This window comes from Leptosomus discolor, chromosome 12 (genome assembly GCF_034619465.1).
Source record: "Leptosomus discolor isolate bLepDis1 chromosome 12, bLepDis1.hap2, whole genome shotgun sequence".
In the NCBI taxonomy this organism is placed as follows: domain Eukaryota; kingdom Metazoa; phylum Chordata; class Aves; order Leptosomiformes; family Leptosomidae; genus Leptosomus; species Leptosomus discolor.
Window position 1 is genome coordinate 23,430,671 of NC_141402.1, and position 72,089 is coordinate 23,502,759.

Sequence of the window (72,089 nt, forward strand, 5' to 3'; positions counted from 1 at the left end):
TGTGTTCCCGGGCAAGAGCAAGCCTTCGGGCAAGGCTCACCCTGTTCAGGACACCCTGCAGGATGCAGAGGACTGCAGCCGCCACTTTCTGACCCAGTGCTGGGCTTCACCCTGCTTGGAGATGGAAAAGTCCTAAGACAGACCGTCCCTCTCACAGACCTTGCTGCCCAGCTACACAGGTGTAGCTGAGACAGGGAAGTGGAGAGAAGACCAAGCCTCTTCCAGGCTTCTTCCTCAGGACAGGGCTGATCAGTCCCAAGGCAGCTTGCAAGCCAGCCACAAAAGGAAGCGTCAGCCACCGCCCCAGGGGAGACCCACACTTTCCAAAAGTGAGCCCAGAAGCTGAATTTCACACCGTCACACATGCTCAGGACCATGGGCTCAGGGGAGGTACAGGGTTCACATCACTGCCCCCTCTCCATTCCTGGGGCTGTGCATACCCACCCCCGCACCCTCCTCAGGGACCAACAAGTTCCCTCGCCAACACCCTCTCTGCCCCAAGAGCCCCCCTCTGGTTTCCTTCACCACATCCAACGGTCACCATCAAGCCCAGCTCGGAGCCATCACGCCCCATCACACCCGCTCTCACCTGGCTGCCTGCACTTCTGACTCCAAGGACACATTCCAAGCAGCACAGCCTGCGGCCAGGCCCCGGGAAGCGCAGAGGGGACCACACTTGCGCACAGCCCAGGCAGAAGCCAGCCAGCCACCGCAGCACTTCAGACAAGCCACCCTTCTCCACCCGAGCAGGGTCTGACCAACCCAGGCTGTTGGCCCTGCTCTCTTCAGAGGCACAGGTACTGCTAGTTCATGCAGGGAGCTGCTCTTCGGGGCTGAAAATCCCTCCCCCTTCCCCTGGGAAAGGCAGTTTACCCAGCTCCCATCCCCCTGCAGACCCCAAGGAGCATACAGCCCAGGGCAGCAGGCAGGCACGTTGCATTATTAACCCCTCCTTTGCTGCAGTGCTAGAAGGACACAGAGCACTATCAGCCAGCGTCCTCAGAAGCCCTGCTGCAGGCTCTGAGGTGAGACCTGACAGCACAGGCACTGTCTCCTTCTGAACACCAGAACCAGAGCCCCCGGGGGGGCGTTGAAACAAGCCCATCACAAACATCTTTCCTGTCATCATTGCTGCACTCACCAGATCAAACCCACACAGTAACTGGACTCACTGGGTCTTGCACAGGACACGGAGCTGCAGCAAAGGCAGAGACAAGGGCTGCAGTCAGGATCCAGGGAGAGGAGGGAAGCGCTGGCACAGGCAGCTCACACGAGCAGATGGGAGCATTCACTACTCCCAGGTTAACCCAGCGCTCGGTTAAAGAAGGGACTGACAGCAACACTCCAATCACTTGAGCTGCTATCAGAACGTTTCCTACCGAGCGACTGCGGCGAGATCACTCACCCAGCTGCAACTTCATGAAGTCACAATCATGACGTCACAATAGGCAGCCCATAGTCCTCTTTAATCCAAACAGGGCTCGTATTGGTTTTCTTCTGAGAAAGAAGGAAAATAAAGTTGGCTCATTTAACCATGTTTCCCCTGCCTTCCTCTGAGTAATGCAATCCCTTATTGCAGGGGGGAACACTGACAGTTTTGGATACCATAGACCTCAACAAACAGCCCTGCGTTTGCTTTCTCCCTTTTTATTCCCATGTCAGGAACCAATTTTATTTCCTCACTTTTTGCTTATTTTGTAGCTCACTTCCAAATCCTGAACTGCTTCGCTACTCCTTTTCTAAATCAAGACAATATTTCAAATGCCCACATTCTGGAGACCCTGACATTAACTGTGCAGCCATGAAATCCAAAAAGCGTAAACTGGGGTTTCCCCACTGCCTTTTAAAACAAAGCAAAGTCCTTGGCCCCAGCAAGTGTAACGCCTCCTAGGTTTTCTTTTTCCTTAATACTATGAAACCATTTAATCCAGCTGTCTTTGTGTAAATACAGAAGAAAATTTATAAGCCTCCAGAAGTTAATCACAGTTCTAGGGGAATCTCTGACATGGAGGTTAGCAAGGCAGTAACTGAGGCTGTGATTGCCAGGAGACAATGCCACAGGAAGACGGGTAGATTTTGGATGGAGGTTCAGCTCTCATCCCCTCTCCTGCAGGGGACTTCCAAACACCAACATCTGGGTCTGTCATTTGAAGCCTGGCAGAGGAAGATTAGAAAAAACAATGGTTCTCAGTGGGACACAGGGAAGGGACAAACCCAGCCCATGGCACGGGTTCCAACACGAGCCCACAGGAGCCCCTGGCACAATCCCAGCAGCTACGAAGCACCGCAGGGTGTTCAGCAGCAGTGCTGGGAAAGGAGTAGCTGGTTTTATTTATCACTTGGGAAGCACCAAAGGGACAAGCTGGTCTCCTTGCCACTGCCAGGCCAGCTGGGGCAGCTCCCTGCAGCACATAGGGCTGTGCTGAGAGGTGCTGGGACAGCCTGCAGGCACCAGCCCTGCTGTGCAAGAAGTGACAACCCGAAGCAGGCACTAAGACAAAAAATGTCAAAGCTGAACGTGGCTTTACCTGCTCTGGGCAGTTGCCTTCACAGGCCAAATCCAACCATGCAACAGCCACAGTGGCTGAGTTTGAACTCAAGCAAAATCCTGAAGCGATTCCCGAGTTGCTCAAGGAGACACTGCTGGATCCCCTTTTGCTTAGGCAAGTATTGGGCTGCATTTGTGTCCAAGTCTTTTGCCAAAAAGACTGGGAGTTTTGTCAAAGAGTAGCTACGCAGAGGCTGTCCTGGGCTGGAACCTGAGCCAGGGCTTTCTGGTTTTTAAACAGGGCACCTACTGCATCCCTTAAAAGAGCCTCTGCTCTCTGCCATGCAGGTACCACCAGACTCTACAGCTTTTACGCGATCCAGGCCTCCATGCCGACCCCCAGCACATCACATTTTGGCAGTGAGGTGAGAGGGGCAGGTTTTCATTTTCCACATCGAGATTGTCCAAGCTGAACTGTTAAATGAGTTCCTCGGGTTCTGCCTTTGAACTGATTCCCATCCTTCACATGTCCCAAGAACTACCAGGAATCAAAGAGCCAGCAACAAAACCAGCCCCAAGCATCTCCTGCAGATTGTCCTTGAGAGAAACCGTCACACTCATGAAAGCCCAGCTTTGGAATAAATATATGGACTCAAAAGCAGAGGGGAAAATCCTTCCAAACACAAAGCAGGAGTGGAGCCACTCAGGAAATTAAGCATGGTGGATCAGAAAAGCCAACAGGTCTGTGCAGAGAGCACCAAAGGCCGAAAAAATGAACCTGTCAAGTCGCTGATGTCATTTAAAACAGCTGGGATTGCAGAAGACAAGACAGTAGCCACATGGAAAAAACAAAGATGAGGATAAGAACATTAAAAGACGGGCACCCCAGTGGGCCCAGGAACAGCCAGGTTTGCATCTCTGTGACCATCAGCACAAGCACCTCTGAGTTTCAAGGCTCGGAGTTGCAGGACAGACCCACCCGACGCAGAGCTGCCAGCCTCACTGCAGAGTTCTTGTTTCCCCTTACCAGGTCTGTTACAGGAGCAGCTCCAGCGGGTGCAGGTTAGATCTGAGCAAGCTCTCTCTGCCAAGGATGAAAGCAAGAGCCCGAGTAACCCATTTGTGACTTCCTCTCACATTAAAAAATCTTCCTAGTGCACTCTGGCACCCGATCCCATTAAAAGGGAAGAGAGGGAACCGATGGAAACATGAAAAGAAGCTGACAGCTGCCAATCACTGACCCCATCTGACTCCATCCCTCTCCCCGCTGCAGCAGGAGCACGACTGGCTGCTCTTGGAAGGACAACAAGGCCAGCAGGAGACAAGGAAGATTTCAGGCAGGCAACAAACAGCAGGAGCAGATGAAATCTCGGTGAGTAAGAGCTCCTTTTATCAGGAAGAAATTCACCTGCAATCAGGAAAGACAACACATGAGGACTGTGTCATGTCTGGGAACCCTCCTGTCCCTGCAAACAGTGAGGAGTGGGGTGCTGGCTGGAACCGCCGTGGTCCCTGAGGCCATTCCAGCATGCCTCTGCCCCCAGGCACCAGCAAAGCCAGGAGCAGAGTCCCAGCACACAACCCGGGATCCCCAGCAGGGCCTGCAGGAATCTCACACTCGTGTCTCTCAGCCTGTAGTTCAGGCAGTCACGCGTGCTAGGAAGCCTCAGCAGACCCAGCTGAGGTCCTGTACCCAAGACCATAAGAGAAGGTACTTCTATCCACCACCCTTCCTTTCAAGGGGTTTGCTTCATTCCTGTCCCCAGAGCATCCCCCTTGGGCTCCTCCAGAGACAGCCCTGCAACTTTCCCTTACCAAGCAGCACAGGGACTCCCAGGGCACCCAGGCCACAGAGAAGCCTTCCCCATTTCCTTACCCAACCCAAAACCTTTCTCTCTTTCCCATAGGCAGGAAAAATCCCCCCTCTCATGCCAGAGGTAGCACATAACATAAACTAAGGAGAACACTGAAGGTCACCAATTTGCACTCATCTAGTACAGCTCTGCCAGGGACCAGGCAACACGTTTGATCTCACAGGGACTCAACTTTAATACCTGCGAGGCAAGTCCAGCAATATCGATTGGGAAAACGCAAAGTCACAGGGACTAGCAAAGAGCTCACATTCACCACCGTGCTGTGAATATATGGAGAGGCTGATCTGTCCTCCCTCTCTGTAATCAGCCTCTCTCTAATGCCTGAGCAGCCCAACATTTTTAGCAACATAGAATAAGCTTGCTTGGTAGAAAATAGTATCTTTTACCAGACTGACTTGATGGGAACAAAAAGCATTCCTGACAAACCTTACCTTACCCATCTCCTGACAGCGCCCTGGCTAGAGCAACAGAGCTAAAACACGCGCCTGCAGCAGCTCTGAAAGACGGGGGGAAAAGCAGCTCAGCTTTGTGGCTGGAACTGCAATGACACTGCACAGGAAAATTAAGGTCTAAGTTTATTATACATCAGCTTTTCTCCAGCATCTGCCTACAAGCAGGGTCCTGTCCCACAGAAGACGCAAGGTGTCACACTCCACATGTGCTGTGGGCGTAGATGCCCACCACATCTGCAGTCAGGTTACAGCTGCCTGCCTCCTGCCTTGGTCACCCACCTCAAAACCTCGAAGCGGGAAACTGAAGGGCACCGAGCATCCACCTGGTGCCTTCAGCACTCAGCATCTTCTCTCTCTCTAAAGAAAAACAGAACAGGGCAAGTCAAATTATGCCCAGGCACCAGGACCTTCTAGAGGCATCCATCAGCTGAATGTCTGACCAAGAGACAAAGATCTACAATTCCTCTGTAACACAGCCTCAAAGCAGATACCTTCTTTTAACCCTCCCCGGCTGCTGCTCCCACCTTTTTAACTAGGAGCCTGTTTGTCTCCCACAAAAGCCACGAGAGAGCACAACTCTCCCACACACCCTCTCTCCCTGGGAACTAAGCCTGTGCTTGTCCTCCTTGCCTTAACTGTCCATTTGAGCCCACAGCAAAATTTCAAGGCCTAGAAACACCCGGCATGGAACGAAAACAAAGGTCAGACACCAAGCGCAACCTCTCCTGGGGATGTATGCCCAGCACAAACCCCTCTCTCGTTATGGGGGTAATCCAGGTGAGCCTGAAACAGCTGCTCTGCAAGGGAGAAGCAACACAAGGAACTCCTCAGCACATCCCTCCCAAAGCCCTGCTCAGTCCCCTGGCAGGGCAGGGGCTGCTGCCAGCAGGGGCTCCCTGCCTTCCCAAATTCCCCCCTTGACATTCCCCCTTGCCCCAAGCCTACACACAGGCCCATCTGGCAACCTCACACCAACAGCAGCTGTCTTTCCAGGAAAATAACTTCATCTAGGAGAGAAAAAGGCAGCTAGCATCCGCTCCCTGCCAGAGCTTGCAGCAGACAGGAATATTGCTACGTTTCTACGTGGTTTAGAACGCTTTTTTCTCTTCCTCTCACTCCTCATAAAGCAGACCACACAGGTCATCAGTGGGAGCAAGCACAGACCCATGGAAAAATTTAGGCGGAAAAGACTTTGGATAACTCTGGTCCAACCCCTCCACACAAAATGGATAATTTCAAAGTTAAAGCAGATTGTGCAGGGATGCATCCAGCACCGTTAAATATCTCCCAGGGTGGAGATTCCCCACCTCTGGGTCACATAAGCCTTTACCTGCCTTTAAACTTACCAGACACACACGTTTGTCCTCAGCTACAGCACAGGCTCCAAGAGATAGTGTGTGTTGTGATCATCCTGCAGCCCTTGTTCTGGAAGTTGACCTCAGCACACGCCTTCGAAGTCCTCGGCTCCTTCAAAAGAAGAAAGTCTCCTGTTTTGCATGGGTTTTGTTTTTAAGCAGCCATCTGCTGAACTGCCATCTGAGCCCAAAAGGCCAGCTGCTTTGTCCCAAAGGGGAAAGCCACTGTACAGCAGAAAGGCACTGAGGTTTTCCGCCTCGCACACACAAGTGCCAGAGACGTGCGATGGACCAATAACCCCACGGAAATAAAAGCCACCTTTTTTAGCAGCCTTTATCTTTGGTCCTGCAAACGTGCTAAGGTACCTACCGCTTCTTCATGGTCTCCTGCAATCCAACAGCGCCAAGAGGGCCGGTCATCACGGCCAGGGCAAACACTAGCCCCCTGCTCTGTACAGGGGTGCCGCCAGAGAAGCCCCTGGTCCCACACCTGTCAGAAGAGCTGAGCGCTAAGGGGGAAGAACCACCAGGGCTCTCAAAACTAAGACAACGCAGAGTTGGTAACAGACTAGGAAGTGCCACTGCCAGATCTTTAACTGGCAGCAGGAGCCATAGTCCGGGCTGGGTTATCCAACAGACTCCCAGGACGAGCCTTCGCACCTTGCTCTCAAAAAGCTGGTTGCACCCAGCCCATGGGGACCCTTGCGTGTCCGGGGACCTTTGCAGTAAGAAGCACAGGCAGACACAGGCCTCCAGACTCGTGCCAGAGAGAAGGGGAAGGGTCAGCATGTCGGTGATTCCTGCTGAGCTGGCTCTGGTAACCAGTCAGGAGGAAGAGTTTGATTGTTTGGTATGTTGTGCTGCATCTCTTTGTGCTGCCTTCCTGGCAAAACTGAAGGTGATCGTTGGAGCGGTAACGCAGAAAGGGCACATCCCAGCCTCAGTCCTGGTGACAGGAATGGTAAGGGCTGGTCTCCCAAAGCCACCCGGAGCTCCCTGCAGCGGCAGTGCTAACTGTGAAGCACTGCTGTCTGTTCTACTTCCTGCTCTGTCAGCTGAACACACACATAGCAAGGCAGAGATACGCAGAAATCACCAAATTTAGGATGTTACAAGTGTGTGTGTGTGTTTTGAGGCTCATAACCACAGAAACCTCACCAGGTGGTTACAGTTTAAAAACTAGAGAAACTGGAAACCTGCCATGCACCAGTGATACTGCCTGGAAATCCCCTCACTTTTCCCATCTTGATTTGAATATCAAGAATTCTAATCAGTGGATATTAGTAGGAGAAACTAATGATTATTTCGGGAAAATAAGTCTCAAATGGAATAAATGATCAAATATAAACTAAAATCTGTATTGCCAAGGGTGCTAGCATATCCCTGCAAAGTCCCAGACCTAAGGTATTTATTAACCAATAATCTATTAGAGGTTAAAAACAAGGATAATGTGTTATTGTCCAAGATGTCTGCTGGACAGGATTTATTATGGCGCCCATTGTGTATAATCTTTGAATTGTGACCAAAGCAGGTATGAGCCAAGCGCCTGCGAGCCAAGGACATGTTCCTTGACCACACACGGTCCATTCGAGGAGTGGTCGAGACCTCCGACTCACGGACCACCTACCCAAATTATACCCCCTACTCACAAGGGAACAATGGAAGACTACGACAGAGGCTGCACGCTAATTTGCATCAGAAGCGAGAGAAGAAGAACCAATCAAGAGGACGATGCTGAATGTGCATTGTATAGACTGAATATGGATGAATTTAATGTATAAATCTCTGTTGACTGCAATGTGCAGGTGGACATCTTGGGGAAGGATCCCACATCCCCGGTGCGCATCGTTAATAAAGGACGTCTCTACTGATCTCACTGTGTGCAGAGGAGTTTTCCTTACCAGTGCAGACTGGCAACAGGGACGGGCCACAGGGCAGAGAGGGAGGATTTAAGAAAGGGCCCAGTAAGGGGGGCAGAGAGAGACTCAGAAAGATCAGAAAGCCTCGATGAGCTCAAGGGGGGAGACAGAGCAATTAAAGACCAGGGACAGGGAGCCAGGCAGAGACCAGCGAAGGCAAGAACGGGCTGTGGGACAGATGGGGAAGAATGAAAACACAGGGACAGGAACCCGGAACGAGAGAACGTCAGGGGCTTCTGGAGACACTGTCCACGTCCCTCTTGCCGCCGGCACGACGGGGCCGGGGGCGGCCTGGGGCTACGGCACAGGCTGCGGGGGAGGTGCCGGCGCTGGGGGCAGCTGCTCGGGGCGAGCGGGGCCGGGGAGGCTCAGGGGCGGCTCTGGCGCCCGGGGGCTGCGCCCGCCTCCTTCCCCTCCTCCCCGCTCTCGGCAGCTCCCCGGGGCTGCCCTGGCCCGGCTCGCCTCCCGCGGACCGGCAGCCCGCCGCACCGGGGGGTCGGCGCTTCCCGTGCCGCCAGCGCCGGGCGCCCCGCGGGCAGCACACACCCCCGCGCCCGCCGAAGGGGCTCGCTCGCCTCACCGCTGGCCTCGGCCCTCACCTGCCGCCGCCGCCGCCGCCGGGACCCGCGCCCGCCGCTTCGCCCACGCTGCCTCTGCGCACCGCGCATGCGCCGGTCCCGACGGCGCGCCGCAGGGGCCAGAGCCGGCGCGCGACCGCCGGGCTGCAGGACCGCGCTTCGGCCACGCGGCAGCGGCGCGGCCCGAGCGGGAGGGGGCGGCGAGCGCGAGGGACCGCCCCGCGGCACAGCGCTACCACGGCGCATGCGCAACGGCCGCGGCCGTCGGCGCTTTGGTGTCCGGGCGGCAGCGTCGCCTTAATGACTCTTTCTCCTTAATGACTCTTTCTCCGTGATGAATGACCCCATCCGAGCGCCCGGCCGGGCGGGAACGGCCGCTGCCTCAGCCCCGCCGGAGCCGCCGAGTCCCGGCCCCGCTCGCAGCCCGGGCAGCGGCGGTCCCGGCCCTGCCCCGCACGGCCCCGCACGGCCGGAGCGCTCCGGCCCTTCGCCTTCGGCCGCTGGGAGACCTGAGGCTCGCTCCTGCCCGTGCCCCCGCCCCGCTCCCTGGGGAGGAGCAGCCGCGCAGGGAACCCCTCACACGGGTTTGTTCCCCCCGGAGCGAGCCCCGGGGGTCGCTGTGTCGGTCTGCAGGCGGCATCGGGGCTGGGGGAGGGAGAGCAGCGGCTCAGCACACGCGGGGGGGGAAGGCAGCCCCGGCGGCGTGCTGAAGGCGGGAGAGGAGGGGCTGCTTTCTGGGAGGGGGGCCGCGGTGTTGAGCAGGAACCAGCGCCCCCAGGCCGGCCAGACGCGAGGGGCTGACCCGCCGCGGGGCGAGACGCCGGTGACCCTCGGGCTCTGTGGGGGCGGCTGCGCCTTCCCTCGCCTCTGCGCCGCCTGTGCTCTGCTCTGCCGCCCTGCGCGCACACGAGGCTGCACTCGCACAGGGGACACTGCGCCACGGCACTCACCCCACCGGGGGGCAAAGGGATGAGCCGTGAAGCAGGGAAGGGAAAGAGGCGGCTGGTAGATGAGGTGTCCTCAGCTGGTGCCCGCAGAGCCCTGGAGGCTTCACGTCAGCTCTGTGCCCCTGTTCTCCTTGCCCCTCCTGCCAGCAAGCGTCTCAGTTGCACTTTGCTGCCTGCAACACGCGATGCTTGGTGGGCTGGACGGGCTGCCCTGCCCATGTGTCGGGTGAGCAGCTCGCTTCCCTTGGCTGCCTGATGCACCTCCTTAAAACAATCGCTTCAACGCTCAGTTTCTTTATTTCAGACCCCTCTGAGTATCCCCTGGCCTGCAAGCCGTTTTCAGCAAGCAACACAGCTGAAACACAGCGCCGGTGTGCGGAAAAATCCTTGCACCAGCGGTCAGTGTTCACAAAGGAGACAGAGGAGTCCTGTAAAATAAACTTTATTCGAATAAAGGGAGAGTCCACTGGGCAGATCCCGTGGGCTCTCTCAAAGTTGCTGGGGTCAAAGCCCCCTTTCTATCCTAATTTCCCGGCCACATAGGACCCTCTCCCGTTCCCCATTGGCTAAGGTACTAGGAAGGCACAGACTTCCCGACCCGCCTACTACATATACTACATTTTTACCCCTTAACGTGTACCCCCCCTTTGCATCATGCATCGTATGTTTCATTATCATGTCATTATGCATCTCCTGGGTGGAGAAGATAATATTAATAAGTCTATTAAGCCTGCGCACTGTTTCCTAAAGTTGAAAAGTTCCAACTTCCCTTGAAATTTTTGAGGAAATTTTTTTTTTTAATGATTTTTCTCTTGCAAGTTGTTTTATCTAACAGAGCTTTGTAGTCTGGTGAGTTCTCCTGATTGTCTCTTGCAAGTTGTCTTATCTAACAGAGCTTTGTAGTCTGGTTCTTGGTTTCTGTTGAGATTCACTAATTGCTGAGATATATGGCACCTTTTGTTTTAGGAGGCCTGCTGATTACTTCATAAACACATGGCTCCTCTGGATAAACAGTGCCATGTACTTGCAAAAACACTCTCCTCCTTATCTATTCATTGTTTAGGTCTGTGGTATCTTGTACCAGCCCGGGTAAATGGTACTATATTTTTGTAAAGACACTCTCATAATCCTACCACTGGTAAAAATCTGTCATCTTGCTCTGATGTCAAAAGACTTTTCTAAGTTGAACCCCTAACCGTTTCAGCATCAAGACTACGAGGCGAGAAATATGCTTCTTCTCGAAGCAGCAGGACACCTGCCAAGTCGCTGGGCACAGTGACACGTGGCTGCTGGTGACAGACACCTTCTTCTCGTGCAGAGCCCTGGGCGGCGCAGAACGGACCTCAGCGTCCCCTGCACCAGGTGCCCAGGGACCAGCGTCTCGGTCTGACATCTCTGCAGCAGCCTGTGCTCCCAGCCCCTTGCCCTGGAGAAGGCGGCTGCCTGTAGCAGCAGCAGAACCGCTGCTGCCCAAAGGGGAAGGGAATGGCTTGGGGTAAAGCTCCCCAGGCTGTCTGGCCCCCGGGCAGTCGATGGCCTCGGCAGCCCGTACGCAGGGCAAAGCTACAGCCTGAGAAGGAGTCACAGGGTGTAGCAGTTTCTGCAACAGCCACACTGCCCTGCCCAGCTGGGCAGAGCCAGAGGCGAGAGAGAGAGGCTGCCGGGTGCCTCGAGGGGCAGAATTGCAGCAGACTGTGCCGTGGCTGTTCTGCTCTTTGTCTTTGGCAGAGTTACCTTCCCAGAGGCTGGCAGACAGGTATGCTTGCACGGCACGAGTACTGCTCTTAGGGCACAGAAGGCACGATAAAGCAGCGATGAAGAACAAGGCTGGGCTGTCGGGATGGTGGGAATAACATGGAGAGCCTAAAGCGTGAACCAGGCAGGGCTTGCGAGTAACCTGGTGTTGGGGTTTAACCCCAGCCGGCAACTAAGCACCACACAACCGCTCACTCACTGCCCCTCACCCAGGTAGGGTGGAGGCAGGAATCAGAAGGGCAAAAGTGAGAAAACTCATGGGTTAAGATAAAAACAGTTTAATAATTAAAAAGAAATAATGACAGCAACAATAATAACTCGTAAGGAAAAGAAGAAAAAAAAAACAGAGAAAAATAAAGCCCAAGACAGAGAAGCGATACAGATGGAAACAACTGCTCAGCACCAACTGACCAATGCCCGGCCAGTCCCCAAGCAGCAGCCCCCTGCCAACCTCCCCCCTAGTTTTACCACCAAATGGTCTGGAACCCCTTGGGTCATGCGGGGTCAGCTGTCCCCACCTTTGGTGCACCCCCAGCGGTGATCCCCGTGCCTCTCTCCAAGCACCGTCCGGCAGGAGCAGGGATGGAGCCCGCAGCCCACTGCGCCCCAACCCCGACAGAGCCCAGCACCGCCCAGGGGTGCCCACAGAGCCCCGCACGGGACACCCTCGCACACACAAGGCAACGTGGAAAGACACATCGAGCAGCTCCAGGCAGAGACTCACAGTTCAACAGCCCGTTGACCCCTGATGAGCACCAAAGCAGCAGCGATCAGCGCTTTGGGGAAGGAAGCTCTGGTCATTTTTAACCCATACATGATGAGAAGATTCAGCTCCCTGCTGGGCTGCAGGTATTCCCTGGTTGCAGAACAGCACCTCTAACTGCACCTCGAGCTAAAAGGGCAGCAGCTCTGCTGAAATAAGGTTATAGCCCACGTGGCACTTGCCGATGGTGTGATTCCCTCCCCAGCAGTTTCTAAACACAAACCATTTGGGGACCAACGTGGCAAATGATTCAAGCAAAGCAGTCCAAACTCAGCTCTGTTCCTTCCTAAAACAAGCTGTTCATAGTCTGACCAACATCTGTCAGTAAAAAGTAAATGGTTTCACATTTTCAAACATTCCCAGGTGACTCAGGTTACATTCCCTGGTGTAAATCACAGCAGGCACTCACAGTAACTCTGTTTGTATTCCTCAAGCACATGGATGGACGCACTCCAACCGTGCCTGCCTGGCACCGTGCCTATTTGCAAGTGTTCCCCCCACAGTCAAACAAGGCAGATGTTTTACAGCAACCTGGCTGCTTCATTCCCAGCTGGGAAGTCTGTGCCTTCAATGACGTGCTCCCAAATCAATATTTCTCTTTAGCTTTGGAGCTAATTATTTAAGGCTGGTTTTCATATCTGGATTAGAGGCCCTGCTCTTCCTAACCTGAGAAGTCCCACCTGAGTTGTCCTTCCTGCAGCTGCACACAAGAACAAGGCTTGGCCCCGGTGAGGGACCGGGAGTACATTACTGCTTAATTAACAGGCAGAGCAGAAGAGGGAGCTCTCGTAACATGCACAGCGCTAACGAGCCAGCAAAGGGGCTCTGCCAAACCCTCTGGAGCAGAGGCTCCTCTCCTGCCAGATGCTCAGGACCCTCAACTGCTACTCTCTGCAGCAGAGTCAGGTGACTCAGCCTCCGCTGGAAGAACGAGCACCTGCAGGCTCAGGTCCAGCAAAGCCAATTTAGGTGGAGCTGGGTAATTAAAAACTGAAAACTGATTCGGCATTCACGGTTCCAAAAACCTGAATTGGTTCCAAACAAAGAAATAAGAGTAAAGTAAACAGGCAGCTGGCAAACAAGTGGAATTTTCCCCAGAGGAAATGAATTCCACACAGGCTTCGCTGTAATGTCCTTGTTTCTCTGTTATTACAATTATATGCATTGTTAGATTTTCCCTTTAGTTTGGAATTAAACCCTCATCTAATTTACCAGGAGATGACAGCAGCCTCCAAACAGAGCTTACAGCCCTGCTCCTCCTTCCCTGCCCATCTCCCTCCACCTGCTTTTGCAGACCTTCCTCTGCATTTCAGGGGCTGTTCTTGAAGGTGCCATGCATCAAGGGCCACACTAAAGCCTGCTTGTTACTTGGTAAGACCCAGCTGTGCATGGGCTACCCCAGGTCTTCTCCCCCAAGCCCTCCTCGTAGCCACAGCTAATCTCCAGCTCCCAACAGGTCGTCTCCTCTGAGCCAAATCCCAATTCCCTAAACAAAACTCTTTATTGATGATCTCTGTTATTTGTAATAGCAGCACCTCAATGCACAATAGTTAACTTTGCTGGGTTTCCTGGGGCATTATGGAAAAACCATTTGCTACTGTAATTAAAACTGCCCAGACTAGACTTTCGTACTATGGAGAGAGGCCACAGTGGGAGGAACTGCTAGAAATGTGTTTATAGATGTGCCCCAGCACGACTGCCAGATTGCTCTTGGGCTTGGAAACCACAGAGCAGCTCTGGATGGCCCTGGAGATTCCCAGGAATGTTCAGACAAGTGCTCCCACCAACATCTACAGCTGTACCTACAGCCGCAGCAGAACCTGCCCTTTCGCTGTCAAACACTAAGTAGCAGCTTTGTGAACGTGGTGTGCAGTTCGACAGACAAAAACTCACTTCACCGAGGTGGTGTTTGCCTCAGGCCACAAAGGTCTGAGAAAGCAGCTTTCCACACCAGCTTTCCTTCCCAGGGAACCAGCACAGAGGCTACAGCAAAGCAGCAGCACGAGACTGGGACAGTAGCACATCATTCTGGTGGCAGTGCCTGTGTAGGCTCTTAGCATGAGGTGACAACACACAGGGTTGGTAGGGAAGGACACGAGGTCATGTTCTACATCTGCGTGTCCAAGTGCCTAAGCACAGCTTTGTAGCTCCAGAGACTGAGCAGGACTCTGGGTTATGGGCTACGTGAGAAGTGTTGGCAGTGTTTCACAGTCCCAGCTTGGCTGGAGAACGTTGTCTCCTTCTGAGAGTCACACCCGTGGAGATCACCTCTCCCCCGAGCACCTAGCCTGACCACAGCCCGTAGGTGTTATTTCCTCAAGGGAGAGCTGAAGGTGATGTGTCACACCGCAGGCAAACAGCCTTGGGCTTTGCAAGTTACAAACACGAGATCGGGAAGGAGAAGAGCTTCAAGGAGAGGGCAAAGGTGCACGTACCTCATCTGGCTCACGTGGCCATCTGTCAGGAACAACCGGCGGTACCGGACGAGAAGCGGGCTGCAGTTGGTCATCTCGACGTAACGCACATCTTCAGTGTCATTCAAGATGCAGCCAAAGTCCAGGGCCGTGGTCTGGATACGGAGATTCGGGAAGCAGACTTCTCCCCGAACGGTGACCAGCTCCTCATGAGGATGCTCAAGGAACTTGATCTTCAGAACCTTCTCTACTACCCGGCTACTCAAGTCTTCTTCATAAGCAGGGTTAAACCTGATAGAGAGATGAAGTTCCTCCCCTATCTCCAGCTTGACGGGCTGCAAGGAGATGAAGAGTATTAATCACCAGGGTGATGAAGTCTCAGGGTCTGATAGCACAAAACATGCCAATGTTCAAAGGGTGACCCCCAGCTCAGGCTTCTCAGTTCATCCCTCATTTTCTTCCCAGAGTGCGCCTGACTGCAAGCACCACGAGACTCTGGTCTGAGACTCTCTCAGGCTCACGTCACTGTGCTCTGCACCAATACAAGAGGGAAATAAATATTGTTCTCCTGAATTCTGGACCCACAGAAGCTACACACTAAATACACAACCAGATCAGCGCTCTGGCACGCCAGGGCCTTTTGCCCGGCCTCTAGAGGAACTCCTTCACCTCACAGCACAAGTGACACAGCGTCGCTGCCTCGCCCTTGCAGAGGCTACTCACTGGCACGGCACAGAAGTGGCGGCCATGCCTACAACAACCCGTGTTTAGCAGAGTCCATGTCCAACAGCTTCTACCAACCACGGGGCAGGCGCCAGGCAGCAGCTGGAGAAGCGTCCTCAGCCTCCTGGAAAGCAGGGCTGCCCTTGGAGAGCAAGCTGCTCTGGAGGTTATCTGAGACGGCTGCTGCAGAGCTGGGATGGTTTCCAGCAGACACCTTTACTACATGCCTTGCCCAGACCTCGCTGTCTCTTCCCTTCTCCTCGTGTCTCAGAGCCAGGACGTCTCTTCCCAAGTCAGGTATATTCTGTTTCCTTCGCTGGCTCATTTCAAACCTGATTTAGTTCAGGCCAGTCTACTGCTGACTCTAAGGAATAAATTTGTCTGCTAGAGGACCTCCCCACACAAACGCACCACCACCTTCCTCCCTCTGCAACCCGCCCCCAGCAGGAAGGTCTGTGGCTGCTCACCTGAACGTCTGCAGGGAGGGGCTGCTGGTCCACATCTCAGATTAAGAAGGGTTGCCCTAAGGCCAGGACAATGCTGACTGGCAGGGAGCAGACGTTTTTTAAAGAGAGAGGCTTGTACTGAAGAGTCAGGACATCACTGGGTTGCTACAGAAACAGAAGACAAGGAAAAAATAACCTGAAGTGCCCATGGATCTCCTTCCCCTTCCAATGCATTTCAAATTTTTCAACCCCCAAAGTGCATACATCTCTATTAACTATTTTTATTAGTTTCTACCCTTCAAGAAAGTTCTTCTCTAAGTATATCGGATGTTTTTCATGTTCAGAAACCACAGCATCCCCCAGGGGACAGGGAAACAGTCTTGGGTACGGATGAGGGAACAGGACCCTGAGAGGCGGCAGCTGCCTGAACAAGATCAAAACCAGAAAGTGAACCCAGACCCTTTGTCTCCAGTTTCGTATGCTCTCTTGGGCAGAAAGGCACAAGATGATCTTCACTCACAGACAGTCATTTCTTACAACCTTATCGGTTCCAGTAGCCTCATAAAAGCAGTGATGCCAGTCAGAGGAGAAAAGCAAGCAGGATTTGGCCCGTAGCAGAGAGCCTGCAGTAGCCCAAGGTTGGCTTTGAACACTTCAAGGCACATACAGCCAGCTAGAAACCTCAACAGTCCGCTTGCAACGTGTCTCCTGCTGCCCCTGCTACAGCGACAAGGTGTCTGTAGCCTCAAAGCTACCTCAGCCTAAGCTATTTCTTCCTGTTTATGCATTGCTCTGGGCTTCCTGCACGGTTTATATAAACTAAACTGTGTTTGGGAAACCAGTTCTGGATGTCCTGATATCAAACAGCTGCAGTGTCATAGCACTTGAAAAATCGGAGCGCGTGGCATCAAGCAGACCACAGGCAGACATCAGGGGGGCCTGAAAAGCTTCTAACTAAAATCTGAACTGCCTGCTCACAGGAATTTGTGCTTCTCTGGAAGCCTGGGAACCAGAGGACAGACCTGAAAACACAGAAACTAAATAATGAAATATCTTCTCTTTTTTGACACCTCATGGGAGAGGAAAAGATGATGCAGGAGTCAGGATCAGAAGAACAAAGGGCATCTGCTTTGCATTGGTGTCATCATCACTGCAGCTGAGGACATCTGCAGGTCCTTTGAAGAAAGTAAGGCTTGGGGAAACGCAGAGCTAGCATCCATACCAACAGCAGAGAAGGCAAAGAGGGACAAGAGATGACAGTTTTTCCTCATCAGACTGAGGCGTTGACAGGAATCTCAGTCTGTCTCAGCTTCCCTACAGGATCGGTGTTAAGACATCACCATGCCTCCGAGGATCCTCAAAAACCTCCCTTTTATACTGAGTACAGAAACTGGTGGCTCTCTAGAAGTGGCCCTGATCCCCCCCACGATCCCTGAGCAGCTGTCATCTCAGTTTTACTTTGGTGAAGTCAAAAAAACCAGTCCCATCTCTGAAAACAACCTCACTTACTTTACAAAGCACCTCAGAAAGGGCAGGAGGGGGTTGAGCATCTCTCAGCTGCAGCGATCTGCTCTCCCACCTGCAGCCCCAGCATTCGAGGTAGCTGTGCAAAGCCCACGCTGTTCTCCTGGGTCCCCACACACCATCTCACCCCGTGCCCTTGGCTCAGCAGCTCAATTCTGTTTCCACATCAAGAAGGGCAGAATAGAGCTACTGAGACTGTCCCTGACCCCAGAGGAGCAAAAGGATGATCTCAGACCAACAGCCAAAGCCCCGCGGACTTGGAGAAGCTGCTTAACTCCCTCCTTTGAACACCAGCACACACGCCCCACCGGCTTCCAGTCCTCAGCCACGCTACTGAATGCCAGGATGCAACCCAGAGACTTACCTTCTCCATCCGGAAAGTGATTTCTCTGGAGGACAGTTGCAGAACGGGAGCAACAAACTCACACGTGACATCCACTTGCATTATCTGTGCCTTCCCTGCCTCGCTCCCCACGACGGCGTGACACAGCAGCCGCTCCTTCACCACCTGCATGCAAGAGTCACACGTCACCCAGAGGGTCCAGAAAACACCCTGCATTTGCTGGCCACCCAACCATGGGCCGTGCTCCTGCCACACAGTTACAGTCCCTGGTCTCCTCGATCGCCCCCTTTTCTCTCCGTGCCGCGTCCTGTTTATTCTGACCCCAAAGGCCCGCAATGCTACACCCCAACAGCCACAAACGGCACTCGCGAGTCACGTGCTGCCTACAGCTGTAATAACCCCTGCCCCAAAGGATTATTGGTTTGGTTTGTCCTGTTGCCAAGCATAAGGCTTACAGAAAGCTGTAGGAACTAGTTAGAAAAAAGTATGGAACTATATTAAGAGAAAGAAGTGATAGAAGGGCCAACGGCAGCAAACGCTCCTTGGAAGCCAAGTGGAAAGCATCCTTGGGAAAAAAAAATAAATCAAATAGCCAGCCAGCCTTTAGGTAAAGGGATCGCTCATTCCTAGGATGAGCTGTGCCCTCCTAGAGCTGGTTTTAAAAGAAATCTCCCCAGGAAAGACATGCCTTGCACTTCACGTGAAAACCCTCTGCTTAAGTGGCATGCTTCAAGACTTTTTCCTGAGTTCGCATGGTTTCACTGCCTCAAAATTCCTCCCTTCATTTCTCACTCTTCCCTCTGGTACAACACCACAACCCAACTCCTCCTCAGAGCCTACAGACTTGAAAATCATCACGTGCAATGCAGGGGGCTGGGCTTCTGGCCAACCTGAAGAGTATTAAGTTCTCAAGACCTCAGGAAGGTGGAAAGCCTGCTCCCATGGCCTTGGCTTTGACTGCAGGAGCCAGGTAGCCACAGCTGAGCTCACAGATCCCCTTTTGGCCTTCCAGGCAAGACACCCTCACCAGTGCCCTCATCACTAGTTTCTTTCTGGAACCTTTTTCCCCTCTTCAGCAAAACCTCTGGGCTCAGAACTGCACAGGGACAGTCCCGCTGCAGGCACCCAGGGGAGTAATCAAGTCTGCCTCAAGCTACTGCTGAGGGAACCCTTTAAGACACCTTTCAAAACACCAGAATCAGCAGGAGCTTAACGCAGATTTATTCTGCATTTGCTTAAAACACCTGTGCCCAGTGGTCCTGAAGCCAGGGAACGCACACCAGGGTCAGCTGGCAGCTTCTGCGCAGAGCTGGGTTTCCCCTGGGAAGAAGGGCACCCAGGGACCCTGCTGAAATGTTCCCCCCTGAGCTGCCACCCGAGGGTGCTGCAAGACCCGACTGCCCTTGGGACACTGGGGCAGGCTCTTACGGAAACATTGACAAAAGTCAAACTGTCAGTTATAATGATCCCTGGGAACAGTTTCCCACGTGGACGAACGTCACTCCGATCACAAGAGCTGACACCCTGTGTTCGTTTTTCTCCTCCAGGACTCAGCGCTAGACAAGCCCTCTGCCCATGTTTGTCTACAGAGGAAAAATGAGGCTGCTCCCAGACACTCCCTCCCTTTGCAGGTGCTTTTACTCACTGCTCCCCCAGACACATTACTTGGCAGAAAGTAAATGAAAAACTGCCTGTATTCATCATCTCAGTGAACTTATTTTCTCTGCCCTCCCTTCCTGCCTCAGCACACGACACCTTGTAACCCCCCATTTGCCCCTGAAGCAGCAACACTTCCTTCAGCCTATATTTTGGTATCAGCAAATTGGGTTTATGGTAGCTATGGCAACACGAAAAAGCCTTAGCAACTGACAGTGGCCAGCAAGGAAAGCCACTGGGGCTGCCACGGTAACTTGTGGCCTTAAAACAGTTTCTTGAAAGCACCTGCTCATTTTCGCAGGCAAATGTCAAGGGGCTGCAGAAGAAGTCCCAGGGGAGGTGATCTGATGGGGGACAGCCCTCGTGGGGGACCTCACCTGGGGAGTGCTGGAGGAGCCTTCCAGCATCATCTCCACACTCTTGCCCGGCCTCAGCTCTGCCCTCAGCGGTCGAAGCTTAAACACAGGGCAGGCAGGCTGGGGCCTCTGGGAGGAGCTGCTGCCCTTGGCCTTACTGCTGGCAGGGGGGCGATCACGCTGGCGAAACGGGGCAAAACCTTCCGTTGTCCAGTAGAGCAGGTGGGTGCGTCGCCCTTTGTTCGTTACCTTGAAGCGGTAACGGCAGGGATCCAGGCTAGGAGAGAAGCAGAGATGGAAAACGTCACGGGAGCTGCTGTCTCCCAGCGGTCGCCCCGCTGCAGCGCCCCGACAGCGTTCTCTGACGGCACACTCAGCAATAAAACCACCTCCGAAAAGGCTGACCCAGATCAAAGCTTCAGCAAACGTCAGACCTTGGCTGCCCCTAAGTTTATCACCATCCAGCAGCTGGTCTCTCTGCATACAGCAAGAAAAAGCTTCCTCAAGATCACCACCTCAGTTGCTGTGGACAGAGCATCACCAGCCTTTGCTGCTCAATTATCAGAGCATTTCTCCAAGGTGCTTCCTGCAGCTCTCACTGCATCGGATGCTCAGCTGGCCTTGTCCTGGCTGCAAGGAGATGGAGCAACAGCTTCACTGCCATCTCACCTTCCCCTGGGGAGCTGCTGCCTCAGGTGGCTTCCTCTGAAGATGCTATTGGGAAGCTGCAGGGTGTATGGACTCATCTGGTGATCTGGGCACCACTGGCCTCGCTGGTGAGGCCCCTGCCCTGGCACCCATGTTAGCCCTCTCATCCCCCCACCCCTTAGGGAGCACCCAGCTCTCATCGCCCCCAACACAGCACCCTTTGCCTGAACGGTGCAGCTGTTTTTGTGTTTTAGGAAGACAAACGCACTGTGAGAACGCATGATCAACAGAAGCTTCCCCAACACGAACACAGCAGCAGGACCGGGTCTAGCTGCTGAGGGGGAATGGAGTGACAACAAGGGATGAATAACTGGAGCCGATGTAAGCCAAAATGGATATTCAATGGAAATTGATTCCTTCAGGTAGAGAAACACTAACTGCAGGCTAGTCTGGAGCAATTCTTTTACCCTCCATAAATCTGAGCATGGCCAGGAAATGTTCCTGGAACAGTGACTGGTTTTTTTCGAAAGGTACGGAATATGTGGCTGACAAAACGCATGTCTGCCACAAGCAGCTAAATACAAACACAGAAGTGACAGCATAGAACAAACTTGTCCTTGAAACAGACTGGTGAAAATGATGTGCACCAGCTCAGTATGAAATGGTTTATGTTGCGGACAGCAACAGCTAAAAGCTTGGAGAAGCTTTGGGTAGATGCAGAATTGGTGGCTCTGGGAAAGCCCAACTCGTCCGAGGTGTTACCTGGGTCCCATCTCAGCTCACCCAGTGGCAGCTCCACAGCCAACAGCGATGGCAACAACTCCAAACCCAGTATGCAGGCGAAGACAAGAAGGGTGGCAGAAGACAATGGCACCGATCCCATTGACATTGTCCCCTCTGTTGTGTAGCCAATTTGAGGCTGCACAGAGCACAAGCACCACCCTCCCTGCAACGTCCCTGCTTATGTGGATGGCTTGTGGGTGCACATTTATCCCCCCCGCCCCAAATCTATCCTAAATGCTTAAGGTAGGATTAACCTCCCCTTTCTACCCCAAAATTTCAGTATCAGAGCACTGTGGACCCTCTTTGCAGCCAGGGAAAGGAACAGACACTGAGAAGACCATTCTTCTCATCCCAACAGGTCTCCAACACAAGGCAAACAGCACTTTGAAAAGCCTTATTTTTCTCTCATTTATAAGAACATGCCCACCTTCAGCACAGGCATTAAGAGCAGGGAATCCCCTCCTTCGAGCTAAGCTCTTTCAATTAACACTCCCAATTTATCTCACCCAACCTCAGCGGGCTTCTCCCCCTCTCCCTTTCAGAGCTGCTCCTGCAGCCGCCTCGCCTGCCCGTGCCTCGGGCTGCTGCTGCGGAGCAGACGGCCAGGAAAGCCGGCAGGAGAAAGGAGGGAAGAGCGACTACGTCTGATAAAGAGCAGCCTGGCAGGGGAGCTGGGAAAGAGGAGTGAACTGAAGCATAATGCAGGGCAAAGAAATTCTGCTGCTCCTCCAGGACTGCTGGGCAGAAGGGAAACAAAACAGCACCATTCATTTAGCTGAGGGGTTGCTAACAAGCTACCGCCAGGGTTTGCTGTTGTGGCGAGACGATACTGCATAGCGAACGGAAAAGCAAGCAATGCTATTGCAAAAGGAAAGAGGTTTATACTTGTAATGTAGCATTTTCCAGCCGGAGGCTTCTGGGACCTGCTGTTTTCCTCCAAATTTTTGTTTGGTAGAGTGAGAAAATAAATGGTTTATAACTGAAAACAATTCAGTGACAATTGAGCAACTGCTTTCCATTTGGATGGCTTTTGAGGGTATCTAAGAACTTTCAAGTGGCCATAAAATGTCTCTAAAGGAATCCCTGGGGCTTCAGTGAAACAGAGCCAGGACCTTGAGCACTAAAGAACCAGCCTGAAGGACCACAGCCAAACTCCTCCTTGCTGAGCCCATGGGAGGAGTGGGAGCTGAGAGATACCCTACCTGAAGTGAGGTCCCAAGTTGAGCTCCGGAGCAAATCGTTCGTCGGTGACGATCGTGGTGCCGATGCCAACAGCCCGGACAGGGATGACGTAGGTACAGCTGTTCTCGATGTACACGTTCACCTCGTCCTCGAACTTCTCAGTGTCGTCCAAGTTTCCTATGACAGCCACAGACACCTCGGCCTCGGGGGGGATCACTCCTTTACTGGGCTCAATCCTCCAGCACGAGTATTTGCCAGACTGTAAGACAGGGCAAACACTAACTTAGGATGGAACCCAGGAAGCCTGGGGGAGGGCAGGAAAAGGAAAGACTAAAGATTCGAAGGTAAAAACCACAACGGCTTAATTTCCCTAAATCTAAGCTACGGTGTCTGGAAACAGCAGCTATGCAGCAGCTTATACAACCTCTACTTTACCCTCCTTTAACAGACTCACTTCGCTGACCCAGTTTTGCCCAAGCCAAGGGATGCTCATCCTCCAAGAAAGTTATTCCCCCTCCAGTCTCTCTTTTGGAGAGTGGGCCAAGAGAAGCTGCTTTCTCTCTCCTGGCTTCCCGACAACAGTGTCCGCATTTGGAAAATTCAGCTCTAAGTGGTTACAGCAGGGCAGTAAAGCCATAAGCACAAAGAAAACTGCAAGACATGTTCTGTGGACATGACCCCAGCTTCCCAAGCCCTCTCCTCCTCTGGTTTCTCTTGCACCTCCCTCTGTAAATGGGGCAATAAGGGTGCTGGACCCCCAGACCATCTAAAACCACAGTCACAGGGAGCAAGCTTGCTCGCAGAAGAGAAGCTGCATGTAACGCTCCTTGTCCAGCACGAAACACACTGGGGTGTAGATGTACGCCTTCCAAGTGTCCATCACTGTGTTGGTGGTACCTGCACCCCACAGTTCAGTGCTGGGTTTGGGACGACAGGCACTACTCACCCACAACTCTGCAGTATTGTAACAGAAGGGGTTTTTCCTTTTTTTTTTTTTTTTTTACTAGAAACCAACGCTGTGCTTGGAGGCCTGACACAAGCCAAGCAAGGCTAGATCCAGGTGAAGTCCGCTCGAGTTTCCATCTGTCAGGCTGGCAGCACTGAGCTTTAACAGGCCACCAGCCAGCCCGGGGGAGAGAAGCATCAGAAAACCAAGCAGCACTCCAACATCACGGGAAGCATTTTAAATAACCCCCTCAGAACGACCTCTGCTAACAAGGGTAAGACGAGCTGGAGGCCAGGGAAGCAACAACCTGGTGAGCACTCAGGGTCCCCGCAGTGTGTGTAGGTGCCTGAGCTACGGCATCTCCTTAGGCTGGCTGTGCCCAGCACGGAGAGCAGGTCAGGCCTGCACGCCTGCATCCCAGGATGGAGCACGCCAAAGGCATCAAAAGGATTCAGGCGCTGGCCAAACTAATAAACTCAGCTCCGTTTAATTTGTCCTCTAGAGCTGCAAAAGAAAGTCTTAGGTAAGAATGGGATGGAGGAAGGCAGTTGGCACAGGGTGAACACTCACTGACCACACAGGATCCCACCAACCCTCTTCTGCTGTCGCTGCATCCCGCCCGTAGCTGATCGCCAGGCCTCGGAGGCAGCCACTGCGCTGCCATCGGCCCAGGGCCACCCAGCCAACACGTTCCTACCGAGCCGCTGGGCGGGAGGTTCTCACTGACATCAATGTACAACTCTTCCTCTGATTCAGGCGGGCACAGGGTAGCTCGCTTGAAAAGGAGACCTGGCAGCTCTGCTCCAGAGGTGAAGCGGCAAGTCTGCTCTCTGACAAAGCTCATTTATCAAAGCTTGGCCACAAGCTGGGCAGTAAGTTGTACCCAAGAAGCTATTACTGAGGAATAATGACAGGCTGTCTCGATGGAGCCAGACTCTGAACCTCCCAGAGTGGCCCAGCGCAGACCCAGCAGGCCCTGCCAGGCCAACAGCCAGCTCCGGAGGAGCACCATTTGCATCGTGTCCTCATTCTTTCAGGTAGCATTTGGTGTGGGTCCAAGGGGCAGCACAGGGCATCGCTGAACAGGAGACCTGCCAGGACCAAAAGGCTCTGCCGGGCTAGATTCACTCGGGTTTCTAGGTCAGCTTCTGCCTACACCCATCCAGGCTGTGTCCCAGAGACAAGAAATCTCTCAGGGTCACACTAAAAAAATTCCTCCACTTTGAAGACCACGCTCTAACTTCTGATAACATCCCTGCTACTTGCTTAGCCTTGAATGATCTGGAAAATGATGCAATAGCTGTAGGCACTGGATAGACAAAGACGATGGCTATTTTTGCCCCTGTAGGGGCTCGCACTACTGGACATCAGAGTCCCTGAGTTCTAGGCAAGCGTTGGGATCAATCACTCAATCAAGAAGTTCAATGCTGAGGTCATTAGCTTCTCCCAGGCCAGATTTCCAGTGTGAAGAAGAGCTGCCAACATTTGGTTATAACCAGCGTGCATCTGAGAGATGGCTGGATGGCTGCCCTGAGGGATGACTGAGGAGCCACCGCACTCCGTTCTCCTGACGATACTGCAGCCCAGTTCATTAAAGGGATCCGGTCATTCTGGCCTTGCGCAAGTGAACGAGGAAGCAGAACTCAATATCAAAAATGCAGCTGTGCTGTACCAAGGCCCAGCTCTAGCAAGACAGCATTCACACCTCGTCAGGCTGACCCATCGCTCCTCGCAGAGGTTGCACACGAAGGGGAAATAAAGCCCTCTCCTACCTCAGCTGTGCACAGAGCCTTGTCCCAGCTGTCCCAGCAGGCCCAAGGTGGGGGACCTCGTGTTCTTCCTTTCAAAGCTACTCTTTACCACACAGGCTGCCAGTGACAGAAGACAGCCCAAAAGTACCCTAAGCCCCAGGAGGAGGTGGAGATCAGAGCCTGAGGCTGGCTAGATGCTCCCACCAACAACCAGCCTCCTCCCGGCACCTCAGCACCAGCATCTCCCTGGCAAAAGCACAGGCACCACTTTGGTTTAGCCTCTGCCCCAGAGCACCAGCAAGGGGATGTTCTACTGAAATCAAGAGACATGGCCTCTAAAGCCAGCAGAAAAGACAAAAATTGAAGTGTGGCACTCGCTGCCACTGACAGTGGAGCCTAATTTGTCACGCTTGGTTCAGCTAAGAGACCGCCGAGTGAGGTGACGAGGCTTGTCTCCATTTGCGTCCCCTGTCCATAGCTCCAGATCCCACCTGCTCTCCCCATTGGGCTGGGGAGACCAGTGCCACCACTCTGCACATCGGGGTTCTCCAGCCAGGACACAGCTTGGCCGGCTGTGGCCAAGCACAACGGTTAATAACCAAACTCCTCCTGCTTTTCCCCTGGGAAAAGCACTTAGCGGAGTCACTCTTGCTTGCAGGAGCCTAATTGCCTTCAAGACTTCCACCCTTCTTCAGTTCAGCTGGCCAGTGGGTGCAGCACAGTACGACAAGTTCAGTTGCCCTAGACAAGCAGAATAACAATTTCTTTGATTACTGAAATACAGCAATTTTGAAAGGGCATGAACATCTCCTTCATGTTGACCTACTCCTCCAGACTTTTCTACCCAAGAAAAAACCAAATCCTCCCCTTGCTGGATCCAGACGATTCTCTAATGGGGCTGCCTGGCAGCTGGGAAAGCAACCTGACAAGTACAAGCACATCAGACACAGGATTCAGAGGATGACATGGGATGACACACTGGTCCCAAGGGTCGCAGACCCGCAGACACCCTGGCAAGCAGGGATAAGCCAACACAGGCCTCAGGTATCAAGTCCTTCAAACTCCTCTTCAAACCCAAAAAGCCCCATCTCAGCACACAGCTTTGGAGGTTCCTTACTTATTTCCTTCTGGTGGCAGAGATGCTCAGTGCTGCTCCCTGCAACTCGTCCAACAGAGAGGACAGGGGGATGGGAAAGCCTGTGCACGAGGGGTACTCCAGGTAATCCCATGTCGCTATCCCAAACTGAAGTTATCCACCAAAACCATTTCTGCTTGCTCAGATAATGCTCTTTTCTCCCATAAAGCAAGAAGAAAGCTTGACTTGACAGGAACAGCAATTTGCACATGACAGTTAAGGATATCACCGAGGTGGCAGCGTGGCCATCTGCATTCCAGCATTTGCCTTTGGACAAGACACCAGCCCTTTACTTGCCCTGCTGCTGCCCCTTCATTTAATCTCACTCAGTTTGTCAAGCTGCCAGTCAGTGTGCTGTAACATTGCTGATCCAACACCACTGTGAAAATTTCAGTCAACAGCTCTATCTTTCAAGTGGGGACCGTGATCTCTAAGCCTGACTGCAAACAGCCACAGTTTCCAGATGAGCCATCAAACGGGAGCTGGGGAAATCCCACCTCACCATCCTGCAGGGATCTCCAAGCAGGAAATCAAAGCAGAGGCTTTGGCATCTTAGAGAGCACAAGACTTGGGTGCAGGGGCACAAGTGAATGAAGGATGCCCAAGCCACCCACCAGCTAGGCTAAGGGGCAGCCGGAGCCAGTTCTGCTCTCGGATGTACGTGTGCAAGTCACCCTGACACCCCACTGCATCTCAAATTTGAGTTCTAAAATTATCCAGTCCTCTCTTCTTTCCATCAATAATCTGCCAGGCAGCCTAAGGCAGCAGCAAAAGGGCAAAACTTCAACTGAGGCACCAAAACAGCACCAAAGCAGGCAGCTGCTGAGGGCAGGGGAGCAGCTGGAGCACACCTCACCTCCACAGTGCTGCTCCCGCCCGGCAGGCTCAGCATCACCGTGTTGAGGCATCTGAAGAGCCCTCGTTGAAACAACTGATCGAGCAGCTTCTCGGGACCTGCCTGCTTGAACATCTCCATGACAGCAGCAGCTGTCCTGAGAAGCGGAGATGCTCACCAGGAGGTAACTCAACCCTGGGGAGTCAGCAGCAGGGACTATGGAGCAGCAGAGCCCATCTTACTGCAGGGAGAGAAACCATCCCCGAACCACTCATATTATTGTTCTGCTTGTCGATTAGGCACAATATTGGCGGAGCTTGCAGTGAAGTAGGACAGGATTTATTGCTCAATCCCATACAATAGGGCCCTGAGGCAATGGAGAGGCACATCTACTCCTGCCAGCCCCCCCGGGTACACTGCAAGCTGCCCAGGGGAGGGAGGGAAGGCATCACCCCAGGACAGCAGTACCTCAACAGCTCTGCCTGTCAGTGCCTGGTACAAGCATGCAAAACTCAGCATTTATACACCAGCACCACCCATCCGAGGTGGCCTGCTCTCTGCAGAGATGGAAAGTGCATTTTCATTGTGGAGTCAAAGAAAGCTGCCCTGGGAATCCCCCACTTGGAGGTTACATTTATCCCCCAAACAGCTGGAAAAGCAACAAGAGGGAAATTCAGCCCCTTCCTCCTTGGCCCAGGAGGCTGAGCCCGGACTCTCACACACTGCCTGATGCTTTATCCACAGACACAGCCAAGCCTGCCGTGCCAGGGCTGGGTTTACCAGCTCCACAAGTCCAACCCACCTAGCACGGAGAACAAATCTCTCCCGAGCCCTGTTTGCAAGCCCCTCACAGCAGGGAGCACATCCCACCCAGCCTCAGCACACGAGCCGTTCCTGGCTGCAGCAGCCTTGCTCTCCCTGCCAGGGGAGCAACCCAAGCTCTTTCTGCTAGGCAGCTTGGCACACGAGGCAGCCTCCAGGAATTAAACAGCCTTTTTCTGCAGCCGGTCTCCAGAGAGGCTCTGCCACACGACGGAGTCCGCAGGCTGAAAGTACACAACCTTGAAAGTGTATTTTTCTGCAACAACCCAGCTGGTTTGACCCCCAGTAGGTGTGAAACTCGCCTCGCCAGGAGCAGTTTGAGGACAGACCTCACACCCTCGTTTCTACCATTAACAGCAGTTTGACACAAAGTGAATGCAGATGCAAGAGGCAAACCGTAGGGAAATCCGTGCTCTTTCAGGAGCAAAGGGGCACAGGGTTCTCTTGAGCTCAGAGCTCCAAACCCCACGACTCTCACAGCTAAATACTTTCCACAAAATAAAGGGAGAACTTGTAAAAATGATCCAGACTCTTTTCTGCTCAAAAATCTACACAAACTCTACTTAACTGAGGGGTGCCCCAGCTAAAACTGCCCCAGAGCCAGGCTCCTCGTGCCGCATTGCGATGGAATAGCTTGCCTTCTCTCTCAGACAGCAATATGGAAATGTTGCATGTAAAAATCAAGTCACAGGCTGCTACAGACCAGTCATTTTCATTGGAAAACAGCCCCACAGCTACTTACCATCTCTGCCCGGAAGGACGCAGGGATGACAGTCTGATTGGAGAGGCGGAGAGTTCGAGAAGCATCTTGTAGAACTTGGATACTGCCGAAATTTATCTTACTCGGATGCATGTAGACAACCGGTCCTTCTCCAATGCTCACTAGATGGATTTTCTGCTCCAAGAAGCAGGTGGGAAAGATAAAAAAAACCAACAGCAAACGTTTAAAAAGACTAGACAGCTCTAAGGGTACTCCTAGGCTGGGGATAACTACATCTGTTTGGAGTTTTCAGTGTTGTAAGACTGAAACAGAAGGCCTGGAGCAAGTGTGGAAACTGGAGTGATCCCATCTGAAAGTCACAAGCTCCCGTTACCAGAGGATAAAGAAACCCTGTTCCCCATGCTGCCTTCTTCACACCTCTCCCACACTGTTACCTTCAGGAAAGCTCAAATCCAGCCTTGCACAAAACATCCCCTCAGCATGGTTTCTTACACAGCGCTTGCTTTAGCGGCGTTCGGGGAGGTCCCTGGGTGCTCCTGAACAAAAGCCCCAACGAAGCAGCAGTCGCTGTTCATCTAATGACACAGCAGAGTACGAGACCCAGGGACTGTGCTGGGTTTCACACTGGGCTTCTTATGGCATCTCACATATCCACCATTACATGCTGTGTCGGACACTTAGATCACCACCGAAGAGGACACCATCCTTCCTCTTCTCTAGGCATTAGCTGTTGCTTACGCCATGAATCCATCCTCCTCTCACCCACACCAGCCATATCAAGTTCTTGTTTTCCCTGGAAGAAGCCCTCTACACTTCATGCCCCACCAAGATGAGTCACACAAAGGCACACTTTTCCCCTCGCACTCACCAGTGGGGATCCTTCACTCCCAAACACTGCGATACGAGCGATGGTGTCCTGCTTCCCCGTCACCTGGGCTTCCAGTGTGAACGGGACCTCCACCGAGCTGTGAGGCTGGATGATCCCACACGGCACAGGGCTGCAGTACCGCACAGCAGCGTCCTCCTTGCGTTTCTGCAAGGGACAGAAGCAAATGCAACTTCAGAGGGACTTCTGAGGAAACTTTAGACTCCTTAACATCTACCACATTGGCAACTCACACACATTTTTAAAAATCCCTAGGAGAAACGCAGAAAGGCACAGCCCAACACAACATGCAAGACTTGCATGGGCTTAGCACCCTCAGGGCGTTCAAAAGCTGCTGCATCCACAACCACCCACTCCTGTGCTGGCAGCCTCCTTGCAGCAGCTTTTCACAACCCTCTAAGTTCTCCTGCATGAAAGCATCCCAAAGACCAGAATATCAACTGCTTCCTGAAGTTTATATTCAGGTAGGCTCCTATTTAACTGCTTCCTAAAGATTATACTCAGGTAGGTTCCTGTTCTCAGCAAACCTTTAGGTTTGAATATAAACTAGCAAGGTCTTATCCAAACCACTTTTTTTCCTTAATAAACCCCTCGATAACCTTTGAGGGCAGGAGGCGGACGCGATGCCAAACCTGAGGAAGAACCCTGTAGCAGCCTGGAAGATCGCTGTCGTTCACAAGGGTCAGCGTCTGCTGGCAAGGGACTTTCAGTAGGCACTGTTCAAACGTCACGACGGGGATGAGCGCTCGCAGCAGAGGCACCACGCATCTAGGCAAAGAGATGGCCGAAAGGGAATTGGGCACACTGAGAGAATGTAGAATGTTCACTCCCCAGATAGCGTGAAACGGAGCCTAACACATTTGTCACTGTCAAATAGACCTTTAATACCCCTACAGTGATAAATCACCTTTGACTTCGTTTTACTCAACAACCTCTTGTAAAGGAGGGGCAAACCCTGAGACTCAGCATCACAGAGGCTGCCAAGGGCCCAGGCAGAGCACGGTGCCCTGTCCCACAGCTGTCCCACCAGCTCTGCCCCTCCTCTGCCCTAGGAGGCTTGCAAGGACCCTCCCAAGGGTCCCAGCAAGGCACGACCTCTGGAGAAGCCTTCCCACCGAGGACCAGGGCTCGCCAAGACTCAAAGACACAAGACTCCAGTAAAAAGACTCCCTCCTCTCCCACACCACTGTTGCCCTGCCTGAAAACTCAGCCATTTGCCCCAGCGATGGAGGGCACAGGCCACCACCTGCCTCATGCAGCGGGTGATCATCCTCTCCCAGCTCCTACAGCTACCTTGGCCCTTCACCCCCATGGGTCCGTGCGCTGTCTGTGCCCACTTGCTCTTGTTCTACAAAACTGCAGCCCAGGCGCTGACTGGATGACTCTGCCTGGGCGAGGGAACAGCACCCGGGAACTGCACCCCTCTTGTCATTAAACTGACACCCACTGCAGCCCAACAGGACTGAGTCTGGCTGCAGCAAGAACAACTTCTGGCTGAAGTCTGAGAACATTGATGCTCAAAAGAAACCTGAGCTCACTCACCTTCCACATCAAGGACTGCTTTCCCCTTCATAAGATCTTGCCTTTGTTTTTCCCTCACCAGTCCTGCCATAAGCCCCTTTCCCATTTGCATGCGTCTTCACCAACCGAACCAGACACCAACTTTCAGCAGGCTGCTCGCTGCGTCCCAAACAAATGTTGTATTTCGGTCGCAGCCCAGCACAAGCCCACCACTTGCAGGGAGGAGAGGTGGCCCTTTGGAAATTTGTTACACCTCAAGCACCAAATCCAAGGCCAATAATGAGTATAATTACTGTTCCCTCTCAAAAAAGGCTCAGGGCCGTGCCTGTCCGCTGAGCACGGGTGCTTCTCCACACGGGCTGCTTTCAAAGCCCTGCTGTTCTCGTACCCAGCTGGGCAGAACTCGCTCATTGAGCAACACTTCTCATTTGGAGCTGGAGCCAACAAACCAGGTGCGAGGCAACGTGCTGGTGATGGATGCACAAGGAGAGACGAGGAGCTGCAAGGAAAGCGCTGATACCTGGCTGTGAGGAGCAGCGCCGACACCTCCTTGCCCACACCATCCACGTCCACCACCAGTGCCAGCTCGTAGCTCCTCACGGTGTTGGAACACAGGGTGACCTGGTGGAAGAGAAGAGCATCAAACACTTCATGACTCCCAAAAGCCATTATCCAAGGGTGGTGCCCTCCAGTTCTCGTTCCATGGTAAGGAAAGGGACAATTTTGCCTTAATTCTGCTGCTGGCCCATGGGTAGAACACTGCCTCTGGGAGGAACAAAAGGCTTCTGACAACATCTTCTGTGTTAAATACACCTTGCAGTTAGCAGGACACATGCAAGCCAAATTAAAGCACAGTTAGACTAATGCTCTACCCACCACCGTATTAAAATCAAGGGATGAGTTTTTAATCTCAACTCCAACAGCAAAAAAACAGAGGAAATCTGTTGACTTCAACAGAATGAGTTCAGCTTTACAGCGGGAAGCAGAGGGCAAAATGGGGCCCAGCAAAAGTCCACAAACAGCAGGAAAACACAGAAGATGTGCCACTCCTGGCTGCCAGAGCTTTTGTAGTCCCCGTTGGAGATCACCGCAGTGAACACAACTCATTCTGCACAACAGGAGAGGAGAAATAAGACCGGGAAGAAAAGCAAACTGCTTTATACAATGACATCTCTTTTTTTTAACAGCCACCTTCTGTCCTCATCCTTCCTCTGCCCACTCTAAATCAAAGAAATTGCTCCAAGCAGCTCTCAAACACATGAATGGCTTCTGTACTTGATCACAGGGTGCACGGTCTTCAGCTTATGATTTTGGAAACAAAACGTTTCTCCTTCAGAAAAGCCCCACAGTAACCCAGCTAACAAAAGCCCAACGCTACTGCAGGGATCTCACGCGTGTTATGCTCCAAGCCAGCATCACCAAAGCCCTCCCATACATCCATGAAGCTTCAGCTCCACCTGCTGAAGCACGTACGGCCGGACTCTTCCCCTACCTGGATATCCAGGTGTCCCTGGGAGCGGAGGGTCCCTCTGCAGGGCGTTATGGTAAATTCCGTCGGCTTGACGTGACTTTGGGCTCCTCTTCTCCAGGATGACCGAGTGTTGTACACCACTTGAACAAAACTGCTGACACTGGGCTCTCCTGAGCCATCCCCAGGAATGCGAAGGTTGAAGGTCACGGGTACCGAGGACGTGTTAGTGAGGCGACATGACAAGGTACAAGGAAAACCTGGGAAAATAACACAAATATGAATTTATCCGCCAGTTATCCCATGATTCCTGGTGTCAATATTCTGTTATGATCAAACTGCAGTTGGAGTTCAGCTCTTTTGGATCTGAATTACAGCTGATGGAGAAGCTAAGCGAGGAACTGGTCGTCACTTAAGTTCCCTTTTACGCTGATCACGGATTGCTTCCTTGGAAATGCCCTCTCTTAGCGACGTTGAACACCAGTTTTTCTCTCTCTGACTGTGAGGAGCACTCTCACCAAAACTAGCACTAGTTATTTCTCATGTAGGAGTCTGCACCCAGACAGACTATTTCTTCTGAAAATTCAACCCATAACATTCCCTATTAACTCCACAAACACTCCTCCCACAGTTTTCAACATATAAAAGGAGTGTATTGTCATCGAGGAGAAGCTACAGTAAGAAAAGGAAAGATGAAATTGGGAACTACAGCATGATGCAAAGCAATCTGAGGCAGCTTCTCTAGGCAGGATCCTTAAGGCACCTCCTGGTGTAATGTGCTTTGTTCATTAAACCTGTATGGGAAGGTATGGATGGAAGATTTCTGTGCCCGCAAGGCTTGATAGCCCAACCGAAGGACATTCTTGCATAAGTCAACAGGACCCGTAGCTGAGGGGGTTGAGTAGTCACATTCTTGCATAAGTTCACCCACAGGGCAACGAGGAAGACCTTCAGCCTTCATCCTTACGACCACCAGGAGGCAGAGAAAGACCCCCCAGCAACAGAAGGAACATGCGCAGAGTATCGCCCTGATTGCGACATCGCGAATGCAGGAAATGAGACTGTATATAATGTGCTTACACAAGGCGGGAAGGCGTGAGCCGTTGGCGGAGCGCAGACTCCCCGGCCGCCCAGCGCTGCCTTTGCTCTTGTTCACTTGCTAATATAATAAAATTCGCATTGGATTTTGACACTTTAAATTGTCCGTGTCTCTACCTATCACAATTTGGTGCCGTGACTCGGATCGCGACTAGATTGTGGCCTGCAGCTGCATTGGGGAGGCGCCCCGCCATCCGGCGGCCCCTGCAGCCCTCAGGTCGCTTCTGTCTCGACCGATGAACCTAAATTGAACACTGAGCAAAGGAGAACCGGTAACCCTGTAATCTTTGTGCACGAAGCTCCGAACGAAGACGCAGGACGCGTGGGTATAGGCCGGGAATCCGTTCGGTTTGGGTTGGGTATCCTAGGGCACGGTGTATGAGACGTCCTGCCAGGGCGAAGTGAGTGCGGACCCTCTAGTAGTGCGTTTCTCGTAGCCCGCGAGGGAGCGAGCCCCAAACGAGGGGAGCGGTTGGGGTGTGTGTGTGAGTGCCTCAGAAGATGGGACAAAGGAAAAGCAAGCCCTTTGAGCCCATGGGAGAGGGGCCCCATGTGAAATTGCCCCAAATACCGCCCGATAGTCCCCTAGGACTGATGTTGAAACACTGGGATAACTTCCCTCTAGGCAGGGAAAGGATAAGGTAAAAATGATCCATTATTGCATAGAGGTCTGGGGCGGAAAACAGATTCGAGGAGACCATCTGTATTGGCCTGTTTTTGGATCATTTGAGGATTGGATATGTCAGGCGCTAAACATTTATGTTAACTCAAAGGAACCATTTAATTTGGAAGAAAGTGAATATGCTGGTCTGTGGATGGTGGCCGACACTAGGGTAAATTTATACCCTTTAAAAGAAAAGGGGGGTGGCTACCGAGGGAGGAAGAATAGAGAGGAAGAATTAATAAAGCTTTCAAGGAATATCAAGAAGCAGATGAGTCGCCCACTAAATGGTTAGAGAGACTACGAAAGAGTCTCCAAATGTATTCCAGTCTGAATGTAGACACTCAGGAGGGGCAGGCCCTGCTGAAAATGCAATTTGTAGCAAACGCATGGGAAGATAGTAAAAGAAAAATTGAGAAGATAGATGATTGGCAGAACAGAGGTTTGGACGGGCTATTGAGGGAGGCACAGAAGGTGTTTGTCAGAAGGAAAGACGAGAGGTTTAAGAAGCAGGCAAAGGTGATGGTAGCAGTGGCTCGGGAAGGACAACGTGGAGGTGGGATTAGATCGACTCACAAAACGGACCCAAGACCCGGGGTGGAAGGAACAAGGAGAAAGGACGTAGGGTGTTATTATTGTGGGAGGAAGGGTCATATGAGAAGGGAATGCAGAAAGCGGCTGCAGGATGAGAAAATATTCAAGGAGGATTAGGGGTGTCAGGGGCTCTATTTGCTGGGGGCTAGACGTAAGACCGAGCCCTTGATAAAAATTAAAGTAAGTCCCCAGCAACAGGAAATCGAGTTCCTTGTGGACTCCGGGGCCGAAAGGTCCACAGTACAAGAATTACCCCAGGGATGTCACTTGTCCCCGGAGACAATTCAAGTAATTGGAGCAAAAGGAGAGCCTTTCGGGGTTCCAGTAATAAAAGACGTTCTTTTTGAAATGGAATCTAAATTTGGGGTGGGATCCCTATTGTTGGTCCCAGAAGCAGATTATAACCTATTGGGACGAGATATGATCATCACACTGGGCATTAATTTGGAAGTTAAAAATAATGAGTTGCAAGTAAAATTATGTCCCCTTAGGAGTGAGGATGAAGTAAAAATTAACCCCGAGGTTTGGTACACTCCGGAGACAGTGGGCAAATTAGATATCCCACCCTTCACTGTAACTATCAAGGATCTGGAAATTCCAATAAAAATAAAACAATACCCAATCTCACGAGAAGGCAGGATGGGGTTGAAACCAGAGATTGAAAGATTAATTAAACCAAGGCTACTGGAACCATGCATGTCTCCCTTCAATACACCCATCTTACTCGTAAAGAAAACTGATGGGTCCTATAGATTAGTCCATGACCTACGGGAAATTAACAAAAGAACACTTGCAAGGTTCCCAGTTGTGGCAAATCCGTATATTTTACTCAGCCAGCTGGGACCTGAAAGTAAAGAGACCTTACTAACCCCATAGTGGGAAAGGCCTTATCCTGTTTTACTTACTACAGAAACCTCCATACGAACAGCTGAAAGAGGGTGGACTCACACCAGCCAAATCAAAGGACCCGTAAAGAATCAACAGTGGCAAGTGACCAGTGTACCCGGGGACCTAAAAATAAAATTTCAAAGGACCTGAATGAACACCTTTAAAATTGAATATAGTGAGAATCCAATTCTGACTGAAGATGGGCATGTAGATGCTGAAATCAAGTGTGGTATATTAACTGTTACCCATTCGTGTGCTTTGTGTGTAAGGTGTGTCGGGAACGGTGGTGGGCCCATTGCCGAAACGGAAGACCCCAAAGAGTGTCTGCCGGATCTGCTGGGAGTGGGAAAGGGAACTCACAGAATTGGCATTAAAATTAAAAGAATCACAGGGAGAGATTATTCTTGAATCAAGGGAATGGTAGGAGATATTTGCTAAAGGAATTCGGCCCGAAAATTATTGTTACCATTCAAATGAACCAATTCCTTTTGTCGCTGAAATAGTAAGAGGGCAGTGCCGGAAGTTCCTGAAAGGGGTGAAGTGCAACGCACCCCAAGTTAAAGATACCAACTGGAGTTCATACATCCTGAGGCAAGTGGCTAAAGTAAGCACGAGTCCTCCTGAAGAATACCCCTGCTGCCGAGAAGATGGTACCCCTCGTGGCTCGAAGCAACTGAGTCGACGAGCGAGGCAGAGGAGTAAAAAACTGTGGAGGAATGAACCCAACGATTGGGACCGTAAAGCAGTGCTTGAGATCCTGCCTCAAAGATGGTAGCAAAAAGGCGAAGCCCTGGAGTGCAAACGACAAAAATCGGGGACGGGTATCAAATCGGGGTAGGAATAAGCAATTGGTATATTACAAAAACCACCACTTTTCCCGATACGTATTTATAGGGGCAATCTGGGTAGTATTATGCATCCCTGTTTGTGAGCCGTACGCGCATGAACCTTTTAAATGGACCCTGTTTAGATGGGAAGACCAAGCTGTAGTACAGACAAAAATAGTCTCTGGACCTCCCAGTTTTACTCCCACATTGTGCCAACTCGTGCCAATACAACCATGCTTAAACCTGAAAGGGTTTTATTTTTGCCCTAGTTCAAATCCAGGAAGGACCTATTGTAATTCACCAGGACATTATTATTGCACATACTGGGGTTGTGAAACCATAGCATCGGACTGGGCTCCCGGGGGAGGGAATGACAAGTTTATTACAGTAACATGGGGACCAGTGGGATGTGCACCCCCTCAGCGTGATAGTTCTGGTGGTATACTATTGTCTGGAAATTGCCAGTTTGTATACATGAATATTTCTCAAGACCAGAACCCTACATGGTTTGTGGGAAAAACTTGGGGAATGCATTATTGGGAACCGGGAACTGATAGAGGAGGACTGATACTAATAAAAAAAGAGACCATTCCAAATGATCCGGAACCAATTGGACCAAATCCCGTGCTAACACATGAACAAACTCTGGGACCCGCGAATGATACTGAAACTAGCAATGATACCCAGTTTACTGGTAATAATACTCACTCTGGTATAAGCAATGATACTTAGTTTACTGGTAATAATACTCACTCTGGTATAACTATCTCAGAAGAAGAAAACTTAGAAGGAAATACCCTATGGAAAGTGATGCAAGCTAGCTACCGAATACTAAATAAGACTAACCCGCAAATAACCAGCTCCTGCTGGCTATGTTATAGCATTAAACCGCCCTTTTACGAGGCTGTAGGAATTACATCCAAGGCTAGGCAGGTAAATGGGACAAACCCTGCACAATGTTTATGGAGAAAAAGGAAAGGATCAGGTCCAAGGTCTCACCTTGGAACAAGTAACGGGAAAAGGACGGTGCGTTGGGACAATTCCACCCACAAAACAACATTTGTGTAATGTAAGTATTTCACTCACAAAGGAAGCTCCTGCGGATTGGTTAATACCAGCGGCAAACACAAAATGGGTGTGCTCAAGCATCGGAGTAACACCTTGCTTGAGCCTCCGAAACGTTAATAAAAGCAAAGATTATTGCATACAAGTAGCAATAATTCCAAAAATTGTATATCACTCAAATGAGTTTGTCTACAATTATCAAACCACCCCCGAGCACCATCTTGCTAGGAGGGAACCGTTTACAGCTCTGACCATAGCCACCCTCCTTACAATTGGAGGAACCGGAGCGACCACAGGGATAACCTCTCTATTAATCAACAAGCTGAATTTAAGTCACTTAGAGTAGCAGTGGATGAGGATTTGAGCAGAATAGAAAAATCGATAGACGCATTGGAAAAATCACTAAGATCACTATCAGAAGTGGTGCTTCAGAATAGACGCGGCTTGGATTTATTATTCTTGCAGCAAGGGGGATTGTGTGCAGCTTTAAAGGAAGAGTGCTGTGTGTATGCAGATCATACCGGAATAGTACGGGACACAATGGCAGAGCTAAGAAAGGGGTTGGAACAACGAAGGAGAGAGCGAGAATCCCAACAAAGTTGGTACGAATCATGGTTTAACCATTCTCCTTGGCTTACTACTTTATTGTCAACATTGGCGGGACCATTAATACTGCTCACTTTAACGCTTGCATTTGGACCTTGTATTTTTAATAAAGTTATCGCGATAGTTAAGAACCGTTTAGAAGCCGCTCACCTGATGCTTGTTCGAGCGAAGTACGAATCGGTATCCGATGAGCCCGATTTGGCAGAAACCCTTATTTTGAGTGCTCAAGAGCTACAACGGTTCAATGAACAAAATAATGGACAAAAGAAAAAGGGGGGATTGTAATAGGTAGCATATTGTGTTTTGTTCATTAAACCTGTATGGGAAGGTATGGATGGAAGATTTATGTGCCCGCAAGGCTTGATAGCTCAACCGAAGGACATTCCGCAAAGTAAACAAGACCCGTAGCTGAGGGGGTTGAGTAATCACATTCTTGCATAAGTTCACCCACAGGGCAACGAGGAAGACCTTCAGCCTTCATCCTTACGACCACCAGGAGGCAGAGAAAGACCCCCCAGCAACAGAAGGAACATGCGCAGAGTATCGACCTGATTGCGACATCGCGAATGCAGGAAATGAGACTGTATATAATGTGCTTACATGAGACAGGAAGGCGCGAGCCGTTGGCGGAGCGCAGACTCCCCGGCCGCCCAGCGCTGCCTTTGCTCTTGTTCACTTGCTAATATAATAAAATTCGCATTGGATTTTAACACTTTAAATTGTCCGTGTCTCTACTTATCACAAACAGAATGAGTTAAAAAATTTCAACAAAACAAGGAACAAAGTCTGAAATACAAATTACTGGGATAAACCTATGTTAAGGCAGGTTTATTAAATGCAGTTCTTCTGTCACAGAACAGATTGACAGAACAGTCGAGGTTGGAAGGAACTTCTGGAGACCATCTAGTCCAACCTCCCTGCTCAAAGCCTATGACCTCGTCTAGTCTTTCAGTTGGCTTTGGATTTTTTTATTTGACTCCAGTTTCTACACAAAGGTATTCTGACAAGTGTTCAAGCCATCCAATCACAGTTAACCTTAAGCCCAACAACAAAGAAGCAAAAGAAAAGGTAAGTGAAGGTAGTTTTTCTTCAAGGCAATAAATACTATTAAACATCACCAATTAACATGTGTACGCCCTGCAACTGAAGCATCCTGAATTGACAATAATTATAGCAGTAAGTCTAAAGTTTTACAATACTTACTTCAGAAAAAGCAATTCCAAACCTAAGACTTTGCAGCTGTTTAGTTTAATATCCACCTACACCTGTTCTTTTACTCATTTTATTGACTCTATCAGCCTGTCTGGGCTCTACATTTTTCAGAATGCAAGATGTATATAGATATGGTCCTACTTTCTATCTCAATGAACAGTGACACAGTAAAGTACTCGGACATTTCCGATCATCACTCCAAGCTGGGCTAAAAACTGGCTGCATGGCCAAGCACAGAGAGTGGTGGTGAAGGGAGTTCAATCCAGCTGGCGGCCGGTCACAAGGGGTGTCCCCCAGGGCTCAGCATTGGGACCGCTCTGGTGTCACATCTTGATCGATGAGCTGGATGAGGGGATCGAGTGCTCCCGCAGGGAGCTTGCAGATGACACCACGTTGGGTGGGAGTGTCGATCTGCTGGAGGGCAGGGAAGCTCTACAGAGGGATCTGGACAGGCTGGATCGCTGGGCCAAGGCCAGTTCCACGAGTTGCAACAAGGTCAAGTGCCGGGTCCTGCACTTCGGCCACAACAACCCCCAGCAGCGCTACAGGCTGGGGAGGAGTGGCTGGGAAGCTGCCCGGCAGAGAGGGACCTGGGGGTGCTGGTCGACAGGCGGCTGAACGTGAGCCGGCAGTGTGCCCAGGTGGGCAAGGCGGCCAACAGCATCCTGGCCTGTGTCAGCCATGGGGTGGCCAGCAGGAGCAGGGAGGTGATCGTGCCCCTGTACTGGGCACTGGTGAGGCCGCCCCTCGAATGCTGGGTGCGGTTTTGGGCCCCTCAGGACAAGACAGACACTGAAGTGCTGGAGCGTGTCCAGAGAAGGGCAGCGAAGCGGGTGAGGGCTCTGGAGAGCAGGTCTGATGGGGAGCAGCTGAGGGAGCTGGGGTGGTTTAGTCTGGAGAAGAGGAGGCTGAGGGGAGACCTTACTGCTCTCTGCAACTGCCTGAAAGGAGGCTGGAGTGAGGTGGGGTCGGTCTCTTGTCCCAAGTGACAAGCCATAGGACAAGAGGAAATGGCCTCAAGTTGTGCCAGGGGAGGTTTAGGTTGGACATGAGGAAAATTTTCTTTACTGAAAGAGTGGTCAGACATTGGAACAGGCTGCCCAGGGAGGTGGTGGAGTCACTATCCCTGGAGGTGTTCAAAGACGCACCCATGTGGTGCTCAGGGTCCTGGTTTAGTGGTGGGCTTGGTAGTGTTAGGATAACGGTTGGACCTGATGATCTTAAAGGTCTTTTCCAACCAAAATGATTCTTCTATGTTGCGCCAGGGAGGTTTAGATTGGACATCAGGATAAATTTCTTTACCGAAAGGGTTATCCAGCATTGGGACAGGCTGCCGAGGGAAGTGGTGGAGTCACCAGCCTTGGAGGTGTTCAAAAAACGTGTTGATGTAGTGCTTCTAGACATGGTTTAGTGCACATGGTGGTGTTAGGTCAACGGTTGGACTTGATGATCTTAGAGGTCTACTCCAGCCTAATGATTCCATCATTCTATGATCACTACTGGCACAGTTTTAAGAATGGGTCAGTTCATACCTCAGAGCTATTGTTTTAAGCTCTCTGACAGCTCAAGCAGACAGTGTGTTACTGGATTGACTTGGTTTTGGTGTTGAATGTTTCCTGGCAACTACAACTACAGAACTGGTTCTCATTTGAAAACACAATCAAAAACACAGGTCTACCTCTGTTCCCAAGATACTTTCTTTTATGTCCCCTGGGATTGCTGCTATTATTCTAAGAAGTTGGGCTTTACACAAAATCCTGCTTAAATTGAAGATGGCAAGGAACAGCATATATTACACAAATCTGCACACAAAGTTCCACCAACAGAACTTCATTGATTCAGGTTGTGAAAATTTATGGCTACTGATCACCATGTTCAGAAAAAGGAATCAAATAGCTACACAAGTTCACTACAAATATTTCAAATCTTACTGTATTAAGCCTTTGAGTGGAATGGATCATCAAAAGCAACAGGACTGCTTAAAGAATGGAAGAGAACTTGCATTTCCAATGCACTGAGAAAAAAAATAATAACCACCATCATCATCATTTAGTCGGATCAAAGTAAGTCCTCGCTTTTTATCTGTTATCTGTTTAAAGGCTCCATATTTAATAACAGAGCTTTAATAAAGAACAGAGGACTTCCCACATTTAAGATACCCACAGGACTTCCTTAAGCTCCTCAGTACAACCTGACACCTGAAATAACAACATCCAAACAAAACACAGACATCTCACTGCGTTACTCAAAGGTCCATGGGGACTAAGGGTTTCTGTACAAAAGCCGGGGTAGTACAGATCTGGAAAAAACCAAAAACCATAAAGCACACTGGAGACTTTTTGGACTAAATAGTCGCCAAAGGAAGGTGCAATGGAGAGGGGATAAAACTAAACAAAATACAATCCGTTTAACTCCCAGGACACTCTACACTTTGTAAGTGAACAGGACAAAGTCTCCTTATCACAGTAACAGGTAAAACTTGGGGATAACACTATAGATTAGCCATGAGAGGTAGTTTTATGCATTTTATGCATATGAATATAACTTTTGATGAAGCTATTACAAAGTAAACATTTGAAGCCAGTTTATTCCCTACTAGTTGGTTTTCTGTAGTGGTTTTATTGCTTTTTACCCAAGGGCTTACAGAAATAAACATTAATTAGGTCTTTTTTTTTTCCACTGATGGCAGAATACACACATGGTAATCTGCCCAAAGCATTGGTTTCCCATGCTACAGCTACTGGCATAGTAGAAGCTAGCCCTAAAAGAAAAAAAGTGAGGACTAGAAGCTACTGAATATATTTTCCTGTTCATTGTCATAGAAGTGATTGTCTCGATCTCTTTCAAAACAGACTTTGCTTTATACCCGTGTGTTTAGATACCCTTGCAGCTGGTTACCCTATGGAGAACTCCAAAGATTAACAACCAAATCTGAAGACCCAGGTGAACCTTGTAAAACACCATTCAGTGATTCTGCACCTTCCATACTGGTTTTGTTCAGCCATGTGCCTCTAGTGGTATATTCTACTTTTTGTAGTGAGATGCTCTAAGAGCTTTTACCGGCACATTATGTCAGCTTACGTGCCCCGTCATGACAAGCTTGAGTAAGGAATGCACTTGAACGCCAAGCTATGACTTTTCCTAAAGTCACTGGACGTGACCAGATCCGAAAGCACGCAGGGTGTTAACGTCAACGGTGTGATACACTTTGCAACAGCCCTACTGCTCATTGCTTAGTGAAGACACACCTCAAAAGAGCACTTAAGTCTTCCTCAGAAACTATCACTGACATTTCCAAGAACTGAAAAGACAGGCTGTCTTTCTGAAGCCGTGCAACAACTTCATGCTAATCATCCAGTGTCAGGAGACAGATCAAGAAGTTGTACAAGTTCAGAAGTACACTGACAAATCATACCTCCAAGTTTTTTGTCCCCGAGGTCGGTTGGAGAGTTATCGCTGCACTGAACTCACAGTCCACAAAGATCACTAACTAGTAAAATGTTTGGGGGCTGTTGAACTATAAAGTTGCAACTGTCTCTCACTCAAAATAAAAAGGTTGTCAGGACGCACTCAGTTTTGTAAAGCAGTCAGAGTACTACTTAACTAGAGGCTCTAGTTTGAGACTGGAAAACTCTCTGTGAACACCAGTATCACAGAACACAACTATTCCCGTTCTCGTGTTTCAGATTTGGAAGTATTTGCATTTTATTTCCAGTACTAATGGCATCACTTTTGTTCTAGCCAATTTTATTATTTTGCTCTCCTGGCTCCCGGTCCTTTTGAGAGAAAGGTTTCATTCAATCCTTTGAACAATAACGATGAGGTTACTAACAATGAGTTTAAGAAAGAACTGACACACACAAACTTGTTCAGGCATCCAGAACAAAAGAACCTGGAAGTGTTGAGAGCAAAGTTCAGGACGATGAAGAAAAGGATCTATTTTTCATTTGTAATTAGACCAAGAAGGGAAAATGCTATAAAGTAGATTCAAATCATTTAGATCACATTACCAGTGCAGCACTGTGCCAAAGTATAAATTAGGACTTTACTTCATTTGACATTTTTATCGATATTAGAAGCATTTTCCAAAGCCTCAGTAGAAATTGATGGAAAAACCAAACTCTGAACTCTCACACCCTAACCATCAGACTGCTCTTCAGTCAACACTTACTCTTCCAGTGGTCATTCCAACACTTGGGACAACTGAAATAAACAGATTGTAACCAGGAATAAAAATCTGTGCTTTAAAAGTATTTTGCATAGTTAAGGCCAACACTTGAATGATTATTGCAAGTCCTGGCCAATTAACTTGAGTATATCAAAAGTAAAATAAACACAAAGTGCATTGAGAGCAAAGCACAAACCAACAGGAACTTCTCACACAGGTGACCACCACAGCATAGTATTAATAGTGATGGCTGTGGCTGGGACAACCACCTGAAAACCTCCTATTGACGGAAAGTAAGACTAAGGCTTGTGCAACTCTACAGAGATGCTGGCCATTCAAACCCCTGGGGCTCTAGCCCTTTAAGAGACAAAGAATTCCTTTATTTCTAGGAAAAGCAGAAAAGAATTGCCATCGAAACCACCAGAAGACCTTGAGATCTAAAACCACAGGTCAGGCTATTTATTTTGTCGTGGCTTTGGTCAGAAACTCATTCAGCAGTGTCACCGGGGTGTTTCTGCACTGTCCTGTTCTAAAATGAATGCTCCAGCAAACTTCATATTCATTTCTTCAGAAAAAAAAAAACAACAAAACACCACCTTTAAGAGAAAAACCCACTATATTTCTAGCTCTTTGATGACAAAGGCAGACTTCCAAATAAGAATCATTTCAACCCTATGCCTGTAGAAAAATTGTTCCTCTGCCTCCTCTGTTGCTATTCAGAGATTTCTAAGCAGCTACGAGTCCCGACCAGACAAACGTAACAAATTCAAACACTCCTGGCAGAGGCCTGTTTATTATTTTCCAATATGACTGTCTGCCAAGTTTCCCTGTCCAGGGTTTGGCTTGGCTTTGTTTGGCTTTTTTTTTTTTAAAAAAAAAAGAAAGGAACTGTGTGAGCTAAGCTGTGTCAGGGACTCTCCTTCCAACAGTTCTTGCAGAAAGTGGAAGTGCACCAGCACGTATGCAGACTTGTATCTGAATACGGTTCAAAACCATTACAAGACACAGCACAGTCAAAACTTTAGTCTTCAAAAACCAAAATGCTATGCTGTGAGTCTTGGAAATCATTTACCAGTACAGAATACTCAAAGTTGTTCTTAACACATGATGAAAAAAGCATAAACTTAAATGAAATCAAGCTGAAATTGATGAGCACAGACATCTTTGGCTCCCCTCAAAATACAACCTTTTAATAACACCTTTGGTTTGATGACTTTTCAATGCAATTCTACAGCGCCTGTTTCCAGCCTATTGCCCATCAGTTTAGCTGTACAAATCTGCACACAGCGTTACAGCACAAAGGCACAGATCTGGTGAGGGTTTCTTAGAAGCACTGCTGCACACTGTTATCTCAAATGATGGTCTTGTGATTAAGGCACCTAAAGGCAAGAAAAGGAGGACGAACCCCCCTTCAAATCCCTCGCGACCCTGTACAGGTCATCCAATCCCTCGCTCTATATTCCCCATCTAAAATACCAAATTAAGAATTGCTCAAATATTTTAAATTTTTTAAAATCATTTGCTAACTGCATACGTGGCACTCAGACACAAATGCAGTCAGGCAGTCTGTATGGGCGATAAACACTGAAAACAATTTCTTTGCAGGAGTAGAATTAAAAGCAAGAAAAAAATCAAGAGCCTTTGCAAAGGTTCTGCACACAATTCTCAGCTTTCAATCTGAACACAGTCTGGAAAGGCCAACGTGAAGGAATCATCCTCTGGCGAGAGTTTAATCCAATTTCAAATAACTCCAGTAAAAGCACCCAACAACAGAGATCTTGCTTAAAAGGGCAGTGGTTTGACACGGCAAGCCTTTTGATTACTCTTGCTATTAGGAGGTTTTCAGGTCTTGAGGTACAAAACTCTGTTCAGGACATGAACTGGGGAGTTGTGGGGGAGACAAAACCCTGAAGTTATGACTGCATGAACAACAGCAATCACTTCAAAGTTACCATCCTGAAGAACTAAAAACTTAAGCCCATACACGACTCACAAATGAGACCGTGGGTTCTGCTGCTTCTCTCCTACAAATAAGTAACTCTCCTTGACAATTATGCATTAGAAAAATGCAGGGCTCCAATTATTGTTTCTAACTAAAAACATTTGTAGCGTATTTCTAGGAAAAAAGGATTAAGGGTGGAACTCCTGGAGGCAGCCAGACATACACTGATTTTATAGGAATTGTGATCATTCTATACTTTTGAAAAACCAAGTTCTCGATGTTATGGAGCCAGACCAGGCAGATCATCTCCTGACAAACTTCCTTGCACCCAACGGAAGGATTGCCCCTTGAAATTTTAATCATGTCTCAACTATTAAGAAACTGTCTTAAAACAAAAAGATAGATCTAATACATGATTTCCCACAACAACGGCAAGCTAACAAAAATATTTAAATGTGACATTTTGGACACATTCATCCTGTTATTGTGGCTGCTACTGGTCAATAGCCAGGGATCAAGGTCTCTGTTAACACAGACAACTCCAGAACATAATCCTCACATGAATACACTACCTCTAGTGCTAGCAGTACCCTGGTTTGAGGAGCTGAAACAGCAGAATTCCTCTGCAGAGCTTCAGTGTGTGCAGCATTTCAGGACACACAACTCGTAGAAAATCCCCTGCCCTTCTTTAGTTACTCATCGCAGCATCCACAGGCAGCTCACAAAATACTCTGAAACAGTAAACTACTTTCAGCTCCAGAACAGCTCAAACCTCCATTAGTGCTAACAAAGAACTCAGTCATTTGAGGACAACACACTGAGTCCACCTCCTGAAGAAAAAACCTGAACCAAAACACACCCCAGCCCTCCTCAGCTCAGCAAATAAATCGCATCAGGCTTTCCCCTCTGCTTCCCCCTGCCCCACAATTCTAAGTGACTTTCTAGTCTAAAGGCACTCACAAATAGCCACACCGTGCCTTTGTCCAAACAAGCCCAATGAAATCAGACGGCTTCAGAAAGCAACATTTACGCCGTGTGACGGCTGCTGCATCAAACCCTCGCACTAGGAAACTCCTGTTCACTATTGCACACCACGAAACATCTAGGATTATTAACGAAACATGAAAGAAAAATAATGCAAGCTACTGGATTTGAAAACTCAGCCATCCACCTTCGAGGAAGGTGCAGATTCAACTGCATGACCAAGCTTCCAGTTTCAACTGATGGCTGCTGCAAAGCAGCTGTAAAAACGGCCAAAGTTTTGTACTACTCAGTTTGAAGCATTACTTGTGCTTCTCCTGACCCTTCTACACCAAATTATCTATCTTCAGATAAATAAAAGCATTACGCTGCAATCTTAGTCGCCAAGGTTTCTCCTAAACCAACTTCTTACTAAAGGCTCTTTGGCCAACGCCACTCTGATCGACTGTTACTTTTCCATCACCATTTTATCTCCACAATTTTATTGTCAAATGTATAAGCTTCGGCCTCTCGCCGTCAATGTTCTGCTATCAAAATACCAAGTCCCTGGTCATGAGGGTACTACAAGTAAAAAAATGGAACCGCTCAATCTTTAGAAACTACAGAATTCAAACATTCAGTGAAATTAAATGGTTTACTACGAGACAGATGACTATTGACAGAAACCAGATTATTAATAAAATTAAAATATCGCAATGCTAGTGGTTTCCACAAGAGAATGACATTCTGAAAAAGCCAAAGACTATCTTGGAAAGAATCAGATGTTGCTAAGGTTTTCTTTCAACAACTCAAGCTCCCACAAAACAAGTAAGGTATTTATGGAAGCAACTGAAGAACATGACAAACAAACAGGCTACAGAAAGCCTCCTGAGCCTAAAGAAGAGATGATCAGTTGAAGTGACCTGTTTCTCACTGTGTTTGTGTTTTGTTCTGTTTTTTAAGTCTGCCACATAGGCACCTAGATTAGGCAGCTCCACCAAGCTTTCTCTGCCAGCAAAAGTATTTTCTTGTGCACGCATCACCCTGCAGTCAGGCTTGAAGTCTGGCTGGTTTTAGTTTATTTCTGCTGATAGACGGGCAAGATGAACACTAGATATTTGGAATTCATTTTATTCACATTTTCACATCCCTTAACCTAAATATAACCACCCAAATTTTCACGAAAGCAGGCAACACAAAACGTGCTCACAAACTGCACAGTGCTCATGAGAACCCTGTAGTTCTCCACTATGTTCAACACCTCTTGGACACTTCTCAGCCAGGGGGACTTTGTTCTCCTTCTCTCCCACTGCACAGAGCAATCAACCTCACCTAACACTTCACCTACTTCCACAAGTCTGGAGATAAGAAATTCCAGGGGATGAGTCAGCCCCGTGAACCAAAGCAAGCGAAACCAAAAGGGAGCACCTTGGATCACTGGTCCCTGTTGTTGCAACTCCCATGTCAGTATTTTCTGCAGCCCTGGCTCTCAGCACTCTCTTCCTCCAGCCACCCCCACCCTCCCCCCCACCTCACCTCACATGCTCTGCATCTCCCTTTCCGCTCCCAGCCTTCCTTTCAACACATCCTCCCCTCCTCCTGTTTGTCCACTCGGGCAATCCCTCCTACAAAACCCCACTTCAAAACGACGACTAACAATATTGCCATGCCATCTGTTTTCGTAACATATCACTCTTCCTACACCTTTTAACTCCTCCTTTTATAGAGAACAGAATTCTTTTGGAGTGAGGACTATCCACCATTACACTGTCTAAAACAACTGGTTTCTGTTCTTAAGTCTTTCATCTCTAATATAGCCGTGGTTAAAAACGACTATGTATTTCCTTGATTAGGTTTCCAACTGCTGGCATAAGAACACAAGCTCACCAAAACATGACATGCTGGCACAACCTCTAAATGCTTAGCAGAGCTTTAGTCTGTTCTTCCCACCTATCCTATGGTGGGTGGTTTTGTTGGTGGGTTTTGGAGGTGTTTCAAGCACCAGACTCAAACCAGAAATCTAGACTGTAAAGGTACTAAATCCATCTCTGCATGGGCATTGCAGGTTCACAAACATACATGTGAATGCACAAATTCCTTAAGAACCATCCATTAAAAAAGAACATAATAAAGAATGACCTGAATTACCATGGCAAGTTAAATTACTTTAGGCACAACATATGCCACTCTTCTGAAGTAAAGAAAACATGGGACAATTTAAAACTGTATTTCTGGTACAGAACACCTTCTTAGTCAAATAACGACTTATATTCAGTTATTTTAGATCATTCCTGTGTTTTCTGTTCAGGTAATACATACCATCAAAAATCAGAAAATACAGACCCAGGATTTGTCACTATTACTTTAGTCATACCATACCCAAGATATCTACATAAAAGTTTTCTAAAAGCTACAAAACAAGCCTTGCTGTAATCAGAAATGAAATGCAGCGCGTACACGTTCACCCCAGAGGACGGCATGTTAAAAAAAGGAAGAGGTAACAACAAAACACACCCTGGAGAGCTCTAAACCAGATTTGGCTGTTATGCAGCGGAGAGAGAAATGAAACTGAAGTGAGGAGAAGCAGCCTTGCGGTAATGCAACACAGAGGCCAGTCACTAGTGGTGCTCCAGAGGTCAACACTGAGGCCAGTATTGCTGAACACCTTCATTAACGGCCTGGACAGCGAACAGGTGTACCCTCAGCAGATCTGCAGATGATAACATTTGGAGGAGTGCCTTACACACCAGAGGGTTGCGCTGACATTCAGCAGGACCTCGGCAGGTTGGAGAAATGGGCAGAGAGGAATCTCCTGAAGCCCTACAAGGGGAAATGCAAAGTCCTCACCCGCGGAGGAATAACCCCGTCCCTCACTGCGGGCTGGAGGCAGACTGTCTGGAAAGCAGCTCTGCAGAACAGGACCCGGGGTCCTGGGTGAAGCAGCCAGCAACGCGCCTCGGCCACAAAGGCGGCCAACAGTGTCCCGGGCTGCATTAGGAAGAGCACCAGCAGGTCGAGGGACGTGACCCTTTCCCTCTGCTCAGCACTGGTGAGACACATCTGGAGTGCTGGGCCCAGGTCTAGGCTCCCCAGTACAAGGCAAACACGGACATACTGGAGCCCGATGAAGGGCTTGGAGCATCGGACATACAAGGGAAGGCTGTGTGAGCCAGGATTTTGTAGCCTCAAGAAGGACGGGGGGTGGCGGGAAAGAATCTTATTGATGCGTATAAAAACCTGATGGGAAGCAGTAAAAAAGAGTGGGTCTGACTCACCCAAGTGGTGCCCAGTGAACGGACAAGAGGCAACAGGCACAACTGGAAACACAAGAAACTTAAAAAGTAAGTTTTGGGTGGGTTTGGTTTCTTTCTTTCATGGTTCCCCCCCCTCCCTTGCTGTTTGTTTTGTTTTTCTGTGAGAGTGGTCAAACACTGGAACTTACCCAGACAGGCTGTGGCGTTTCCATCCCTGGAGCTGGTCTAGGTGACCCTGATGGGAGCAGGGCGCTTGGACTAACTAAATGATCTCTAGAGGTCCCTTCCAACCTGAACATTAATCTGAGGGTAAAAAACCCACTTCTGTGGTAGGAAACAGAGGAACAGATAATACTCGCAGCAGAACTGGGTTGGTTTTCCTGCTGCTATTTACACCTAACAGTAAAGATGATTAAGCCTCAGTACTACAAAGCTAATTCAAACAGCCTAAAAGTCAAAATAGTTGATACCAAGTATTTATAAAACCAGCTTTATTTTACCTCAATGTAAGAAACTGCCAGACAACCTCAGGCTCTACAGTTTTTAATAATGAATATTTACTCATGCATTGCACAAATATTATTACATCATATCTCGTATGTATGCAAAATCAGAACTACAATAAAATAGGTTCCTCTGTTTCAATATTGTATCAATTAACCCACTCATCCACTTAATTTGGAGCTGTAGATGCATCAGGTCACAACAGCTTTAACATCTCACATGCCTCTGTGTCTAAACAGGGAACAGACAGACCATTCTAAATACAAAAAACCCCAACCCACCAACAACAAAAACCCCAACAAAAAAAACCTGCTCTACCATAATAACTGGGTGAGAGGGAAAGATACCATTACTGTGCTTTTTTATTATGTTTTTGTCCTGCCTAACATCTAACGTACATATCAACACCTCACTTTCAAGATGTAAGTCAATAAAACACGCAGAAATACCTTCATCCCCAAGGTCAGCATTACACAACGTGAGTATAAAATGGATCACAACAAGGACGCTGAACATGGCTCACATCTCAAAGAACACGGCTTTTTTTCCAACTCGGTAATTAATGCATGAGTAAACTACAATAAGTATTACATTCATTTTCCTAAATATTAAACCCATTAGAAATTTGTTCTGACGGTCAGAAACACACTTGAGACACGGGAAGACTGTAACCCTGAGCCCATGGAGAAGGGGCAACGAAGAAGTGGGATGTGACATGAGGAAGTCTCGGGGGCAACACGGGCCAGGGGTTAGGACGTTCCCTTCTGCAGCGCAACACCAGTGCCCGCCGTTGTAGGCAGTTTGTACCACACTAGCGTAGGACCACCATAAAACCCCCACTTTGCAAGTCCTGCACAAGTCTCCCTTGTGACTACGCCCAGAGGTCTCCCCTCGCACGCTCACCCCTTCGCCACCCGCCCCGCAGGAACACACCTCCTGCTGTGCCGCCTCCACCCCCGCACCCACAGACTGACCCCCCAGGTGACAACCCAGGAATCATTTACAGCCACATGAAACATCTGAATTCGAATTACTTCACATCTCCAGCTTCTGACTAGCAGCACGAAATTCAGTGGCTTTAATTGTGAAACAACCTTTCCTAATTCTAAGCTGCTGAAATAGGCTGCTGAGTCAGCACCATGTAAAAACTTAAGTCTTACACTAAAGGGGGAGATGAAAACACAGGAATTTGTGCCCCCCTGTGCTGCACAGTAATCCCACCCCGAAATTCCACTCCCCGTGGCTGAGCGTAGGCTGTATCTAACAGACCCCAGCCTGGCACGAGCAAACCTGTCCCCACGGCATTCCAGAAGTCTGGGCAGAGACCGACTGCTGCTCCTGGCCCCGGCAACTCGGACCCGGGGGTCTCCCTCTTCACCACCTGACGTTGCCCTTGGCAAGCGAGCCCTGGTTTGAACACCTCCCCAGCAACCCACCAGCACAACTGGTCTTGTACCAGACAGCTGCCCTTTTTCCTGACAGAAGCAAGGGGCTCGAGGAACTGGAAGACCAGCAGCCAATTATCTTTCCTAATCACAAAACAACCCCGCAGACCTTTACTTCAGCTGATGGCAAACTCCTTCCGTTCACAGCTCAGTCCTTGCACAGTCCTCACCATCCTCCAGGAAACTGGGTGGGCCTGGAAATAACTGGGTTCTCTGGACATGCACACACTCTTCACCTTGAAGGTGTACTGATAGCTACACCCACAAGGTACCCCAGGGGTCACAGCATACAGGCCTGTTCTTCTGCCAGAATAAAACACACAGCGCACACCCAGAAACCTGTACCGTGAACTCTGATCTGAGAATCAGAGCTTTTAAAATCCCCAGTTGCTGACACTGCTGAACTGGTAAAGCACGGTAGAGGTCTAAAGCTTTTCCAAGAAACTTCTCTGCCTACGTTGTATTTACGTGCACAGGCTACAGGTATTTAGAGGTTCTTATTCGTGAGTGCCTAAATTTTAACCAAACCTTCTGAAGCACAGCAAGTTCTCCACTACTTCAGGGTTCTTTGTTTTCGAGGAGACTTTCACACTTTGAATCAGCCTGTCTCTAGCTAGATGAAGCTAGCCATTTCTATACCCCTTCATTGCCAAAAAAGCTTGTTTCATGTCCCCCCGAGATGAAGGTGTTTGTTAACTGACCTGCTCCCGTCTCTCCAATCCCACACGTGGGACCAGTCCGTAAGTATCGCCTCGGGGTTGCTCAGCCACAGCTTTCCAGGCTCAGCTTCTCCTCGTCCACCAAGCACCTCATAAAAAAAGACGTAAATACAAAAGTTACTGCCTTTGCAAAGTTGTGGGATTCTAACTGGGCAGAAAAGTTCCCCAAGTCATCATACTACCCAGTGTTACAGCACCCTCAAACACAGGGCTCAACTGGCGGTTCACAGGAAGGCTGAACACTCCTGCCTCGAGCACAGCCACACTCAGAAGCACCAGGAACACCTTTGGGGGCTGTAGCAGTTTGGGCTGTCTAATTGCAGTCCACGGGCCTCAGTCCGTTAGAGTTTGCATCCAGCAGCGTGCCTGGCTACGTCACTCCTGAGCCATGACTTTTCCCAGTCCTTCCCCCTCCACCTCTACCAGGAGAGTTGTTTCAAGGGACACAGGAAAAGTTGTGTTTAAAAAAATCCAAACAAAACCACAAAACAAAATAAAACAAGAGATAATTCTAAAGCCTCACTGATTTACATGAGCGAGCTTAAAGCTTTGCAGAAACTTCAGGCAAAGCACCTAGAAACTGAAATGACTATTTTTATCTTCTTTGCTGGAGGCACCTACACAAAACTGTTTAGAAACTCCACCCAAAAGGGAGCGATTCCTAGGTACTGCCTTTTGATTTGGGTTGAGGTTTGGGAAACTGTAGAACAGTAGGTACACCAGAGACATCAGAGAGGACTTCTCTGAAGGAAGGTGAGGCTAAGAATGCTTCTGAACACACTGCGAATGGTCAACAGAGCATCAAATTGTGACTGCAGACAGTAAAACAGTGTTGAGTCCTTCGTACCAAGTAAAATACCATCTCCCCTCAAAACCCACGCCGACAAGCAGCAAGGGTTACTGACACTGGCATTACTGAAGCTACAGAGAACTGTGCCTGCTGCAGCTCAACAGCTGAATTTTTTACCTCACCTACAAAGCCAAAAGCTAGAACATTATCTTCCCATGGAACATACTTATTTGCCACTTAAGAGGCCACCTGAATGCAAAACTATCGGCTCCGTTCCCACAGCTTTCAACAGCGAGGGGTCTCCTAAGGAAAACCCACTGTGTGCTGTAAGAAAGCACAACCAGGGGCATTGATTGTCATTTTGCTTCAGTTAAACACAACCGCATCTCCGAGTCCAACGATTCAGCTCTGCCCTCCCTCGCTTCCCGGCGAGGTGACCTCGAGTACGGCGTCAGGGCCAAGGTGACAAGTCCCGAAAGCTGCGGCTTCCCAGTTCAGCTCCCAGCCCCCACGGTCTGCAGTTACGGCAAGGGCCGTCAAGCACTTCCCTCCCTCCCTCCCTCCCTCCCTCCCCCCCTCCCTGCCTGCCTCCCCCCCCGGCAGCGCCGAGATGAAACCCTCTCACCTCCACCCCGCCGCGGCCGTCCCCGGCAGGCGGCTCTCCGAAGGCACGGGGCGGCCAGGGAAGGGGAGCGGGCCCGGCGGCAGGGACGCAGAGAGCGGGACCGGAGGCCCCGCGGGCGGACGCCGCGTTACCTCGCTCCCCTCCGGGGCCCCGCAGCGGCGCTCCCGCCGGGAGAGGCCTCCCGGCCGCGGGGCTGCAGCTCCCTCGGCCCGGGCCGGGGCTGGTGTCGCGGCAGCCGCAGCGCCGGCCCCGCCGCCGGGCGGCGAGGCGGCCCCGGCAGCGCCTCTTCCCCCGGGCTCTCACCGCAAGTGCGAGCGGCGCAAGAGCGCAGGCGCCGGCGCGGCGCGGCGAGGGCGGCCCGGGGCGGGGGGGGGCGGGGGGCGGGGCCGGGGCGGCCCCTCCGCTGCCCGGGGGAGGGCGGGCGCGTCCGGGCCGCGTCTCCCGCCGTGCCGGCGCCTGCGGGACAACGGTCCCGGGGCTGCGAGCGTCCCGCCGGTTGCTTCCGCCTTCGGTCCCCGCTGCGGCGATGAACGCGCTCGCGGGGCGGCGGGCGGGAGGCACGCGCGGCTCCGAGACAAAGCCGCGATCGGGCACAGGGTCATCGGCCACCGCCGGGGCTTGGGGCCTGACCCCCCCCTCTGACGAGGCTGCAGAGCTGGCAGGTAGGAGGTGCCCTTGGGCCAGCGCCTTGTAGCTCCTTTTTAGCTGTTTTTCATCTCAAAACGGAGCGCGCGAGCTGGGGAGGCTCGTGTGGCGCCGTGGGGGATGTGGCTGGGGAGCTGACGTAGGCAGGATCTCCCTGCGGTTCCTTCCCTCGGGCAGAAATCAATCTGAAACTCGACTTTCCCGGGTGAGTTCGCCTTCCCGGTGGCAGCGTGGGATCCAGGAGCAGCGTCGTGAGTGATAAACCTCATGTTCGCCTCCGTGGTCAGAGCTGAGGCTTCTGCTTACCCGCTTCAAACACACCCCCCCCCGCCCCCCGTTCTTTTTTACCTTCCAATCTAGAATTTATTTTCCTCTGTGAGAGAAGGGGAAAGTACTGTTTCTGGGAGGTACATAGTAGTAAGGGGATGGCACGACTTGCAACTGAGGAAACGGTTTCAACCATTGAGTCTTGACGGTGCTGTAAGCCTTTGTGTTCTGTCTTGATGGTCACTGCTTTTTAAACAAGATCGAGCTCGTTTTATACTTTAGATATAGGGAGGAAAGGATTGTAGAAGAGTTGGATTAGTGGGACAGCAAGAGGAGGTAACTCATCCTACTTCTACTTACGGGAGAGGGAGTGGGGAGAGGGGGTGGTTTGCGGAGGTTTTTTTGTACTTGGTATTGATGTCCTCAACTTGATTGTCATTTAAAAATGCAGCCAACAAATGAACCAAACCCAAAATCCACAACCAAAAACAACCAAAAAAAAAAAAAACAAAAACAAAACACAACCCCAAAAACCCAAACTGGTTTGGATTTTGCGTTTCAGTGGGGTTTTTTTCACTATGGTAAAAATTATTGTTTTAAGACAGCTTATAGTAGCTTCTCAGTACCTCCCTACTTCTGGCAAATTTGGAAAATTCAACCCTTGTTCTACACCTATTATGTTCTTAAGTTTAGGCTGTAGAAGTTGTAGGCATTTGAGCATCTGAAACTTGGGCCATTTTTTGGTTTAAGTATATGTTTTAAGAAAGTTTTAGTCATGTGTTTAGTGCCATTTGTGTTCAGAAAAATCACAGAATCACACGCTCTGCTGACTTGTGTGTCTGTATATCTCTTTAAATGTGTGTTTTGAGGCTTAGTTGGCCTCTGCATAGTTAAAATCTTGATGTTTACCCAAACTGAGTTTTTTGTGAGGCCACTTCACCTCCAGAGCCTGGGAAGCATTTGCTGAAGCAGTGCTGTAACTGACTCAAAGAAAACTCACTGACAACTCAGTGTTATTAAGCAGGGTTTCTGTATTACGGTGCCCAGCAGCACGGGGGATGGCTCCTTCCACCCGTGCTCCAACGGGTTAGCAAAACACGTCAGTTCCTATACACAAAAATCATACGTTTGTGAAAATGAATTTGTGAAACATACCTTTGTGTAGAAACTGGAGTCAAATTAAAAAAATCCAAAGCCAACTGAAAGACTAGACGAGGTCATAGGCTTTGAGCAGGGAGGTTGGACTAGATGGTCTCCAGAAGTTCCTTCCAACCTCGACTGTTCTGTCAATCTCTTCTGTGAAAGAAGAATTGCATTTAATAAACCTGCATTAAAATAGGTTTATCCAACTAGTTTGTATTTCAGATTTTGTTCCTTGTTTTGTTGAAATTTTTTAACTCATTCTGTTGTCTTCAATGACAAGAAGGAATACCTGAGTCATTTCCACGTAGTAGAAATTAATGGAATCTAAACTAAAAACAAGTTTTCAGCTCTTCCTCAGTGTTGAAAGTTTTACAAGACCTTTTTTAAAGGTGTTTTTTTCTTTTATTTTATTAAGCTATCTTGAATATTCCATAGTAGACTAAACAAATCTAAGAGGGAGATGGTCATAGACCTAGGGATTATTAGTCAGATGACTGAAGAACTTGCTGAACACTAGAAAAAAGAAAACAAAACCAACCCAAACCCCTCGCTCTTGCCAGATCCAGTCCCTGAGCACCTCATCACACACCTGAGCTCAGCACTGGACACAACTTAGTGCAAGGCAGCAGCAGCAGCTCATGCTGCTGCAGAGCTACACTTTCAAACCCCAACCTGTTTGTGAGGTAGCAGGGTCTGGTTAAAGCTGCTGGTTCTCTGAGTTCATTGATAACGTCAGAGCTAAAGAAATTAGACCGAAGCCATTCAGTACAATACTTGAATGTGTAGTGCGTCAGGCAGAGGGCTTTTGAGCCGTGATTGAGTTGCTTACAAAGAACAGAATCAGGATTACATGGGGCTGTTCTTTGATATTTTGGGATTTTCAGTCCTTTGCCACCCATGTGTGTAATTTTCAGCTACTTTGTTTTTTCTTGTGAATGGACACAGTGAATACCTGGCTATCAGTGCTTTTAAAGCCTTACTAAAGCGTTGAGTAATAAATAAATAGGGCTGGCTTTTTCTCATGTTGCTACCTCCACATGCAACATTTTGTGATGTCTCGAACAAGGTGACAGTTCTTAAACTTTTGGGGGTTTTATGCTTCCTATACTACTTGTGGCATCCTCAGGCAGAAAGCACGATACCCAGAGCAAAGCAGCAGACTTTTGAAATGGGCTAACTTGGATTCTTCCCTTAGTTCTCTTGCTGCAAAGCATGTTCTAGTTACTCCTCACGGTTAAAAGCTTGGAGGCACAATTACCAGCTGACACAGCTCCCGTGTCATTTCTCTGTTTTCCCAGATGTTGAAATAATAATGCAATGCCTCATTCCTGCAATGATGACCGGGAAAATGCTCACCAGCTGCATGTTATACTGTGTTTTCTTCAGTGTTCTGCAAGTCCAACAAAAATACAGTTTAGTAAACGCTTGTTCCCTGACTGCAGCATGGCCATCCGCACATGTTGTTGCAGCCTGTTGGGTGTTTATTTTTCCATAGGTAAAAATTAGAAGTACTTGATTTTCAGTTATTAGGGCTAAATGATGAGGAAAGACATGGAAAAGTTCCACTGTATGTGATAGAAAATGTACCTTAAAAGTGAGAGCGTGGCTGTTTATTTTGGAAAACTGGTTGTCCGTGCTTTAAGTTCAGGAAATGTGAGTGTGTACTCGCACAGTTGGATACAGCCGTGTTTACTCTGCATTTCTGAAATTACAGTGACTGTATCCAACCTGTTGTGCAGTATCGTGTGGAGTCCCTGGTGCTGCGTATTGCAAAGCCAACGAATTGTGTTCCTGGGACACCCAGCATCCAGCAGCGAGCTCAAGGGAAAGCCCTGCAACGTGCTCCCTCAGTACCGGAGCCAGAATCCCGCTCCTGCGGCAGTGCTGTTCTCGTGTGAGCCTTCCAGCCGTTAGAGCCCTCCGGTGGGATAGCGCACAGCTACTGGTTTTCAGCCTGCCTGGGACAGGTTGAAAGCTTAGGGAAGTGAGTGGTTCATCTTTTCTCACAAACTTGAATTCCCTGGAGACTTTAGCATCTTTTCAGAGGTACTGAGAACCCTTGGGTGTCATTGGAAACCATGGGCAGGTGTGAATAGCAGCATTTTCTGCTACACAATAGAGATGATAAAAGTCTACCCTGTGGGTGTGTGCATGCACACACATATACCTATGCACATCAATAGGTATTTTTAATTAAACACAGAATTAGACTCTGTTCTGTTAAAAAAAAAATCAACTCTGTATGTCCATGTGTGTAGGGCTGTCCCATTCTTGTGGTGAGGCCGGTTTTCCCTGTTGCTTCAGAATAACTTAGAATGTCACATAAATGTACTCCCTGTTTTCCAAACTGGACTGGTATTATTCGGCTGTATGTTAATAAATGATTGTTGTTCTCTTTTAACAGTTGTAGTTCATTCTGGTCTTAACTATGCAAAATGGAAAGATACAATGAGTTACTCTGTGTGGCCTCTCTGATGGAGCTTAACAGCGATTCTGTTGATTGGAAATCTCATGGGTCATTATAACATGTTATTTGTAATTGTACGTTGCTAAGAAATTTTGAATGAGAGTATGTTTGTTTATAGCTGAGATTATAATTGTGACTGTATCCTTGGTAGTGTTACCAGCATTTAATGTGAGTTGGTGGGTTTCCTTGCTCGGGCTGTAAATGAAAGAATTGTCTTCATATTTCATTTTCCTCTCTATCAGACAGGATGCATTCCAATCTGGCCGTGCATCTCTCAGAGCCCTTCTTGACTGACTGTACCAGATTAGAGATGATACCCCAGTGTCACCCAGTGGAGGAGCTTTTGTCAAGGTGACGCTATCAGGGCTCTGTGACAGGCTCCCTTCCTGTTGGCCGAGCAGCTGAACATCAACTTGATCTTGTGGTTTCTCTTTTGCTGCATTACGAGCAGACAGAAGGGGGGGAGGTTCAGTCTCCCATTTCCCCATGTTTTTTGGTATTTCTCAGACAGCTGAACTTCTGGCAGTTCAGGCAATATTTACGCTTTATGCTTTCATGTATCCTGAAGGCTCATTTCATCAATAATTCAACTGTGTTTTACTTGTGCAGTTTGGGGATCAAACAGTAATTATCTGTGTGTAACACGTCGTTCTTCGTCTGCCTGTAGAGCAGAATGTTTTCCTAGACAAAGAGTCCTGGTTCGGGAGATGAAACTCCCTGACCTGCTTTCTGTTGTTCTCGTTTTATATGAGGTGTCTGCTGGCTGCTTGGTAAGGAAGTAATAAATATGGCCTGGAGCTCTTTCAAATAATTAGCCAGTCACCAGCATACTTTATTGTTTGCCCATAAAGTAGTGTGCGATGGGGAAAGAGGGTGAAAGGAAAGGAGAAAGTAAAGTGAAAAGAGGACAGAGATGGATAGCTACCACCACAGGTCCAAGGCGTCCCTATGGTCCCACGTCCAGGCAGCATCCTGCTGGTCCTAACGATCGTCATGACCCTTGGTGGGGGGAGCTTCCAAAGTTTGGGTGCTGAGGAGCCCTTTTTTATGCCCAGCAGCAGCCCTTGCTCCTCCTCTGTATCTCCGCCTCTTCTTGGCTCCATCGATGCTGATCGATCCTTCTTGATTACGGTTCTCAGGCTCGTCCCTGGCACCGGAGAACAGCACAGCACTCGTGAGACAAACAGAGCCCTCTTGCCTCCAGCAAGGCTCCCTCCTTTGGCTGTCATCTCCCCCCACAAGGTTTCTAGAAGGGAGAAGCAAATACCAGCATCTCTTATCCTTTTGCTGTTTTCTGCCAGATGAACAAGTTGCTCAGCTCTCGTCCTTGCTCAGTCCGGGGCACAATGACCTCACAGGCCTGGCATTCCCTTCCCAGGATCAGCAACTGCTGCTCAGGCAGCAGACAAAAATGTCAAATGTGTTTGACAATGTTTCTCTGGGCAGTCTGGGGTGCAGCCACGAGTGCTTGGCTTTGGAACGCGGAGCTGGTGGTACGTTTTGCCGCTGTTGAGGAAGGTGCAGGCCTAAAGATGCTTGGGAGTTAGCCTGGTTCTCAGCTACTGCTGGACTTTCCCCTTTCTGCGTGAGCTCAGTACCCAGTTTCCCGGTTTCCAGAGGGTCGTCTGGATGTGTGTTTGGTGGTGGTTCATGGTGTTCTGCTGCTGTCTCTGGCAATCTGTTGCATTGCTCATGGAGAGGCTCTTGTACTAGTGCTGTCAAGGTGTCGATTGCAAAATTTACAGACTCTCCTTCTCTGAGATGAGAGTCCAGAAATACTAATGGCTTCCCAATTGGAAATGCAGTTTGCTTTTTGTTTTGAGCAGTAGCGTGTTTGCATATGCTGGACGTCGAACATACAGATTGTGTCAGTGTTGTAAAATATTCTTTGGAGCAGCACGTGTGGTTTCTGTTTATACAGGTCTTCACCTGAATCTGCTGGGGTTTGGTGACTGAAATCATTTGCACTACTATGTTATAGACTGTTTTGAATTGATTTTTTTATTCCTCCCCCCACCCCCAGAAACGGCACTAAACCAATTGATGACTGACATACAAAGTAACTTCCAGTGCCTTGGTCTTCTGCAACCGTACTGCTGGGCAAAGGGAGAAGCTTGTGTTGTAAGAGGACCAGATGCCATGTGGTATCGAGGTAGAGTTGTAGGACTCAGCAGTGCCTATCTCCAGGTAAGTTTGATTATATGGGGGGAGGGGGCATGTGCGTATGAACAGGCGCACGTGTATGTTAAAAAAAAAAAAAAAAAAAAAAAAGGCAAATAATCCAGTCGTCTACCGTCAGTTTATGATCACACCTTTTTTTCATTCAGCTGACCTGACTTTCCAGATGCTCATTCTGCTTAGAAGTGTGGTAACTGTCCGGATGTTAACGTTTCTGTTAAAGATGAATTCTACGTACCTATCTCAGTTGTCACAATCTTTCCCGTAGTTTTCCTGGTGATGATAAATGTTCTTAAGTAAAAAGCTCCCCTTGATCCCCTGTAAGTAATCCCTTGCAGGTTTTTTCTTCTTTTGCTGTTGTTGTTACCATGTGGGGAACGCTTTGAAAATACTTGGGTTTAGCTTCCCCCCACCCAGAGAGTCGGGGCTGGCTGTGTGTTTTGAATGCTTTCTGCTGCACAGGTACAGAGCTCCTTTTTCGAATGAGCAGTTAATCCTACCTAAACTCTTGAGTCTGCTTGCCCTCTTTCAACGTAGATTTGCAAGTCTGACTCCAGCCTGGTTCACGCATTCTTTATGTCTTTCACTTCTAAACTGCTGTGGGTTATTGCACAACACGTGGGGTCTCTTGCAAGACAAGTTTGGAAAGTGAACTTCTGACCTGCCATAGCGGTTTTTTAATCCTTTCCTTCATTTCCACCTCATCACATCACCTGCTCTCAGCAGACCGTTATTTTTTCCCCCAGAGAAGTGAATGCTGTCAATGAACGATCAGGTCATCCCAGCGCGGCCAACCCCCCACCAACCGGCCTCGGCTGCAAAAGCCTGATCGCAGGGCTCAGTAGCCCGGTTGGCACTTGCCCCCCGCTCATGAGGGAGGAGAAACCGCGCCGGGGGGGGCAACCACCAGCCCCCCCGCCCCCCCCCGGTCCCGCCGGTGCCCTCCGGCGGCGCCTGGCACGCGCGGAGGTGGCCGCGGGCCGTCGCGGGGCGAAGAAGCCGCCCCCGAGCGCCCGGTGCGGGCCCTGCCCCGCCCTGCCCAGACCCTCTGCCGCGACCACCGCCCCCGCCGCCGGCACCGCCCCTTCTGCGGCCCCCGCCCCGCCTCTCCGCTCGCCTCCGCGGCCCGAACCTGCCCCCGCCCAACGCGGCCGGGCCGGGGGTGTTCGGGGGGCGGGCGGGGGCGTTACGGCGAGTGGCAGCCGCCGGCCCGGCCCTCCGCGGCGAGGGTTCACCCCCACCCGAGCCCCAAAACCAGCCGGGGCTGGGGGGAGCACTCCAAGGCGCGACTGGGAGAAGTGGGGCTGCTGGAGTTGTTGGGGGAGGGGGCGGGGAGGTGAGGGGGAGGTGGATCCGTGACTTGGTTTCCCCTGCTGAGCAGGGCTGGGGTTTTGGGGGGGGAGCACCAGTGGGTCTGTGCCTCAGTTTCTCCAGTTGGGAGCTGGTTTGGGGCACCTTGGAGAGGTGGAGGATGAGTCCGTGCCTCAGTTTCCCCTGCTGACAGCAAAGTAGGATCCCATTTGCAGGGATGAGGGACTGACTTTTCCTCCCACCCCGTGCCTCAGTTTCCCCTTGACCGTGGGGCAGACCCCACCCCAAGGGCTAATTCTGGAGGTCCAGCCAGCAGCCTCCGGTCTGCCCAGTTTAACACTAAACAAACTCTCAGGGAAGGTGTGGTGCCGCATCCCGTGGGGTGCTGGCCGTGACACCGCCGCGTGCCTCAGTTTCCCCTGCAAGGCTCCTGGGAGCCCCGGCCTTGGTCCCCACTGAGCTCTGGGGCTTCTCACCCTTTTATTTCCCTTAAAATCTCCTTTTTTTTTTTTTTTTTTTTTTGTTTGGGCTTGTTTTGGTTTGGTTGGTTGTTTTCTAAGCTATTTAACCCAAGGGGGCAGTGGCCCTGCCTGCTGAGGCACGGGTGCATCCCCCGGGCTGGGGTGGCAGGGGGTGGGACACAGGTCTGTTCGCGTCCCCGTGCCTCAGTTTCCCCTGCCAAAAATAAACGGTGCGTCCTGCGAGGCCGTGGCCTCCGCGTCATCTTTTGTGTCTCACCCTGCCTGGGTGGTCCCCCAGCACCAAGGCACCCATGGATGTGGGGGTGCAGGATGAGAGATACACCCTGGTTTGGGGGTGCAAGTTGTGGAGTTAACCATATTTAGGGGTGCAGGGTGGGGGATTTAACTGGACTTGGGGGTGCAGGTGGGAATATAACCAGATTTTGGGGGTGCAGGGATGGGAGAAACAAAGATGCCGCAGCATCCACCCCGACAGCCTGGCTCAGCGGCACCTGTGTGTGTGTGTGGGGGGTGTGTGTGTGCTGAGTGCCCTCTAGTGCCGCTTGAAACAGCCCCGAACTCCCCATTTCTTCTCTGTCCTTTCTGCTCTGTCTGGGTTTTCCTGCCTCTCTTCCCCTTTGTACCGGGGTCACATGGGGGAGGGGAAGAAGGGACTCGCAACTGCCCATCCTCTTGTTCGTCACCCCCCAACATCCAGGCAGATGTTTCTTTTCCTTTTTCTCCTTTTCCTCCGCACATGGCATTAACATCTCTCCTTCTAATCCACATTTTTTCTCAGCGTTGGGGTTTCGGGAGCTGGGGGTGGATGAGGCCCCTGCAGCTCGCTCCTGCGCTGCCGCAATTGAACATGCCCAGCACGGCTCAGGGCCCGCTGCCAGCCGCAGCCAAGCAGGGCATCACTGAAGGGACTGGCGACCTGGAGAAGAGACAGACCATAAGCTGCACCCATTCACCCCGTAACGCTCCAGTCTGGCCAGTCCGTAAGCCTGATGGATGGTGGTGTTAAATTAATGGTTATAGGAAACTGACCGGTAATAGCCCGTCCCTGACAGCTCCATCCCGAGGGTACCCTCAGTGGTAACAGCAATACAGGCGGCCGCCTGTTGGTGGGTGGCCGCTTTGGTGGTAAGGACCTGGTTTTTATGATTCCTGTAAGAGAAGAGGTGGTTGTACTGGTCCTTTGCAGCCATCGCATGGAAAGGGATCTCTCTTGGTAGCAGTGGAGGTGGGGTGTGGACTGACCATGGCTACAGCTGTTAGAACTGCCTCTGGAGACCAGGCAGGGCAAGCCCAGAGAAAGTGGTTTAGTATTTTACCCACTCCTGAGTGCATCCGAAGTGACAATGGGCCACACTTTATGGCCACAGCGGTGCAGCACTGGGCTCGAGGGGAGGGCATCAGGTGGGTGTTCATCCACGGTCTCGTACTCAGGCTGACCATGCAGTTGAATGAACCCGTGGTTTGATTGAAAGATGTGCCGATGTCTGACACCGTAACTGGGATGTACAGCCACCACAGGCGGTCTATATTGACAAGAACCGCTGGGGGCATCATGGAAACCCCAAAATTCGAGCGTTTTGTCCTATGGGACCATTGATGGGCATCGTCCCTGTACCAGATGATAAAAGGGACACTGTGGACATACGTGGGCCAACCTGTAATGGTGAGGCTGCCCTCCCTCGGCATTATGCCCATGACCCTGGCGAAACCCAGAGGCATATTTGCCTGGGAAGTCCTGGATGGGAGTGGGAAATCCACCGTATTGGTGCCGGTGGATAATCCCTGACTTCTAACCCTGAAGCTCAGTTTCCAAGCTGAGGCCAGCCGTGTTGTCTTACAGGGACAGCGATTGCCCTGGTGTCCCTGCTGGCCATGGTGACAACCAGGACCTGGATGACCATGTGGTGGCAAAAATGCCAGTGGGATTCACCTGAGCGATGAACTTATTCCTTCCTACCTGCTCATGACACCGTGGAGTGGGGACTGGAATGGCACTACCCTGCGTTTCAACATTCCCAGGGCTACAGCCGAGTGTGGTGCTCAGTGGAACACAATGCTGTGTGACCAAAGGAGAAGGAGTGTGTGGAATAGGGCTGCATCCACATCCGAGATGTGTCGATGCCACCTCGGGATCAGGCCAACGAAATGAAGAAAGTGGTAAAAGGCTGGGAGGCAGTTGTTGCTGTACCAGGGACTAATGGGTCAGGGAAAGTTTTGGAATGTTTGGATTTTACTAGGTGACTGCAGTTATGATTATTGTAATTTGTATTGTAATAAGCCAGAGTAGGTGTGCAGTACTGAAACCTGTTAATGGTAGAGTGCACCCCCTTGAAACCTGTTCTGTCCGTGTTGGACAGAAGGATAATTGAGGAATGACGATCCACAGCGAGCACGAAAGCTCCCCGAGGTCACGCTCGCTTTTAACGCTGGAGGCAAGAGGTGGCTGCACGACCGCTCCCAGGAAACCAGTTGAGTAACGGCTGTGGTCATGGGTGGGTTGTGGCAGATGCACCCGCCCTGGCAAAGAGCCAACATTGACAGGGACTTGCCAAAGACAACGATCGGAGTTCGGCCGGTAAGATCTGATCATGGCGTTTACCTCACGGTTTTGGCACTTGGCCCCAGCTCATGAGAGCTGACCCCAGCCCGAGCCGAGGGGGCGCAGCCGGAGCCCAACCAAGAGGTGCTGGGAGCCACTCCGGGCCTCCGGGGAGCAGCAGGGCTGTGGCCAGGGACTCTCCCGGGGGCTGGGACGTGCCCGAGGGCGCTGCCTGGGGCTGAGGGCCCTCACCCCCCGGGGGCCTTAGGTGAGTGGAGACCCCGCAGATTCTGTCCGTGAGCAAGCCCTCGCCCGTCGGTGAGTGGTTGCAGGGTCGGGGCACCGGGCGTGGGCCGGTTCCCCCTCTGTGAGTGGGGTCATCGTGCCCAAAGGATCGATGGTGAAACTTGGGCATTCTTGGGCCAAGCCGCGGAGTGTGATATTCCCAGCCGACCCCGAGCTGTACTGCACTCTGGTGGAGTGCTGGCTGCGTGGGGTGGGAATAAATCCCCGTTCTGAGCGGCTGCTCCATCCGGTTTGTAGGTACCTCCAGGACATGGGAATGCTGGGTCCCCCTTGTGCTCCCAGAACTCCTGCCCCCCCCCCCCCCAAGCGAGCGCTCGGCTGGGGCTGTTGCTGCCCCAGGCACAAGCACCTTGTAAAGAGCTGAATTAGTTCTGTGATTCCTTGCTGTAGGCAGCATTCAGGCTTTGTGAACCTTCATCCATTGCCTCACACCTTGGCATGGATGACTCAAGGCAGTCGAGCACCGCGCTACAACACAGTGTTAATCGATCGGAGCCTTTTCTAATCTTTTTCCCATTTCCACTTTCAAGCAGCAGTTTATTAGTTCAGTGCTCTGTAGTTTAGAGGGGGGTTTCAAATCCTCAGCTGTCAGTGAAAAATCCATCAAACAGCTGAGGTAGATTACCTTATTTTAGTCATCTAAGAAAAAAGAATCTTCAAGGTAAAAGGTTGTGCTGTTGGAATCCCTGCCGTGGTGAAACACAGCAGAGGGCTGGCTTTAAGAGTGTGGCTGTTGGTTTACTTGGTGCTTGACTTCCTCTGCAGTTCGCCTCAGGCCATTCTTCTTCCCTCCTCATCTGATTTTCTCTCCCCCTCGGAGTTCAGAGGCAGCAGCATTAGCAGCCCCCAAAGTCTGCTCTGCCAACCGCTCTTCTACGTTCATGAGGCCAGGACAGGGGAGACGGGGGGACAGGTTCATGCTCCGAGCTTCTCAGCAACGGGGGAGGAAGCACAGCACAGCTCAGCTCAGACCCTTCTTCCACCTCACGGGCACTTTGAAGCTGACCTGTCTTCCGAACTCCCGCAGTACCTGCAAGCTCAGTGCTGCTGCCAGTGTCTGCTCCAGCTCTCCAGTGCAGTGGGTGCTGGGAAATGCCACGCTCTCGCCTGGCAGAAGGCACTGGCTTCCTTCCCCTTGTCCCCCTGCTCCTCCTCAGGGCAAGCGAGCTCTGCCCTCACTGGGCCCGTGCATTGTTACCCCAGGGGCACCCCAGCTTGCAGCAGTGAGACCTGCGCTCACTCACAGCTGGGAGGGGCTTGGGGGGGCAGTTCCTGGCAGTCCTGAACGGCAGCTCGTAGCCAGTGCCGGGCTAAGTCCCTTTCATAATCATCAATAAGCAAGTCCTGTTTGGGTTTGTTTTTTTTTAAATGATAATAAGGAAAGTGACACATGAGGTGCAGAAAAGACTCTACAACCTGCAAGGTTACACAGTAGGTGTGTTTATTGCGTGCAGATGCACGGGGGATCGCTCCACCACACACGGGCATACCCACCGTGGCCGCTTGTCCAGGATTTATACAGTTAAAACATCACCTATTTCGAAACGCCTGTACATATTTGTGATCTATCCCCGAAAAGGCAGTTCCTTCTGGTCACTCCATTTCTATAATCTCCACCTCGGGCTCCTCCTCGGGGCGCTTGCACAGTTCCTCCTGGTGGTTCTGGGCAGGGGTCTTCAGGGATGAAGGCCATAGGTCTTCCTCGCTGTGTACTCCTCGCCTCTCCCCTGGAATCTCTAATTTGGCTGAGCTTGCAGTCCCAGACCGGTTTCAGCCTGGTCTGTCCCTGTGTGCACACCTGGCTATCTCCTCTTTGTTCTTGTTTAGAGATGGATGTTAGCGAGCCCTCCTTAGCCCTTATCTCCTCCTGCCTTTGACGCCTTTGAGCCATGAATTAGGTCCTTGTTTCTGTCCTTTCTGTTTCCCTTATCAGCTTCTTTCTCAAGCAATTTGCAGGGGTTAGTGACTAATTGCTTACTTGCCTGTATGTTAGTTCTGGGAAGCAAGTTTTAATAGTTTTAGCTTTTTCTATGTAGCTCCCTATTAATATTTTCGATATATCTTTGGTTATAAAATATATTTTCTATATGGCCCTCTATCAATTCCCCCCTTTTCTGTTGAGTTAAGTGAATTCTTTTACTACAGCCGAACACAATGTTCGTCTATCTAACATTTTAAAAATACTGACTAGATTCAAGTTTCCGTCGTCATTGGTTCTTTTTCAATTCATTGTAGGAATCCCCTGTCTTTTGAAAACACCATAAACTACATCAGACTGTTATACAAAGGACTATAAACAAAAGGATAATTGTTATCATTGTGACAAACAATTGCTTTAACCATGTTAGATTTGACAACCAAGAGGTTAGCTTTTCCCACAGCTTAGAAAAATCCCAGGAGGTGCTTTCTTCACACAGGTGTAGTGAATCCAGGCACTTTGTTCCCTGAGCCTAATTGCCGTGAAAGAGGTGAGAAGCACTTGATATGCTCCTTCCCACTGTGGCTCCAAAGTTTTCTCTGTAAGAAACTTAACACACCCATAGTCTCCAGGCTGTATGTTAGGCACTGGCCCATCCAAACCCCTGCATCGGGTTCCAAACAGTGGTTTCCCAGTTTTACAAAGCTGTTTCCCTAATGCCACCATATAGGAAGTCATCAGTTCTTCACCAATTTGTGAAGAGGTTCCCTTTTGTACCCCATAGGGTCGTCCATATAGAATTTCAAATGGGCTTAGTCCTTCCTTAGCTCGGGGTCTAGTTCGTATCCATAGCATTGCTAGGGGTAGAGATTGTGGCCAGGCCCAATTGGTTTCTTGTCCTAATTTAACAATCTGTTGTTTAATCAAGTGATTCATTTTCTCCACCTGGCCACTGGATTGTGGCCAGTATGGAGTGTGTAGCTGCCAGTCTGTCCCTAGATGGTGGCTTATTTGTTGCACTATTTTGGAGATAAAGTGCGGCCCTCTATCTGAGGACGTCACTGCTGGGACTCCAAACCTGGGTATGATTTCTTGTAGCAACACCTTGGTCACCTCTCGAGCTTTGGCTGTTCTGCATGGGAAGGCTTCTGGCCAGCCTGAAAAGGTATCAGTTAGTACAAGCAAGTATTTACACCCTCCTTTTCTAGGAAGTTCCGCAAAATCAATTTGCCAGTGTTGTCCCGGACAATTCCCTTTCCCAATTTGGCCCATTTCTGGTTTGGGGACAATTTTTGGATTAGTCTGGAGGCAAAGGTCACCTTGCTGAGTCACTTGTCTGACAGTGGTGTATAAATTTCGAGCCGTCCCATGTCTGATAAGGTATTTGTGTAATGCCTCCGCCCCCCAGTGTCCCTTCTTGTGTTCCTCCCGGACCAATGGCCAAACCATATAAGAGGGGACTATGAGTTTCCCATGTGATGTTATGGCCCACCCATCCTCATTGGATGTTCCTTCCAAATCTGTGATTAACTTTTGATCCTCCTTAGTGTATTCTGGCTTACCTTCTAGGGTTATCTGTCCATCTGGGACTAGTGCTCCCTCCCCACCTTTACCATTTCTTTAGCTGCCTGTTTTGCCTCTCTGTCCGCCAGTTCGTTTCCTCTTTCCAATTCAGTGCTCGCTTTCTGGTGTGCCCTGATGTGCATAATCGCCACCTTTTCAGGAAGTTGAACTGCATTTAAAAGTCTTAAAATTTCCTTCACGTGCTTGATAGTCTTTCCTTGGGAGTTCAACAGTCCTCGCTCCTTCTAAATTGCTCCGTGGGCATCTACCACTCCAAAGATGTATTTAGAATCAGTCCAAATATTCACAGCCTTTCCTTCGGCCCTCTCCAGGGCCCGAGTGAGGGCTATGATCTCGGCCTTTTGCGCTGAGGTGTCAGCCGGTAGTGGTCCAGATTCTATTACCTTTTCAGCAGTGGTGATGGCGTACCCGGAATGTTGTTTTCTGCCCAGAACATAGTTGCTCATATCTGTGAAGCAGTGCTCTACCCCATCCATGGGGGCATCTTTGAGGTCGATGCGGCTAGAGTACGTGGCCTCAATCGTCTCGAGGCAGTCGTGGTCCACTGGTTCTCCAGTCTTCCCACTAAGAAATGAAGCTGGGTTGACAGTGTAACTGCCATGGAAACATGTCGCAAATAATAGTTGCCGTTGTTTACCATGGAAACGCTCTCAAAATTGTAGGTGCCATGGAATGCCATGGAACGCTCTGGAAATCCTATTTGCCATGGAGTGCCCTAGAAACGCACTGGAACTATAGTTGCCGTGGCATTCCATAGAGCGGTGCAGAACTTCTATTTGCCATGCAATGCCATGGTATGCTCTTGAACTTCTAGAGGCTATGGAATGTCATGGAAACACATTGCAAGTAATACTTGCTGTTAAATGCCATAGAAACGCTCTGAAAGTTCTAGTTGCAGTTAAATGCCATGGAACCCTCCGTAACTCCTAGTAGCCATGGAATGACGGAGAAACACTCTGGAACTTCTAGTTGCCATGGAATGCTATGGAACGCTCTGGAAGTACTAGTTGCGAGGTAGTGCCATAGAAACACTCCGGAAATATTAGTTGCCATGGAATGCTCAGGAACGCTCTGGAAATTCTAGTTTCCATGGAATGTAGTGGAAGGCTGTGGAACTTGTAGATGCAATGGAATGTCATGGAAACACACCACAAATAGTAGCTGCCACGGAATGGCATAGAAACGCATTGGAACTACTACTGACCATGCAATGCTATGGAACGTTCTGGAATATCGAGTTTCCATGGAATGCCATGGAACACAATGGAATTTCTAGTTGCCATTGAATATCATGAAATGCTGCAGAACTTTTAGTTGAAATGGAATATCACGGCAACACATCTCAAATAATAGTTGCCATGGAATGCCATAGAAACGCTCTGGAACTACTAGTTACCATGTAATTTTATGGAACACACTGGAACTTCTAGTTGCCATGCAATGCCATAAAACGGTGCAAAACTTCTAGTTGTCATATAATACCATAAAAACGCTCTGGAATTAATAGTTGCCAAGAAATGACATGGAACACTCAGGAACTCCTAGTTGCCATGGAAAGTCATGGAAACACATGGCAAATAATAGTTGCATTGAATGACATAGAAACGCTCTCAAAATTCTAGTTGCCATGGAATGCAGTGGAACCCTCCGGAACTCCTAGTTACCACAGAATGACGTAGAAACACTCTGGAACTTCTAGTGTCCATGGAATGCTGTGGAATCCTCTGGAACTTCTAGTTGCCGTGGAATGCCATGGAACACTGCGGAACTCCTCGTTGCCATCAAAATGCCATAGAAATGCTCTGGAAATACTAGTTGGCATGGAATGCCACGGAACACTGCGGATCTTCTAGTTGCCATGGAATGTCATGGAAACACATTGCAAATAATAGTTGCCATGGAATGCCATAGAAATGCTCTGGAACTACTAGTTGCCATGGAATGCCATGGAATGCTCTGCAACTTCTTGTTGCCATGGAATGCCATGGAATGCTCTGGAACTCCTAGTTGCCATGGAATGCGTGGGACACTGCGGAATTCCTAGTTGCCATGGAACCCCATAGAAATGCTCTGGAAATACCAGTTGCCATGGAATGCCAAATAAATCCTCTGAAAATATTAGTTGCCATGGAATGTCATAAAAATGCTCTGGAAATACTGGTTGCCATGGAATGACAAATAAACCCTCTGAAAATATTAGTTGCCATGAACTGTCATAGAAATGCTCTGGAACTACCAGTTGCCATGGAATGCTATCGAACGCTATAAAACTTCTAATTGCCATGGAATACCAAATAAAGGCTCTGGAACAACTAGTTGCCATGGAATTCTATAAAACGCTCTGGAACTTCTAGTTGCCATGGAATGCCATGGAACGCTTCAGAACTTCTAGATGCTACGGAATGTCATGGAAACACATCGCAAACAATACCTGCTGTTAAACGCCATAGAAAGGCTCTCAAAATTCTAGTTGGCCTAAAATACCATGGAACCCTCCAGAACTCATAGTTGAAATGGAATGACGTAGAAACACTCTGGAAATTCTATTTGCCAGGAATGCTATAGAAACGCTCTGTAAGTACTAGTTGCCATGGAATGGCATGGAACACTCTGGAACTTCTAGTTGCCTTGGAATGCCATGGATCGATCTGGAACTTCTAGTTGCCATGGAATGCCATAGAATGCTCTGGAACTACTAGTTGTCATGGAATGCCATGGAACGCTCTGGAAGTCCTAGTTTCCATGGAATGCCATAAAAACACTTTGGAACTACTAGTTTCCAGGTAGTGCCATAGAAACGCTTTGGCACTACTGGTTGATATGGAATGGAATGGAACGCTCTTGAACTTTTAGTTGCCATGGAATGCCAAATAAACCCTCTGAAACTATTAGTTCCCATGGAATGCCATAGAAACGCTCTAGATATACTAGTTGCCATGGAATGCCATGGAACACTCTGCAAATTCTAGTACCTATTGAATGCCAAATAAACCCTCTGAAAATACATGCCATGGAATGCCATGGAACGCTCTGGAACTTCTAATTGTCATGGAATGCCATTGAAACGCCCCTTAATTACTAGTTGCCATGGAATGCTGCGGAACGCTCCGGAACTCCTAGTTACCATGGAATGCCATAGAAAGGCTCTGGAACTACTAGTTGCCATGGAATGGTTATGGAAACACATCACAAATAATAGTTGCCGATGAATGCCACAGAAACCCTCTCAAAATTGTAGTTGTCATGGAATGCCATGTAATGCTTTTGAAATTCTACTTACCATGGAATACAATGGAACGATCCAGAACTTCTAATTCTAATGGAATGTCACGGAAACACATTGCAAATAAGAGTTGCCATGGAATGCCATAGAAACTCCCTGGAACTACTAGTTGCCATGGAATGCCATGAAATGCTGCAGAAATTCTAGTTCCATGGAATGCCATAGAAACGCTCTGGAACTACTAGTTGCCATGGAATGGCTATGGAACGCTCTGGAACTTCTAGTTGATATGGAATGCAATCGAAAATTTCTGGAACTTCAAATTGCCACCTAATACCATAAAAACCTCTGGAACTACTACTTGCCATTGAATGGAA

At 49.8% G+C, this 72,089-nt stretch overlaps 1 pseudogene; it reads right to left on the reverse strand.

The window, feature by feature from the left end:
• Positions 1 to 9,242: 9,242 nt before the first annotated feature.
• On the reverse strand, positions 9,243 to 32,953 carry LOC147414661 (axonemal central pair apparatus protein HYDIN-like; annotated as a pseudogene).
• Between the last annotated feature and the right edge of the window lie 39,136 nt (positions 32,954 to 72,089).